Here is a 72,089-nt window from a genome sequence, read left to right as displayed (position 1 = left end):
ATATTGCATGTGAGATATCTTGCCCGACCTTGCGCCAGTTAACACACTGTATACTGCTTGCAGTGTGTTCACCAATTCATATTTCTCGTTTAGCACCCAGCACTGGCTGGAAATCATAGAACAACTGGAAATGCTTTCATAGTGACTATGATCAATTTCATTTTTCATTTTTCTGGGGTTTTTTAAGAAATACCTATGAATTTTGAGTTTAAAAAGTGATTTTCATCAATTTCTTAAGCTTAACAGCAATATCAGAATGTTGCAATCATTATGAGGTATTGATTGCTGATTGTGCTATGATCTAATTTGGTACTAAATTTGACTGTTAAGAACAGTGAAACCTGTAGTACCAGGCTACCACTGATAAATGTTATGGTCAAGGCCTGTGAAATGCTGGAGAAAAAACACTTTTATTAAAGAGAATCCCGAGTACTGTACACATGTAGTAGTTCAAATGGGATTTTACAACACCATAATTTGGTATGTATTTAAAAATATATATGTACATTAGGAAGTACAATAATGTTTCAACTACATTGAAATTTGCAGAAAGAAACATTACATCTACAGACACTGATATTCTAAACAAGCAAATGTACTAGGTTAATTCACCAAATTCGGCAATTGTGAATTTTAAAAACTAATTTTGATGTTTTTTTCCCATTATTTCATCCCAAGTCTAAATGTAATCAGAATGTGAATGAGAATTGTATGTGGCTATACATTTTTCCTCTTGTTCTCTTAAACTAAGTCTTGCAGTCACCATGTTTGACCCCCTGATGAACACCAGTTAAAACAATGTGTTGAAGTGTGATTAAAAAATATCAATCTTGTACTTTTTAAAGACGTACTACATTATGTGGGACATTGGACTACCTGCCTCCGGAGATGGTGGAGGGAAAGATGCACGATCAAAACGTCGACCTGTGGAGTTTGGGCATCTTGTGTTACGAGTTCCTGGTGGGGAAGCCCCCATTTGAGTCCGAGGGACACTCGGAGACTTACCGGCGCATCACCAAAGTGGACTTGTCTTTTCCGAGTCATGTGTCTGAAGGAGCCCAAGATCTAATATCAAAGGTAATTTATATCTTTAATGTTGTGAAACACTTTGTGTTTCTTTATTTTGAGGTGAAGGTGTTTTTTTATATGCATATCTTTGATGGGTCATATTATAGTCCATCCATACCTTTTTATGTTCCGGTGGTAAAGCACTCATCGGATGGGCGGACGGTATAGGATCGCAGATCTTGTCTTTTAAGCTGTATGGGTGAAAGTTTTCCAGCGTATGTCTGATTTTCCGTGTCTCAAAGGGTAGTTTTTTCCAAATCGTATAAATCCGTTGAGATTTTCAAAGGGGTAGGGGGGTATGACCCAACTCCTCCAATTATCAATAGATAATTTTTCAAAGTTCAACAAAAAGTCAGATTCCACAGCTATGATTCACTCTGAGAAGGTCCCCAATCTAGCAGGTGCACTTTCAGTAGATGCACGTTTTTTTTTTTGTTTCCTTTCAATCGATTCCGGAAAAACTGACTCTATGCAATCAATATTCAACGGAAAACACCGAATCGCAGTTCCGTCAAACGAGATCAAGAAAACAAATAAGATCATGACCTGTATTCATCATTGTCATTCGTTTAAAATGATACTTTTGATTGGCTTGCTCGATTTAGCCACCCAGTGAATTGGCTTGTCTTTAATTGCTTTAGTATACTCGAAAAAAATGTCTGATACAAATCGTTTGACAAGAAAGCAAAAAAGTTTTGAAAATGAAGTTTTTTCCTGCGGGCTATACAAGTGGAGGTGGGAATGGTTGTCTGAGGTTGACAAAGGTCGTGATAGATGGGGAAATTGGCTTAAAAAACCCGATATTGTAGGGATTGCGTTTTGTAAATGTGGAAAAAACTTATCAAATACGGGTCTAGCGGGAAGAAAGAATTCTCAGGAAAGGCATTTTTAACCCTTTGAATTCCTTAAATCTCGGGAGCAATTTTTTCAAGTTTTTTTAAATTTTCAACTTTCTCCCATGAAGGTGCGGTCGTGCTCGTACAGCGCACATAATTTCAATCTGGCGAATGTGAAAAATAATGCATGTTACACTTAACAAACAGCGTACGTAAAATAATGTTGCATATTGCCACTATTTACCTTATGTAGCTGATAGACCTGTTTAATAATATCAGAAAAAAGAAAACAAATGTGACGTGAGCGGTAGCGTCCATGCAAACTTATTATATATGACTGGTACTTATCTTTGCTATATAAATAGGAAAACACTGGTTTAATAGACATCTTCGAAGACGTACCAATCTGATCAAAACTCTTTTGCCTATTTAATTTATTATTAATTAGAAACAGTCCACTTTTGTAAGGTAATAAATCACAGCGTTTGATAAGGCTAACTCATTTATACTGTTCATATAGTTATGAAAAAGAAAGGAATTAAATTAAATAATGGCTTCTGTAGCCTACATTACGATAATCAGCCGAAGTCAATAAAATTTTCTCGGTTAGTCCATAACTGTTAGCCTACAAAGCTTGGGGCTCGCACTGTCGGTAGCCATATCAGTCATTGGCTAATTGAAAAAAAAGGCTAATTAAATGTCTACGTGGCTAAAATTTTAGCTAAGCCATTTTCTATCTTCTGATGTGAACAAAGGGTTACATAATCTATCCAACACCTGAAATATAATAATGATACCAAATATTGTTGATAGTAAGCTACTATAATGCAACAACTATATACATTTATACATAGGTATGAATTGAAAATTGATTTTTATGATTTTACTTAAGTAAAAACTTAAAATGACAATGTGTAACACCCGTAACGTTTCAAATATGTAACACCCGTAACACTGGAAAATCAATTAATAGAGCTGTGATAAAGGTCTCTGTGAGTTACACAAATGTAGGAGTTTTGTTGTTTTTTTAGGAGGAAGGTGAGGCATATTTTATATGTGGAGAATTAAACATCACTGAAAATCCACGTGAATATTTAACTATAATTCTAATTGTTAAAAGTAGCGAACACATTACACTAAAGTTAATTTTATTGTATGCAGCTCCAGAGACTTCATCTAAGTTAATGTTTCACTGCTTTTGGTCTTAAACCATTCCGATGTAAACGGTAGTAGATAATTTTTTCGCAGTCATTTTACCATCTTATACGAAATATGTACGTTAGTCGCTAGAGATTCACAACTCTACGAAGCTACTCACGACGCTCATGACAACTGTTGATCATGCCCCCCAAGTTGCATATAGCCTCGATACTGTCTAATTTAGCAAGGGACGTTACTCTTCGCGCACATGGTCAATTGGGACGAGAAAGAGGTCTACTGTACCTGTCACAAAGCATTGTAAATAAAAATGAAATAAATTACGTTTTATGTTTAATAACTGATATATTTAATTACTAAATAACCAATGCAGCAATTAAGGCAATAGTCACCAAATGATGACATTTATTATTGTTACGTACTTACGAATCCATGATGTTTCACCCCCAGTTTGACCAGTTCGCCCCCAACTGTTTGCTTGTTCGCCCCCAACTCCCAATTATTTGTTACTTTTAAACAATTATTGTATTGTTTCTTTAGAGGCATGTTAACTGTGTGTGTGTGTGTGTGTGTGTTTCTTTTCTTAGAGAGGAGGGATTGCCGTCTTTCCACGATTTGGACGGATCATAAGTCAGTCCAGTTTAATTAATTAATATATATATGTGTGTGTGTGTATATATAAAGAGCACTTTTACACACATAAACCACATCATCAACATTTATTAAACATCCATTCCTGCCAGAGATAGGATCTGTTTTAAGAATAAAGAAATAATTTGAGTAAAAAGAATTACGAGCATCTACAAACTATCTCAAATAAAACGATATAAACTTCCACCTTATTTGATTTTAAAACAATGGTTAGTCAGCTACATAACCTTGATGCTGATTATGCATCTTCGGCTAACGCCTAAGAGGGCTTTGAACCGCAATGCCAATTCGATATGGCCTCTTCTTGTGAGCGTTATTCTCAATGAGGGATTATCTTTATCGGGGCGAACGAGTACCTATGTGGGGGTGAACTGGTACCTTTGTGGGGGCGAAGTGACATCCGATTTGGGGGTGAACTGGCTTGGGGGAAAAACGTCTGGTACCCCATATTTACTACTAGTCTATGATGAGAATCAAATGTTTTGCATTAATATAAGTAAAGTTTGTTTTATTTAACGACGCCACAAGAGCACATTGATTTTTTATCTTATCATCTACTATTGTGTGTCAAACATATGGTCATTCTGACACTGTTTTTTAGAGGAAACCCGCTGTTGCCACATAGGCTACTCTTTTATGACAGGCAGCAAGGGATCTTTTATTTGTGCTTCCCACAGGCAGGATAGCACAAACCATGGCCTCTGTTGAACCAGTTATGGATCACTGGTCGGTGCAAGTGGTTTACACCTACCCATTGAGCCTTGCGGAGCACTCACTCAGGGTTTGGAGTCTGTATCTGGATGAAAAATCCCATGCCTCGACTGGGATCCGAACCCAGTACCTGCCAGTCCGTAGACCGATGACCTAACCACTACGCCACCGAGGCCGGAGCATTAATATATGTCCTCTAGTAAGAAACCCATGAAACTGTCGTCACTATCACTTTGTGTTGAACTGTCAAATTCATGATGATCTGACTCTGACTTATTCATTTGATCAATGTCATCAATGTCTTGTTCGTGGTAATATTCTATATTTTTTGTTTCCAAGTGATCTTTAGCATTTGACACGCAGATTTGTGTCCGAAATATCGCGATTAGACCCTATACTGAATACACGTTTATACATTTTGCAGTCAGTGAGGAGCGTTACCGATGGCAATAATTTTTATCTGGTGGCACAAAAATGCTATTGGTGATGCCCCCAACCGACGTCAGTTTATATGTCACCGACGGCAATTGCTGCTGTTAAGTTCGAGCCCTTGTTCGAAGTCATGACTGTTTCTAGGTCTGATGTCAGGCAAGTCCAATTTCCAAATAGGGGTGCAATGCTTGTTACTCTCTTGGTTATCGTATTGATATTATGTTGTTACAGTTTAGTTATTTGTTATCAAAATAAACAATTAGTGATGCATATCTAATTTAGATTGTTTTTATTTGTACGGGAAAATCTATCCAATTGCCCAATATCAGTGTGGCCAATCTATGTCGTAATGACATCATTTTGTAGACTTTAATTTCGATAGTCGTGTTAATGGTTTAAATAAATAATTTAACAAATCCACAAAATATTTAAACTATGTCAATGTTCAGACGCATAGTGATATATTGATGTAGTTTGCTGATATAGTGGCAATTGCGGCGACATTTCATCTTTCCACTATAGTGAGGTACACGTCGACTGTTAACACAGCTCAGGTGTTAGCGTAGCCTGCGTTCTGCTTATGGAAACCCCATTTATTGTGACGTACATTGGCCACACAAGGATTTCGGATGGCATTTCGTCCTGAGAGAATAAACCGTAATCAACCGAATCGTCCTCTATACCTTTCAAAATATAGACTTGTCTTGCCATAACCACAATTCCACCAGACGATCAGGAGAAGAAAGTGATTTGCACTCATTTTTTACAATAGGTTTATAGTGAGAACGATAGCGGAGATCATGGTAGGATTATGAGTGACGGATTGACTTTGCTAACTGATTTCATGCATCCAGATTACTTAGGACGTGGTGATGATGAAATAATGGAATAAACATGCATCTGGAATGCGTCTTTGAAAATAAACTGGGATGGTTTTATTATCACTTGTGGTGATGAGCAGGCGTCCAAGTCTGCTTTCCATACATTCAGGGATGCATGGACGCATCTTAACGCGATCCCTGAAATGTATTCAAATCCAAAACAGCTGCCTTTTACTACAACGCAAGCTTCGGACATTGTGACCGGCACAATCGACATTGTTATTGTCAAACCATGACAAGTTACAAATTTGTACCGGACAATGACTATGACCGGCCACTTATTTCAAGGCTTGGCATTAAGACCAGTGCTCTTGGACAAAGCAAAAATGTATTATCCTTTTATAATGTAAGCTTTTTGTCCATATTAGTGCTGTTGATTTTTGTAGTTTATTTTTTGCCATTTTTGAGCAGTGCCCGTGTTAGCAATTCCTTTTCTGTATTTTAGTTACTGCGTCACGATCCCAAGAAACGTCTTCCTCTGACACAGGTGCTTGAGCATCCATGGATCCAACAGCACATTTCTGCATCACAGCGTCAACCCACACCGGGCAGCAGCAACAGTGAACGCGGTGATGTTTAACACAGACCAGTTGACCTAGCATTCCACCTCCCCCTCACCGACCAGGAGTGAGAGACTGATGATGACAAGACTTTGTGATAATATAACCCACCATGTCCTTAACAAGTGCTTTCATTCCACAGTTTTAGGCATTACCCGAATCATGCACGTTGCACTTTGTATACTGCACGTTTTACAGGGCTCAAACTTAACGGCAGCACCAACGGCAATTTCCGTAGGTAGAGAGCATCACTGATGGCACTTTTGTGTCGATAAAGCTCCTGAACAATAGCGAAATGTATACAACTGGTATACATTATCTGCCAATATTTATTATTTGCACATTTAAAAGATGTCTACATGTAACAAGATAGCCTTTCAGTCAGGTTTATTTGCTGCAAATTGCCATAGGCAGGCTCAGAATTGCCGTTGGTGGACTGTTTCACCCATGGCAATTCTTTTAAAAATTGCGTTGGGAGACAAATTCTTAAGTTCAAGCCCAGTATTATGTAGTGATGGACCATTAAGATGTACAGTGTTCATTGTTAGTAAGCAACCATTTTAGATGGTGCTGCAGAGCTCTATGGTCACAACCACCATTTACTTTTCATGTTTACTGTTTTTTTTCAAACGGGCTGTTAAAGATGATGAATGCTCTGGTTGTACAGCCTTTTGAATAAGTGAAAAAGCACTGACCAATTATAAAAGAATGTTTGCTGCAATCTACACCCTTGGAAAAAAATTTGGGGGGGGGGGGGGGGGGGGTTGGTGGGGATTTGCAGTCATATTTCTTCTTTGCTATCCTTTCTTCCACCCCTCCATGTATTTTAAAAATAAACGACTAACTGACCTAACCCCTACTAAAATAAGTTCAGGTAGTGGTGGATTGCAGCAAAGATTATTTAAAGAAGGGCTATCATTATACGAGCAGATAATTTCACCAAAATTATCTATGAAACTTAGTGCAGAAACCTTTTCTTCTCCCCCCCCCCCCCCCCCCCCCCCCCCCCCCCCCCCCTTTGAGTGAAATATCGTATCATTACAAGAAATTATTTAGATAAAAAGTTCAATTATTTTTAAAATTTGCCATTAAGTTTTTAACTTTCATTTGGCAAGTGGTAGAGAATGTTGCTAGTTGATTTGGTTTCTACTGGGTGGTGACGTGCTGTGAATTCACATGGCCTTTGGAACACTGTTTAATGGTTTACTGTGAACTGAGCTGTAGTATGGAAAAAACAGAATGCTGAGTTTTTACCGGTTTATGCACTTCATATTAAAGTAACCATACTGGGAATCAAAAATATCTTTTGTGAATAGTAATGTTGCATGTCATTGCTGAACACGGGCTGGAAGTATTCTGTTCATCTCTTTATGCCTTTTTAACACATCAGTTTATTATTTCTTCCTCATCCTACTTACTACTTTAGTCAAACTATCTGTAAAAAAACACCCAATGGCCATGTAAATATTGCCTTTTAGTAAAGGTACCCTATGCTCATGTAAGTATTGTCGTTATGTAAAAGAACCCAGTGGTAGTGTAAATATTGCCTTTATATAAAGGCACCCGATGGTCATGTAAATATTACCTTTATAAGCAGGCAGTCTCCCTATAGCAGGGCCGTACCCTCCGGGGGGGCAGCTGCCCCCCCTGAGAATATTGTCCCTTTTTTTTTCTTTTTTTTTATATCTCCAGTAATAGCATAGAAATGTTTAATCTTTATAGTATGTTAAAAATTATTTATAAAATTTAGTGCCCCCCCCCCCCCCCCCCCCCCCCCCATGGATTTTGGTCAGGGTACGGCCCTGTATAGGTCATATATATACAGGACATCATGCAGAATTGGTAACTGTTTGTAAGTTCTTTAAGGCAGAGATGTGATTTTTGGGGCATCCAAAACTTTACCAAATAGACCACATTGGATCTAAAATGCTTTTTACGTCAAAATTTTGTGTGCAGCAAAAAATATATACATATACTATGAAATAAAATTAAAATCTGAGCTTCTACAAATATTACAAGCCCATCTGAATGTGGCAACGTCAAGTAGAGGGAGACATGAGCCATATTTGTATTGTATATTTATTTATATGGAGTAGTGAGGGAGGGGGGGGGGGGTTAACATTTTTGTTCTCACCCCTGGTCCCTCTTGGGATAACCAAAAATGCACCAGATATACACACTTGTTTAATGTATTTAATATGTAATTTTAGTTGTGGTACTAGTGGTCTGAAACATCTTAAATGGCAGACAGTCCCTTTAGTACATTTTCTCATGTGACTAATCACTAGTTTGGGTGGAACCATCCAAGTTTGACAAATTTATCCATTTGTGTAACAACCATACTGGTTATGATGTTTCAGGTCCTAATAAATGTACTATTTGTTTTGTCTTCATGTAGTATATTTTCAACATCACAATATATTCCCACACAGCATTTTTATTGCACCATTAAACCCGTTTTCTCCCATGAAATGATCTTTTAGAATATATTTTTTAACAGTACACATTAATCACTTTTGTAGCTTTGGTGTTGTACATTAGTATATATCCGAAAATTATGATTATGCCATTCAACTCGCAAAACATTATTTGCTTTGTGCCCAGGGCAGATTTTTGTATCATGGCAGTGTGTGTGTGTGGGAAACACCGCATAAGATGCTATCTTTGTAACTAATAGCTTTGCATGATAATTTGTATTTTTGTATGTTGGTATTTTCTGTAATTTAATGTCTTGTACAGTTTGATTAGTGTGAATAAATTCATGGAATGTTTCACTGGTTTGTTTGTGATTGGTGTGGTGAAATGTAAAACCAAATATTTAGTGCAGGTGTGCACTTTTTAATACTGAACAATAAATCAGTTTAGGTAACAGTTTCGTATGTATTGTATAATTTCCCTCATATATGTCCTCTTAGCTTTTTGTCATTTAACGATTGGCTGTAATAAAAGTATGATGGCAGAGTGATCATAACCGTCCAAATGTCAGTCTAGATCTTGACTGGCTAGTCATATGATAACATTTAAAAATTATTTCATACCCACCAAATATCTATATTAAAACAACAGTACTTGGTTTTAGCTTTACAATTAACTGTAGGCGAGTGAAATTTGACATATCTAAAATGGGGTGTAACAAGAAGTGTGGATCTTTCAGAAAAATTTGATGCATACCGTTTCCTCGCTCTTGTCAAGTAAAACCTTTCTCTCGTTCTTTAGGGGTCGGGACGTAGTCCAGTGGTAAAGCACTCACTTGATGTGCAGACAGTTTGGGATTGATCCCCGTCTGTGGGTCCATTGGGCTATTTCTCGTTCCAGCCAGTGCACCATGACTGGTATATCAAAGGCTGTGGTATGTGCTATCATGTGTGGGGTGGTGCATATAAAAGATACCTTGCTGCATTAGCTCCGATGACGTGTCAGAAGTACCAAATGTCTGACCTCCAATAGCCGATGATTAATTAATAATATGCTCCAGTGGTGTCGTTAAACTTTTCATTCTTATGTATACTCTTCAAAAAAAGAAACGCAAAAGGGTACAAATGGGTTATAACTCCGACTTTGTTTCCTACCTGTTCATGCTTTGTGAATATAAGGTCATTGCATGTCCCAAACACATTCCCACGGTTACATTCGATAAAACGCAGCTACTGTAAAATAAAGTTTCAAAATGTGAATATTCGCAAAAACGCAGCCACGTGCAAACCATGTCACCACTGCACGTGCGTTGTCTGCACGTGCAACATGAACACCGACAGTATAAAAGTGCAGGGTGTTCGCTTGCCTGGCCTCTGTATCTGGCCGACAGTTGACAATCCAGGACATGCCACGTCTCAGTGAACCGCAGAGAAACCATGCCATCGGCCGACTAGACGCAGGCGAATCCAGAACGGCCGTTGCCAGGGCATTCCATGTGTCCCCAAGCACCATCTCCAGACTGTGGGACCGTTACCAGCAAAATGGATCAACACGTGACCTCCCTAGATCCGGTCGACCACGGGTCACTACCCCCGGGCAGGACCGCTACATCCGGGTACGCCACCTTCGGGAACGATTGACTACTGCCACCTCCACAGCCGCAGCAATACCAGGTTTGCGCAGGATATCCGACCAGACCGTACGGAACCGCCTACGTGAGGTAGGAATTCGTGCCAGACGTCCAGTTCGAGGTGTCATCTTAACACCACAACATCGTCGACTCCGACTGCAGTGGTGCCAGATTCATCGACAATGGCCTCAACTGCGATGGAGACAGGTGTGGTTCAGTGACGAGTCCCGATTTCTGCTCCGACGTCATGATGGAAGATGTCGCGTGTATAGACGTCGTGGTGAATATTATGCGGCAAACTGCGTGCAGGAAGTGGACAGATTCGGCGGGGGTAGTGTCATGGTGTGGGCAGCCATCTCACACACTGGCAGAACTGACCTGGTCCACGTGCAGGGCAACCTGAATGCACAGGGCTACATTGACCAGATCCTCCGGCCACACATCGTTCCAGTTATGGCCAACGCCAACGCATTGTTCCAACATGACAACGCCAGGCCTCACACAGCACGTCTCACAACGGCTTTCCTACAGAACAACAACATTAATGTCCTTCCTTGGCCATCGATATCACCGGATTTGAACCCAACTGAGCATCTATGGGACGAGTTGGACCGACGCCTCCGACAGCGACAACCACAGCCCCAGACCCTGCCCGAGCTGGCAGCAGCCTTGCAGGCCGAGTGGGCCACCATCCCCCGGGCCGTCATCCGTACTCTGGTTGCTTCAATGGGCAGGCGGTGCCAGGCAGTTGTCAACACACGCGGAGGCCACACCCGGTATTGACTCCAGATGACCTTGACCTTGGTGGTGTGTCCTATCACTTACTCACAATGGACTAGAGTGAATTGTGAACAATCCTGCAACATTTGGTAATTATCGGACTCACCATTCAATAATTAAATCAATTCTCCAAATGTTACGACAATGTGGTTTTGCGTTTCTTCTTTTGAAGAGTATATATGGGACAGAGCTATCCCATGAAAGAAACCTATGCAAGAAATTTCTATCTTACAAGGGATATCACGTGCTTGCGTTTAACATGACCTTGGTAAAATATGCGAGATGGTGATGTTGGGTCATTAGACAGTTTTAGATTTGATATTTTGTTATTAAAACCATTATAAAAGCCATCTTGTTACTTTTATTTAACACCTGAAACAAACTGCAAATACGTAGTTTATTTATGATAAAATGGTCAAGCCATCTTTCTGTGTTTGTGTAAAATAACGGTTTATTTACAGAATGAATGAGAGAAAAAGACTCCCATCATATGTGGTCATGTGGGATAGAAAAAGTACACCCTTGCTGGTTAAAATTTCGACCATGGAACTCTGCAAGCCTTGTCCCAGGTCGAAATTTCCAACACCTCCGATGTCCTTTTTCTATCACACATGACTACGCGAGTGCTGTAAATAAATGCGAGTTGGAAAAGACGTTTAAATTTATTTTAACCTGGTTCTTGAGGGTATGTAAGAAATAGAATACTACTTTCGTGTCTGTTAGATATCATGTATGTTGCATCTCGTTTAAAAATGTATCCAATTTGCTCTTGCTAGAAAGAAAGAAAGAAATGTTTTATTTAACGACGCATTCATCACAATTTTATTTACGGTTATATAGCGTCAGACATATGGTTAAGGATCACACAGATTTTGAGAGAAAACCTGCTGTCGCCACTTTATTGGCTACTCTTTCTGATTAGCAGCAAGGGATCTTTTATTTGCGCTTCCCACAGGCAGGATAGCACAAACCATGGCCTTTGTTGAACCAGTTATGGATCACTGGTTGGTGCAAATGGTTTACACCTACCCATTGAGCCTTGCGGAGCACTCACTCAGAGTTTGGAGTCTGTATCTGGATTAAAAATCCCATGCCTCGACTGGGATCCGAACCCAGTACCTACCAGCCTGTTGACCGATGGCCTAACCACGACGCCACCGGGGCCGGTTTGCTCTTGCTAGTTAAGATTTGTGTTTTAAACAACTCATTGTAAGATGAATGGTATCCAATGTAGGATTCTCCATTTACATCAAACGATTCATAACTGCAGGGATGTGAGAGGGGCTTGAACAAAAAAGCTTACTGCAGCCGGGTTTCAGCCTTTAAGCGGGCCCTGAAGGAAAATTGTTGTATGCAACACCTGGAACTGCCAAAAATTGCATTCAGTGCTAACAAATCTAAACTGGTTATAACTTATGATATAAGGCACACGTCATAAACTTGAAACCGTGAAAACATGCAAATGAACCTTGTGTGGTCAACAGTATTCAACATGTTTTTTGGGGTTTTTTTTAGATGAAATGAAAAAGCGCATTTACGCGTAGCTCTCACATCCCTGTAACTGTGAAACGTCTTTAAAACTGCAATCTAGCCTCTCAAGAGCACAACGTAGCCCAGTGGTAAAGTCAGGGTGCTCTCTTGATGCACAGTTGATTGATCCCTGTTGGTGGGCCCATTGGGCTATTTCTCATTCCAGCCAGTGTACTACGACTGGTTTATCAAAGGTTCTGATATGTGTTAATCTGTATTTTTTGATGGTGCATATAAAAGAACCCTTGCTACTAATGGAAAAATACATGTAGCAGGTTTCCTCTCTAAAGACTCATATCTTTGACATCAAATATCCGATGATGAATAAATCAATATACTCTAGTGCTGTCATTAAAACTTCTCTTTTAGTAGTATACACCCTTATAGATGGCAGCTAACAAATTGAACTATGTCTTGAGATGGAAGAAAATTAAAGTGGATGAGTAGTTTTATATGGTTAAATATTAAAATAAATATACTCCAAATTGTAGCCGTTTAGTAGTGTGTCCACTTGTGAGGACGCAGATGCGGGTATGTTTTGTGTGTGTCCATTTATGTGGTTGTCAATACCAGGATTTTTTTTAAATAGCAGGCCAAAACAAATATGACCTGCTTGAAATAAGACAGGACGGGGTCAGTAGAGGGTTTGGGACAGAGTGTAAAAAATGAGGACGTAGAGCATTATAAAATTAAAATATAACAATCTCGAGCTTAGCCTCAGCTAAATATACTAAAAGGCAAAAGTTATTGTGATACACAAAAGACAAAGATAATTGATGATAAGTTTTGAAATGATAAATGTCCGAAGGTATGGAAACGAGCAATAGTCCATAAAAAAAGGCGCACCTGCCATATGCAAATGAGCCACATCATTAGTGGGGGTTCAGAGCGAAGTTCACGGTCAATAGCGAGTGTGTCTACCATGAGCATTGATACAGGCCTGGCACCGTCGTCTCAATGAGGCCACTAAACGCTGGAGAAAGGTCCTGAGAATGCATTCCAGATCTGAGGAAGGATAAGCCGGAGTTCCTGCAGTGTTGTTAGAAGATTTGGAAGACGTCGCAAGCGTCCCTCCATTTCATCCCAGACATGTTCGATTTATGACAAATCCTGGGACCTGGCAGGCCAGGGTAGCTCATCAACATTGTTCTGATTGAGATACTGCTGCACAACTCTAGCAATGTGTGGTCTGGCGTTATCGTGTTGTAATGTCATCCCGGGGCGTTCTGTTGCAAAAACGGTACCACAGTTGTTTGCAAAATTTTATCTCGGTACCTCACAGCATTCAAATTGCCTTCAATCACAACCATCTGGTTCCGGCCTGTGGCTGTAATTCCACCCCATATAACGCCACCACCTCCAAGACGATCCTCTTCAAAAACACACGACGCGACGTAACGTTCACCTTGACTTCTGAAGACACGTGTCCTGCCGTCAGATATGTGCAGAAGGAAACGGGATTCATCAGTGAAGGTGACACCACTGGAAACGTCGACGTCGATGTTCTGAGTCAGGATTGGCTTTTTACTGGGCGTCTTGCACAGATGCCGTAGATACGTAGACGTCGTCAGATTGTCCTCGCTGATACAGCTCTGTTACCAGGGATGGTACGGGCTATGAGGGTTGCTGGCTCGAACCTGTTTTGCAGATGCGTGGTTCGGATCCATGTGTCTTGGCGAGGGGTTGTCACGGGTGGCCGGCCGCTACGGGGACGGTCCCTGACCTGGTTGTTTTGATGATATCGTTACCATAAGTGACATATGGTGTTTCTGTGGACGTTGAATTGACGTGCGACGTCACGCTGCGAGGTCTGATTCAAGGATCCCTATGACTCACCATCTGTCATTTTCACTGACGTGTGGCATGACGAAATTGCATCAAACAGTTCACTAATGGTGTTTTTCTGACTTCTGGAATTCTGAAGGCTGCACAGAGTTGCGATTGAATGTCTTGCCTTTTATGGATCACCCGTAAGACTTACGGATTTTTTAGCATTTGACAGTCTTACGGGCGTAGGACAAATTCCTTACGGGTAACACGCATTTTCAGTTGGGTTTTTTTGTTCATTATTATTATTTTTACATGACTCGTTATCATCTAAGTAAGCCATCCTTTGTGATTTTCGTTGTCCTTTCGTGAATCGGGAAACGGCCATTTTGTCGTATTTATTTTGGACGAGAGGTGCCACCTAGCGAATATAGTCTCGATTTTAATTTTCATGTTGCCTTGAATTTAAAATCATCAGTTCCCCGTCCTTTTGCAGCTCGCTTATGGATTTCTTATGGATTTTTGTCCACCGTCTTACAGGTGTTGATCAGTAAAGGTTGGCATCTATGGTGAATACTGGACAGGATTTCTCCCGAATAGTCCATGTTTCTTGCACACAGCATGCAATCCCCGCAACAACTGCTTGGTTCCATTTCTTCGAGCTGTTTCATGCACATTTTCTCTGGTTTACATCCATAAATCCATTGACAAATTTATTACTCCAAACAATCCATGTCACAATAAATTTTGCCTTTTAGTATAGAAGACGAGATCATTGTACATACATTTGTCTCTTGATGAATGACCTGCGATTTTGGGGTAGTTTTTAAAAATTATTATTTAAAAAATTATATTTTCATTTTTGGTCACATTTTCACACAGTATATATATTTTTATACATGATACATACACATATCAAAATTAGTTAATATAAAATAAAACAACAAACCTCTTGCCAACACGTTATTGAACCTCACTCAGTACTAAACACTCAAAATTTCTTATATTTATACATGTATATACGGTAATAAATACTTAGATACTGTTAGTGGTGGATGACGTCAGATATATTTATTCGAACAACTTATGGTATACACTCCATCTTTTAATAAATTCATTATATTTGATTTTATTGGAATACATTTTTTTTTCTAATATATATTAAGAATGTATATGAATTTTTAACATTTTAATATCTAGTGATTTCTTCAGAAATTGTGAACTATATATAAATTGATTTGTCAAAAGAGCAATAATGTCAATTATGATATTGTTTTTTTAGAGGCCAAGAAGAAAACTGGTACGAGAGAAGATCACTATAATGTCTGCAGCTTTTTATAAAAATTTTGGGGTAGTTTTAGCAGGTAATTTTTATTTCACCTGCTAGGTCTAAAAAAATTGACTGCTTTTTGCAGGCCGCTATTTCGAGCTCTGCAGTAAGGTTTTGTACTCACTTGTGTGTTTTTACTATACGGTTCAGCTACATAATCCGTTCAGAAAAATGTATCGGCAGCAGTATGATGGATCACACTTCATACCGGATAAATGGACACAGACCTATGTTGTTTCATTGTGTCCGATTTTAGCTATGTCTGTGTCATGCATGCAGACGCGGATCGGGGGGGGGGGGGGGTGTCGAGGGGGTCTGGACCAACAAGCAGGATTTTGATAACGGGAATATACTTCAAATCCATCTAAAGCTATCTTCAAATATGAAAATTTCCTATCGAGGGGGGGCCCTTCAAAGGCTCAAGACTGGACCCCCCCCCTGCTAAAATTTCTGGATCCGCCCCTGGCATGTAGGTGTGGGAGACGATTTTTTTTTTTTTTAAATCATGGCGTGAAGCAATTCGCACCAAGACAAATACCCATGTATGAAAGCTACACATGTCGTCTTCTCATTGGAATTACATGCACTGAGAGAAAACACAAGCCAAATTAAAAAATATATATACTCCTGTCACGGGGATTCTATAATACCCGTAACTGAATAAAACACGATTATCAAAATATCTCTCCTAACTGTATATCTATTAGATCTCTCTGTAACAGGCAGTTCAAAACCGCTTTGGCTCGTCTCTAGGTATGATCAGAGATACGATCTTATATAAAGTATATATTATTATAGCACGTTTAGTTCACTAGAAAACACAACAAAAACACAATACACTTTGGAATCTGTATTAACCTACGCTGACAAATGTACAGCCGTAGTAGTTAATTAATAACAACAATAATAACAACCCAGAACTGATCACTTAATTAGTTAATTTCTAGGTGTCTAGTTTACACAATATGCGAATCACTTCACCGTGACACAACACCCACACGTGTGATAATTGAGAAACGCTTCTAGGAGAAGTTAATTAATAAAGGAATTACCACTCTATTCCTAACTGGTTAATTTTTAATTAACCCTTACTACTCGTTCAGTAACGTGTGATAATTGAGAAACGCTACCAGGAGAACTTAATTAATAAAGGAATTACAACACTATTCCTAACTGGTTAATTTTTAATTAACCCTTAACTACTCATTCAGTAACCGTGTAACACAGAATTAATACTGGTACCTATCACAATAAAGACAATAACCTACAGTTTACCTAGGTCTTCTAGGATGACTGGCTAAGCTTTATATTACCAAATACTCACATAATGTTAGAACAAAAAGTCTACGATTTACTTCGTCAGATGACCGAAGACACTGTCTAAAGAATATTGGTATAATACAGTATTAAAATATTTAAAAGTCACATCAATCACATCAAGGTTATACAACAGAGCAGAAATAATATATATATTTACCAAAGTCCAAACGGACAACGTTCCCTGGGAGCCGTCCTTTTTGCTTCTCCTTTTTGGTTCTCCCAGATATCTCTAAACCCTAGCTATTTATTATAAAATCAGAAATATCGCCTGGGGGTAAATGGCGGTCCTCCCCCTATCATCTGATATTCCACCTCTCCCAGAGACGCATTTTTCTCTTTGATCGCCAGACTTACTGACACCTTGGTCGCCAAAATCACGGTCGGTGAAACCGCACTCGCGGAGGTATTACGTAACTACTGGCCACATGGCTCCGCACCTGGGCTGGGTGTGTATTAGACGACCATCGCGCAGAAGTATTACGTAACAAGTTGCCCACCTAGCTAAGTGCATTTGGAACTGCACACGGCCTTCTAAAACAATTAATATCGCCACAGGCGAAAACAAATTAAGAGCATGTTCCGTCACACACACCCACCTCAAAAAGGATATTTCCTCTACTCTAGGAATAGGGAAATATACTACATTCAAACAAAAGTGCGTTAACCGACGCATACGGGCATTTATAACACATGTAATAATAAGGTGACTACCAGTAATCACACTGAGTCTCTGAGTCCCTGGTATACAAAATAAAATATATATAAACAAAACAGAAATCAAGCATGTCAACACATTATCATAACGTTCAACTTCGGGACAGGGCATCAGCGATTACATTGGATGTGCCCTTGATATGTTCAGTGGTAATTGGGTATTCTTGCAGAAGAAGACTCCACCTCAAAACTCTCTGGTTGGTGGCTTTCATTCTGTGAATGAAAGTAAGCGGATTATGATCAGTAAAGACCACCACTTGGTGCACTGCCGATTTCACGTAGATCTGAAAATGCTTCAGAGCTTGTACCATGGCCAAAGCTTCCTTCTCTATAGTGGAATAGTTCACCTGGTGTTTGTCAAACTTTTTCGAGAAGAAACTTACAGGATGGTCCAGTCCATTTTCGTTTTCCTGGAACAGCACAGCTCCAGCTCCCACGTCACTGGCATCCACAGCTAGCTTGAACGGCATTCGGTAGTCTGGTGCTGCCATCACGGGAGACGCGGAGCGCATCTGCTTGATACGGTTGAATGACTTCTCGCATTCTTCTGACCACTGGAACTTCGTTTCCTTCTTTTTCAGTGTCGCACGTTTTCCAGGTTTTCTCCGATAGGCATGCTGTCGAATCGGTGTAGCGTTCGGTTCCAAGCGCATATCTTGGCTTAAGGTGTTGGTAACCGTTGGAATGTTCTGACAAATGGAAACATTGTCTTGTTTCGACGTAGTCAACTTTGCTCGCTGGGGGCTCAAGTCTGCTAGAATCTGGCTGTTGGCCAACTTGACCTCTGCAGTCTTGACGTCATCACAGGAAATTGTGTGACTCTCAATTTGGACCGGTAACTCTGGAACTATCGGCAGTCTGTCAAAATAACCTTTTAGCAAATTGATGTGACCATACCTACTTTTCCTAACCCTATCAGGAGTGTTTATCACATACCCTGTCTCAGGGACCGAAATACCTGTTCTGTAATGAACCCCGTTTAATGGGAAGGTACAGCAGCACCTTATCCCCTGGTTTAAATTCCCGACTCCTACTCTTCCTATCAAACTCTGATTTTATTTTGCTCTGAGCATGGCTCAGTTGCTTCCTAGCTAGTTCGGTCGCCGGCAACCTTCTATCTCTAACTCTCTTATTCATTAATACTCTCTTGTCCACAGTTAACAAGGTAGTGAGAGCTGCCAACAAATTTGGATCAGCCCCCTGCTCTAGAATTAACTCTCGTCTAATACAAGGTAAGTCCCCTCTATCAAACACAACTGGTTCATTTACCCTCTGCGGGAGATCAACAGGTTCCACCACATTTAATTCCTCAGTTGACTTATCTACAATTTTACTGATAACCTCATCCACTCCAATTTCATGGCTCACACACGAATCAGACAAATCACAAATATCCTCTAGGTCCCGTGCTAACCTACTGGCCATAGCCCTAGTCTTTACACACGCAGGATAACTAATCTCATCAACCTCACACTCTTTTATGGGTAAAGGGCTGTCTTTAATTAACAATTGGTCACATTTCGGCTGACAACACTGACTAGTCAAATCATTACCCAACAAAACTCCTATGTTTTCAACAGGCAAGTCCTTCACAACACCCATAATGACTGGTCCCGTCACAAACTTCGAACACAAGAAAACCTTATGTAACCTGACAACCATATTTTCTCCAGTAACCGAGGTTAAAGCCAAACTGCGTCCTGTATCTGAATTCTCAATACCAGCTAAAAACTCTTGCGTGATCAAACTCTGACTACACCCGGCATCTCTATAGATTGATATAGCCTTAGGACTCAATTTTTGTTTCACATCACAAACCATACCAGTGGACACATACGGGTTTACTTTCTCTGCCATGGGACTAACCATTAACTCTCTCGCTAACGGGGCTGACCTCACTAAACCGACCACTTGCGCATTATCGCGTTTCCTTTTAAAACAGTCCCCGACAAGATGGTTATCCGTTTTACAGTAACTGCAATGTGGACGAAACGTTCGTGCATTGGCTGATAACGCAGGTTTATCCTTACTTTGCCCACCAGGTGCATTCCTTGCCTGACTAGCTGACCAACTAGATGACTCTCCCCGATAGTTACTTTCCCGGGAAAAACCTGGCTGAAATTTCTTCTTATCACCCTGTTGTAAAGAGCTACCCTGTACTGCCTGAGCTTTGTGTATTAACACGTAATCATCTGCCACTATGCCTGCCTCCTCTATCTTTCTGACTTCAAGACCCTCTAAGTGAATACGTAAGCTAACTGGTAATCCATTTTTAATGTCCTGTAAGATCAACAACTCCCATAACTCGGTATATGACTCTACCTGATGAGAAACAACCCATTTATCAAACATCCCTGCCTTCTTAGCCACAAACTCACTATAAGACTGACCCTGCGTTTTTCTCAACTCGCTATACCGTAAACGATAATCCTCAGGTCGTAATTCATAAGCCCTCAACACTGCCGCCTTAACTAGGTCGTACTGACTTGCTCGCTCATCACTCATTGAATTATAAGCTACACTAGCCTTCCCCTTAAACTTAGACACGGCTAACAATGTCCACTTAGACTGCGGCCAATTTAGCTGCTTAGCGGCCCGTTCAAAAAGTTGGAAGAACATATCTACCTCCTGGTCATCAAATACAGGCACTGATCTATAAGCCTCCGACATGTTAAAACCATTTCCTGCCTCACGTCTAACTTCTTCAGTATTCAACTTTAACTCATGTTCCACTTTTAATTTTGCTAACTGGAATTCTCTAGCCCTATCTCTCTCTTCTCTCTCTCTCTCTCTCTCTCTCTCTCTCTCTCTCTCTCTCTCTCTCTCTCTCTACCTCTCTCTTCTCTATCTCTATCTTCTTTCTCTCTCTCTCTCTATCCCTCTCTCTATCTCTCTCTTCTCTCTCTCTATCTAATGCACGTTCCTCTCTTTCGTACTCAAGCTTTTTAAAAGCTAATTGTTGTTCCACACTTAACTCATTTATCTCTATCTCTGGAATAATCTCACTGTCTTCCATAACAGGCCTATCACCAAAAACTTCCTGGATAATAATTGTCTTTATATCACCTAAGGTTTTAGCTGATGTTAAATCAATTTCCCGCTCACTTGCGATTTCAACTAATTCGGCCTTACGTGCTCGCTTAATCTCCACTACACTGAGCGTAGGCCTATCCAGCAAATTCTTATCCATGTTTAGATATGACGCACTTATTATTAATTAATTTTCTAGTGAACAACGTTGCTACTTCTAGTTAATTTGTAAAATTAATTTATAAAGCCCCCATTTACAAACAATACTTTTTTAAATTTTCTACTCCTGTCACGGGGATTCTATAATACCCGTAACTGAATAAAACATGATTATCAAAATATCTCTCCTAACTGTATATCTATTAGATCTCTCTGTAACAGGCAGTTCAAAACCGCTTTGGCTCGTCTCTAGGTATGATCAGAGATACGATCTTATATAAAGTATATATTATTATAGCACGTTTAGTTCACTAGAAAACACAACAAAAACACAATACACTTTGGAATCTGTATTAACCTACGCTGACAAATGTACAGCCGTAGTAGTTAATTAATAACAACAATAATAACAACCCAGAACTGATCACTTAATTAGTTAATCTCTAGGTGTCTAGTTTACACAATATGCGATTCACTTCACCGTGACACAACACCCACACGTGTGATAATTGAGAAACGCTTCTAGAAGATGTTAATTAATAAAGGAATTACCACTCTATTCCTAACTGGTTAATTTTTAATTAACCCTTACTACTCATTCAGTAACGTGTGATAATTGAGAAACGCTACCAGGAGAACTTAATTAATAAAGGAATTACAACACTATTCCTAACTGGTTAATTTTTAATTAACCCTTAACTACTCATTCAGTAACCTTGTAACACAGAATTAATACTGGTACCTATCACAATAAAGACAATAACCTACAGTTTACCTAGGTCTTCTAGGATGACTGGCTAAGCTTTATATTACCAAATACTCATATAATGTTAGAACAAAAAGTCTACGATTTACTTCGTCAGATGACCGAAGACACTGTCTAAAGAATATTGGTATAATACAGTATTAAAATATTTAAAAGTCACATCAATCACATCAAGGTTATACAACAGAGCAGAAATAATATATATATTTACCAAAGTGCAAACGGACAACGTTCCCTGGGAGCCGTCCTTTTTGCTTCTCCTTTTTGGTTCTCCCAGATATCTCTAAACCCTAGCTATTTATTATAAAATCAGAAATATCGCCTGGGGGTAAATGGCGGTCCTCCCCCTATCATCTGATATTCCACCTCTCCAAGAGACGCATTTTTCTCTTTGATCGCCAGACTTACTGACGCCTTGGTCGCCAAAATCACGGTCGTCGAAACCGCACTCGCGGAGGTATTACGTAACTACTGGCCACATGGCTCCGCACCTGGGCTGGGTGTGTATTAGACGACCATCGCGCAGAAGTATTACGTAACAAGTTGCCCACCTAGCTAAGTGTATTTGGAACTGCACACGGCCTTCTAAAACAATTAATATCGCCACAGGCGAAAACAAATTAAGAGCATGTTCCGTCACAATACTTTTTGCAGAATTCCACGATTTCTTCAATAAACATCCTTCCTGTTTATATACAGATCCAAGCAAGCATTTTCAGAGTACTGCTAAAGCAATACACGCCCCCATCCTGACCCAACAATTTTTCTTATCTCCTAAATTCAAGGGCAAAACATCTGTGAAAAGTGGGTAAATCACCATGAAAGTTAAACTTTATCAGTAACAGTACATGATAAAGCTATATATACAAAACTTCACCTCAATATTTTCAGGTATTGCAAAACAAAAGTCCTAGAATTTCTTTTTTATCTCCTAAGTTCAAGGGCCATCACTCTTGTCAAAAATGGTTAAATTGCCACGAAAGTTAAACTTCATCCGCAACAATACATGACCTTCTAAAAAAGAAGTCCGGAAAACATATGTTGGACATACAGACGGACGGAGATGAAACCTAGAGTCCCCTCCGGCTGGACGGGTAGGGGATCAATAATATTTTGTATCCAACAGGGCAAGTTTGGTTTGTCTTTTCATTGTTTTAATACATTTTAAAACTTTTTTTGGCAGAATTCTGTACTTTCTTTGAAAAGTACCTTGCCTGTTTATATACCCTTGCAGTTTGGGTTTTGGCGCGAATAAGCATCAATCTCGCGTAGTGTAAAAATAACGATGTTTTTTTTGTTATTATTGACAGATATAACCTAATGTATATATATATAATTAAAATATAAACATTAAATTCAATATGTAGTGAGATTTTTGGTTTTAGTTTACTTGTGTATTGATATGGGGGTTCCTTTCGAAGGCACTCCACACACCTGACAGATGTCTTGGAGATCTGGGAATTGTGCGTTCATTGGGGGATTGTGTTGACGGCCAAACACATTTCTTCTTCAGTCAACGTCTTGGCGGACGCCTTGGGTCGTCGTTCACCTGTCCAAACAGAGTGGATGTTACACAAGGAGGTTGTGGGCAGGATTCTGCTGTTGTGGGGGAGTCCACAGGTGGATATCTTCGCCACCAGGCTGAACCACCAGTTAGGCCTACCGGTGTTTGTACTCTGGCTCTGGAGTACGATGCATTGAGCATGGACTGGACGGGGTTGGATCTGTATGCCTTCCCATCCCCAGTCTTACTCATCAAGGTTCTGGCCAAGGTTGGAATGCAACCGTGTCGAATTACGCTCGTGGCGCCGTGTTGGGCAGCCCAACCCTAGTTTCCACAGCTTCTGTCACTGTTAGTGCAGAAGCCGGTGGGTTTGCCAACTCTTCCATATCTGCTCAGCCAGCGGCTGTAGCAGCCAGTGTGGAACCCAAAGCCGGAGGTCTTCTGGCTTCATGCTAGGAGGTTGTCGAGTTTTCCCTGCGAGGCAGAGGCTTTTCGGACCGAATTGCTGAACTCATCTCCTCTTCGAAGCGCCGGTCAAATGAGTGAGTTTACCAATGCCACTGAAGCGCTTGGGTTCTTTGGGCAGGTGAACGGGATTTCGATCCCTTATAACCTACTGTCAATGACTTAGCTGAATACTTTCTGGCTTGGTCCAGGAAAGGAAACTTAAAGTTCAGACAGTTAAAAGTCATCGATTTTCCAACTTCACTACTCTCAGGCAGTGTGGTTGGAAGGACTTGCCAAAATGGGACGTCTTTCTGGTTCTTCATGCACTCAAGGGTCCGCCTTATGAGCCATTGTGGTTTGCCTCTCTTCGACTTTTGACTTAGAAGACGCTTTTCCTGGTCTCTCTTGTGGTTTGTCACCGTATTAGTGAGATTCATGCTTTCTTGCATGATTTGGTCGATTATAACACTGATGGGTCAGTTACGTTGCGGACTGATCCCATCTTTGTGGCTAAGAACCAGGCACCAGGAGAGGAGTTTCCTCCGAAAATCATTCAAAGTTTGTCTGTACGTTGCCTTCTGATAATTCCGACTGACTCCATTTCCGGTCAGGGCGTTAAAGTATTATCTGCATCATACTAAACTTCTTCGTGGTGGGAAGAAGAGGCTGCTTATTTCTTACACTAAACAGCCGGGAGATATTACTAAGAATGCTTTGTCTCGATGGATTGCTGCAACCATCAAGCTGGCGTATGAGACGACAGGAGATCATGTTCTGCGGAACTTCTCGGTTCGGCCTCATGAGATTCGAGCGATCTCAGCTTCTTTGAATTTTCACGATTCCCTTGACATTATGAAGGTGATGAATGCAGGAGTGTGGAAGGGTCGACATACATTCGACCGCTTCTATTTTCGTGACATGGCAGTTGGTCCCGATGGTACTAGACGTATCCAGTCGGTAATTGCTGGTCACCAGGTTGCTTCCTTACGGTAGGCAGCTCGTACAGACCGTGTCGGGAGATAGTTGAGGGGTTGTTACTATCTGGGGCAGTCTAGTGCCTTTCCTTTCACTTGTGAGATGGTTTTGCCTTACGCGGGGGTGGAAGATGTTTTGCCAATTCGCGTATTGATAATTTAATAGTCACTTAGACTTTTATACCCAGTAGCGGATCCAGAGGGGGTCCAGGGGTTCGGACCCCCCCCCCCCCTTTTTGTAAGTTCGAGCATGATGTGTTCAGCTGTAAGAGGCGCTTTGTGTAAAAGGAGAGATGAGTCATCACATTTTGACACCCCACCCCCCTTTCAGAAATCCTGCATCCGTGTCTGATACCTCGTATGTCTTGGTTGTCGTACACCTTGTCATTACTTCAGACGATTCACGTTAGTCGAATGGGTAAGCCCTCGTGTTTTCTTACCTCCTCCCATTAATATTGAATTCACGTGCTCTAACGGTGTGTGGTGACCCACGACTAGGCTATCACCGGACTGAGACAATGTGGCGACCCACAGAAAAACCTACCGATGACAGATCTGCGGGCACATGGCCATATAGAGTTTAGGCGGGAAGATGGAGCCCGATGGCTGGATGGAAGAGATCACGTGACCTAGGATTCAGTCGACGCCTGCTCTCAAATAGTAATCGGAGTTTTTCTTTCATTGTTTATTAATTAGTGTTGATTATTGATTTTTCACTGGTATTCTTGTAGTATTTCAGACTGAAAATGCTGTACTAATTTTTTCATTTAGGGGAGGATTCAAAATTTAATTCTTGAATTTAAAGTAAGGTTCCGGTGCACAGACATAAATATACTTATTTCATAGTCCGAAATACTTTGTGTTCTTTCTTGTGTTTTTCTGGGAACGGGGTTCTTATAATACTCAGTTCCCGGTATGTCATTCCATGATGGGGAGATGGGGGCAATCACCCCCCAGAGTTACAGGTCAGCCCGCAAGAGGTGCAACATATTTCAATGCTAACCTCTCCTGGTTCTGGGTACGTAGACAGGAATTCTAGGTATCACCGTTCGGTAAGCACGGGGTCCTTTTCCGTAGAAGGGGGGACACCATTGAGGGGTGGTCTTAGCACTCATCCGGGGGAGGGGACAAATGCTAATAGCGGCAGTTTGGTTTTCATCCTAGAGGAGAGGGGGTAACCCAACCAGGGTGATCTTGATTCCTACCCAGAGGGTGGTTACCTGAACAGGGGTGGTACTTTTCCATGACCGGGGGGGGGGGGTAACCCGGCCAGGGGTCGTCTTGATTCTTACCCAGAGGGTAGTTACCCGAAGAGGGGTGGTACTATTTCATGCACGGAGGGGGATAATCCGAACAGGGGCGATTTTGGTCCGCCATCGGAGGGTGGTTACCCAGACAGGGGTGGTCTGATTTCATACCCAAGGGGGGTACCCAGACCAGGGGTAGTCCCATGTCTTATCAGGAGGGATTTAACCCCAAAAGGGGTGGTTCTACCATTCACCCACAGGGAAGGTCTATGCTTCAGGGTCGTCTCCCATATCGCCAAGGAGGGGGTGATGTAAACAGGGGAAGATTTAATTTTCATCCGGAAGGGAGGTTCCCAGTTTGTGCCCCGGAGGAAAGGTTCTTTCACTTCAACAAAAAAAGTGGAATATGACGGCAAAAGTGGTTCCAAATTTCAATACATATCCGAGTGTGCGAACTGGCCTCCGCTGCGGTGCAAAGAGGAACTTTGTTTTTCCTTACAGGGCAAGGCCAGTGAATATTATGCCATTATTTTGGCCCCTCAGAACCTCATGTATACAGAGATTATGCACAAGTTAGCAAAACGATTTGGGTCGTATGATATGTCGAGTTCGGCTCAAATGGAGTTTTTCACGGCTAAACAAAAACCAGGGGAGGATATACGAGATTGGGCAGACAGGGTGGTAGTTTTGGCTAATAGGGCGTTTCAGGGACTACCCGATGATTTTATGTCTTCCCAAGTAATGACAAGATTTTGCCAGGGATGGGAATGGGAACTATTTTAACGTGCCCACATCCATACGGTTCGGGCACGTCCACCATGGATTCGGATTCTGGCATAGCCAGTCCACGACTCCATGGCGGGGGGGGGGGGGGGGGGGGGGGAGTGCCAGGGATGTGAAGAGGAAGCAGCGGCACATCATTTATACAATGCAAATCCCAGGACTCTTGACGATGCTATGGATACGTTGTTACGGTGACAGTGCACCAATGTGGCACTGAATGCTCGCTCTACCGTTAGAGTACCGTGTAGTATACCGTTAGAGGTCTGTGTGTCCCGCGTCGACGGATGAGGAAACAGTGATAGGAGTACAAATAATAGGGAGATTAATCCGCTGGGAGACAGTTTAAGGGATCGACTGGATTTTTTGTCTAGTCGAGTGGATGAACTGTCAATTAGTGGACAGCGGATCGCTCAAAAGTAAAGTTTGTTTTATTTAACGATGCCACTAGAGCACATTGATTTTTTTTCTTATCATCGGCTATTGGACGTCAAACATATGGTCATTCTGACACTGTTTTTTTAAGAGGAAACCCGCTGTCGCCACATAGGCTCTTTTACGACAGGTAGCAAGGGATCTTTTATTTGTACTTCTCACAGGCAGGATAGCACAAACCATGGCCTTTGTTGACCAATTATGGATCACTGGTCGGTGCAAGTGGTTTATACCTACCCATTGAGCCTTGCGGAGTCGGTGTCTGGATTACAAATCCCATGCCTCGACTGGGTTCCGAACCCAGTACGTATCAGCCTTTAGACCGATGGAGAAGGTACATCTTGACTTCCTGGGGCCATTACCCAAGACTGAAAATGGTAATGAATGGTGGTAGACCAGTTCACAAAGTGGGTGGAGTGTATACCGTTGCCACCTCAGACAGCTGAGGTGACAGCAAGGGCAGCTATCAATGAGTTAGTTATCCTTTCGAGATCAGGGGAGTAATTTTGAGTCGGAGCTATTTCAAGAGGTGTGTAAATTGCTCCATATTCACAAGTTGCAAACCACGGTTTACTGCCCGTCCGCCAACGGATAGGTTGAACGGTACAATCGTACACTCATGGATGCTGTTCGATGTTACATTGACAGGTCTCAAACCCGGTGGGATGAAAACCTGGGTCAGTTGGTAGGAGCTTTACGCTCCGTGGTAAACCGCCACACAGGTTACACTCCCAATCATCTTATGTTGAGTAGCGAGATCTATCAACCCGCAGATCTCATGTTCAGGCCTCCTGTTGGGGATCGTCCGGCACATGTTGATGAGTATGTGGCCAAGCTCGAAGAATCCATCAGGGGTGCACATGATATGGCTAGGGATAAGTTGGGTGAGTCCCAGAAAAGAATGAAAAGGGACTATGACCTGAGAACAGCAGAACACAAGTATTTTCCTTATCTGTACAGAGTACAACTCCGAAAAGAAGTATCTGTGATCAATCATGACCGATTAAAACTGTGCAATGATCGGAGAGTCCCACCATGGTTGGATCGGGCAAAAGGTGAGTTGTCGGATCAGACAAATTAAACATTTGTACAAAGGAGACAAACCAGGGCTAAGGTAGGGGGCAAAACGAAAAGTCAAAAGACATTGTTTTTGTCTGAGGCCCTATACAGGAGAGTATGATTCAGTGTGATCGGTGTAAAAATCGGTATCATGGTGTATGTATGGAGGTAACACCAGAGGAAGGTGAAACAATTTACCTGTACATCTGTCCGGTGTGTGGAGCAGATGCCTACAGTGAGTATAGTCGAATGGGGTGGTGAGTAAGGTGTTTATTCAATGTTGTGTTTTTTTAGTATTAGTTAAGCTCTTTCTTTACAGTTGTCTTTTTCTATAGTTCAACTTTCCTTGGTTTTGGTATCGTCAAACTGTTAATCACGCTTTTTGATTGTTGTGGTTAATTTGTTTGTATTAAGTGGTGTTGTTATTTTTGTTGTTTGTTGGTTACGGTTGCTTTTCTCTGCTAGTAGTACAATTTACCAAAATAGTTTGGAATGGTTTGTAAACTAACAGGCAAAAGAAACTTATCACTTTTAAATTAAGTTTATCTGAATTAAAGATACTGCAATAAGTTTGAAAGTAATGAGAAAACATTCGCCAAAACACACCCTGTGTTTCCGAAAAGTCACTGACTGTTTCCGGATTTAGTGAATTTCGTGCAGTCATGAAAAATGTGAAAAACAGCATAATTTGAATTTGTTAAAAATGCTCTTGCATGATTGTTGCATAAATACCGGTGTGGGACAAAGCAAGGAATCAGTATCAAAAAGAACATCAGAGAGATGCCGAGACTTACCCAAGCAGAACGCAACAGAGCTATCAGTATGGCCGATATGGGGGCCTCTCAACGGCAGATTGCAAGAACCTTCAACTGCAGTCAAGCCGCCATCAGCAACTTGTTGAGCCGTTATCAGCAGACAGGCCAGGCACAAGACCGTGTAAGATCGGGAAGACCAAGGGTCACAACGCCAGCTGAAGACCGCTACATCCGGACAATCCACCTGCGGAACCGATTCGTGATGGTGATGTCAGTGGCGGCGATGGCACTGGGACACCCCGTCAGTAGACGAACAGTCTTACGATGACTCCGCAGGGCTGGTATCAGAGCTTTCCACCCCTTCCGTGGAATGGCCTTGACCGATCTACACCGTCAACGCAGATTACAATGGGCACGAACTGTACGTCGGTCGCAGATGGCGTGATTGGGAAAGGGTGCTGTTCACGGATGAAAGACGTCGGAAGGAGGGGAATCTCCACCGGGGAGTTCAGTGCGGACCCCGTCGGGTCCGTCCCGGTTTCCACTGGGATTGTCCACTCCAACTCTATCCCAGTTTCCATCGGGATTGTCCAGTCCCTCCCTATCCCGGTTTCCACCAGGATTGTCCAATCCCGCGCCATCCTGCCAAGACCCGTCTCTTCAACACCCACTCTGTCGAAAGACTCTAGGCCTGCAACTGGCTCGACCACCCTCAGGGAGGAAAAAGAGGGGCTTGTCTGGGGAGGACACTGGAAGGGGGGGGGGGAATCCAGGTACTCACGGTGGACAATTCCTGGATGCGGAGCATTTACCCGTAGGCTACGGGCACATGCTCTGGCGGTCCACATCCTGGAGGTTTTTGGGATGGTGGACCTCAACACCCCCACCCCCCACCCCCACCCCACCACCACCACCACCACACCTCACACCCCCACCCCCACCCCACCACCACCACCACCACACCTCACACCCCCACACCCGTCAACTCGCCAACAAACTGGGACCCATCATTCCTAGTATGGTGGGCCCGTCTGAGGTGGACATTCCCGCCCTGAAGCAGATGGCTTGGTTTGTGAACGAGCCATCTGAGAATTTGTCCCTGCATCCATTCCTGACCGTAGCGGCGCTCATACACTGGTGGGCGCTGCTACATGCGGTCATTCTGCTATCTCTGAGTGACCACGTGTGGTTTGTCAACTGAACAGCCACGGGGGTGGAGGTTTCCCGGCGAAATTGTATCCCGGCAGGGGCCGAGAACTCAGGAACCGACGCCCCGGGGAATCTGGTTACCACAGGGAGCAGGGAGTCTAGGCCAAAGGAGGATGTGACCCCGATGGTTTCATGTGAAGCAAAGCCCGGTGAAAACTGGGCGTCTACACCCGAGCCATCAGTCTATGTATGTGTGTGAGTGGGGGGGGGGGGGGAGAGTTAGAGGGCTTGGACGCCCATTTCCATCCAGGACCGTGTGCCCGGGCTATGAAACTGGGTACGCGTCTTAGCCTGGAACAAGTGGTGCAACACCACTGTCCCTACAGGACGCTTAGCCCCGCCATCGAGGTGGTGTTGGTGGTGGGGGGTGTCCGTGTATTGCGAACCTGGCTATTTTCCACCCATGGTGGAGTGCTATCCTGCATGGAAGGTAGCAGTCGGGGTTCACCCCCGTTTTGCTACGATTGAGCAGGACGCGGATCGTGGGTGGGTGGAGCGGATGGCCACCAAGAATGGGGTGGCCGTCTATGTAGGACTAGATTACGGCCTTCCATTGAGGACTTGGAGGGCCCAGGAATCATTGCTTTGGACAATATTAAATTCCAGCAGGCCGTCAACCCCGGTGGTGGCTGGTTTTGTAGGGGGGAGCTGGAGCCGTGGTTCCTCCTCCTCCAGGAGTTGTGCCCCCCGTCATAACGGCTACATTTCCATTCCTTTGATGGGGGCGACAAGCGGTACAGGACCCCCGCAGATTATTTCCGAACTCATATTTTGGTATCTCCGGGAATATTTTTGCAATGGACTAGGAACAGCGCCGGACGGTGGCGCTGATTCACGTCGATCGTCAGGGAGGCAGGGCCCTAGCGGCCTACGTTGCCTCGGCGAGGTGGCAGCCGAGGTGGCGAGGGTCCGCCAAACGTCCCTTGAGGCGGTGCTGAACAGCACCGTTTCTAACACCCGGACTTTGTACGGGATAGCAGAATTATAGGAAGTGCTTGATATCGAACATTGTGTTTAACTTGATGCCAGGCCTGTATGGAAAGGGTTAAGTTTACGATATATTTTACATGGTTAATCTTAATGTTTTATTTCATGTCTAACAATATTATTCAGTTAAATGTTTTTCAGGTGAATGGTTGGTGTTCAGCATCCACTTGGGGAATAGTTAATTGGGTATGGGAGCCCAATGGGCAAGTAATAATAGAAGATGTCCCAGAAGTGTGTGTGTGTTGGGGGGGAGGGGGGGGGGTATTTGGGGTAACTGGAAAAACCCCTAATTTTATAGGGGTTTCTTCTCAGGTAAGTATGTAAAGATGAGAAGAGAAACAGGTCAGAAATTAAATTTTTCCTGTCTAGATGCGGACCCTTTCCATTCTTTTTGTGAGGGGGAGGGAAGGTATCAGCCATGTAAAAATCCTGTTTGGTCTTGTGTTCCTTGGGGAGAGGGTCCCAAAATATTTTGTGGGGGAATAATAGTTAATTTTTAATTGACTATTGCTATGTTGAGGGATAGTTAATTGGTTTATAATTTTTGTTTTATTAAGTATTCAATTAGGAGGCCATCATATAGGGCAGTATATGATGGACTAGGTTTTTTGGAGATTGGTGTATAATAGTGTATAATAGTTGCCTTAATTAATGTTTTCATAAAAGGCAGAGTTTTATTTCACTGTTGAACTTTTTAAGTGATTTAACTGTTTAACGTTTTAAGTGTTTAACTTTTAAGTTATTTAAGGAATAGTTTTAGTGCACATTTCATAACGTTCCTGAATGTGACTTTAACTGTGCCTGGTTGCACATTTCATAATGTTCTTGAATGTGACTTTAACTGTGCCTGATTGCACATTTCATAACGTTCCTGAATGTGACTTTAACTGTGCCTGAGTGCACATTTCATGTTTCATAAAAAATATCCTACATACATGTATCTGAAAATTGACTCAAATTAATTAGTTTCCATTGTGACCCCTGATTAGGCATCTACTTCGTCTGTAATGGCATGTGTATTGCAGCAACCATCACCACTTGTAGAGTTCTGTACATTGCAGGTTGTATTCCTTACAGGTTAATCTACCTGAACACTTACTGATACCACAGTTGCATCTGATCAGTTCTATCACAGTCTCTGGTGCAGCTTGCACCTTCAACCTTCATGCTCTTTGGGTATGCTGTTATTAGATATTTGGCAGTGTTTCCACATTTTGGTTTGGTGATGATGTCTTGAACGTCTATCCTCTCAGAATAGCTGCATCAATTATACAAATGACCCTTAAGCTTAGTACCATGGAGTACTGACCTCTTTGTATGATTCATCAGTAATTCCAAGCTGGCTAAGAGCTTCAGGTATAGCCAGTGGAGCTTTCCCGAATACATTCAATAACATTTGTGTGTCCTGTTGTGTCGCATCCAGTTACTACATGCAATCCTGGTAATGTTGATTTTCTTTCTGAATCCAGTTCATCATCAATTAGTTGCATGTTGATCTGGTTGTGAATTACTTCTGTACCGATAATTAGTGGGATCAGTGTGTGTGATCTTCTCAGGATAAGAACTGTTCCTATTCCTATTGAAAACAATGTAGTGGGAGCCTGGACGTAGCCCATTGGTAAAGCATTCGCCTGATGCGCTTCCAATCTGAGGTCGGTAGACCCATTGGGCTATATGTTCATTGCTGGTATACCAAAGGCTGTGGTAGGTGCTATCCTGTCTGTAGGATCGTGCATATAAAATATTCCTTACTTTGTTACTTTGACATCCAATAGCCGATGATTAATAAATTAATGTGATCTAGTGGTGTTGTTAAATATTTTATTTACGGTTATATGGCGTCAGACATATGGTTAAGGACCATACAGATATTGAGAGGAAACCCGCTGTCGCCACTTCATGGGCTACACTTTTCAATTAGCAACAAGTGATCTTTTATATGCACCATCCCACAGACAGGGTAGTACATACCACGGCCATTAATATACCAGTCGTGGTGTACTGGCTGGAACGATAAATAGGCCAATGGGCCCATCGGCGGGGATCGATTCCAGACCGACTACGCATCGAGCGAGCTCCCTACCACTGGGCTACGTCCCGCCCCTAAACTTAAAAAAAGAAACCCACTTACTACTAATAAAACAATGTAGAGGATTTCCTCTGGACTGTCAAAATTAACAAATGTTTGACATCCAAAAGCCGATGATTAATAAATCAATGTGTTCTAACCATCGCCTATTGGATGTCAAACATTTGTTAATTTGGTAATTTTGACAGCCTTAGAGAGGAAACCCGCTACATTGTTCCATTAGTAGCCAGGGATCTGTTATATGCACCATCCCACAGAATAGCACATACCACGGCCTTTGATATACCAGTCGTGGTGCACTGGCTGGAACGAGAAATAGCGAAATGGGCCCACTGACGGGGATCGATCCCAAACCGACCGCGCATAAAGTGAGCCTTTTACCATTGGGCTACGTCCCGCCCCAAACCCTCAATTATTTATTTATTTATTAAATAAAAAAAAAATTTCGCTAGACTGGTTAACGCACTTCAAGTTAAACTAAATGGCCACGTTGGGGACGCGAACATTAGCGTCGTTCGCTATCGCTGAACGCGGGGCTGATACAAGATGTCAGCTGTCATCAATGCAAACAATGGTCAATGATAATGGAACATGGACGTGGGCAACAGCAGCAACCGGCTGTTGTACAAAACAATATCTAAGTAATTATGGACAAGAAGAAAGGTAATAAGTGTTTTCAAATATATATGTATAGTCAAACGTCGTTATTTCGATATTAAATAGACCGGCCAACAGTTCGAGATAACCATGGTTCGCGTTTAGTACGATAGGTTTTGGTGAAAGTTATGCCTTTCCCGAGCTTATGGGATAACAGAGGTCGAGATAACGACGTTTGGCTCTGTATAATATTTGCGAATTCCATACTATTAGGCCTATTGTTATTACGTTTGTAATATTATTATACGTAATGCAATCATTCATTTAGACTAGGTAAAGAAAACAGACGCTGGAAGGAACAATTCGTTATCACCATCATCCTTAACCCGCCTCGCAGACAAGACATCACTTTGTCTCTAGAAATATTTAATGTTCAATCGTATCCAGAAGGAAATAAGTTATTCTTAGGGGAGGGATGTAGCTGAGTGGTAGAGGATTCCGCGGGGCTGCAACGGGTCATAGGATCCATCCAGTCTGAGGATTTTAACCAATGCCCCACTGTAGTTGCTCCCCCCCCCCCCCCTCTCTCCCTTTCTCTCTCTTTCTATATATATCTTCCTCTCGCTCTCCTATATTTCTTATCTCCTGACATGGATAGTAAATATGCAGTAAGGTTATTCATATCTATTTGTTTAAAACAAAAAAAAATTACATATAAAAATAAAATCAATTAGATAATAGATTAAGCCATCATATGCATATTGAATTGTCATGTCTACATTAGAAGGTGTTTACTTAGCTGAAATATACATTAACCAACATATATCTAATGTAATATACCATATTAAAGGTACCCTCGGTAGTTAGGTACCATACTGTAAAATCCACCCTTTTGAAATGTTAAGGATCTCCTTTTCTGACATAGTAAATATGCAGTAAAGTTTTTCATATCTATTTATTAAAACAATTTTTTATTATTTTTTAATGTTTTTAAATTTTACATATGAAAGAAAATCTACCCTGATCAGTTAGATAATGGATTAAGCCATTATATTCATATTAAATTGTCATGTCTACATTAAAAGGTGTTTACTTAGCTGAAATATACATTAGCCAACATATATGTAATGTAATATACAATGTTAATGCAAAAGTACCCTCGGTGGATGATATCCATGTACTCTCAGTAGTTAGGTACCGTACTTTAAAACCCATCCTTTTGAAATGTTACGTGTCTGTTTTTCTGAAAACTACCACTGACTTCGGTAGTAAACATATAGTAAGATTATTCACATTACTTAAAAAATAATAATATAATTTTAATGAAAATGTAAATGCACATCTGTAATCAAATGGAAATCTACCCCGATCAGTTAGATAGTTGATTAATAATTCATATTCATATTTAATTTTAATTTTAATTTTTAGTGTCTACATAAATTGGAGGGGCCGGGCCTTGTGGTAAAGCGTGGTCGGTCTAGGATCGATCCATTTTGATTGGACCATTGGGCTATTTCTTATTACAGCCAATGCACCATAACTGGTACATGTATATCAAAAGCCGTGGTATGGTGCATATAAAAGATTGCCTGCTACTAATGAAAAAATATAGAGGGTTTCCTCTCTAAGACTATATGTCAGAATTACCAAATGTTTGGCATCCAATAAATCAATGTGCTCTAGTGGTGTCGTTAAAAAACAAAACAAAAAAAACAAGTGTTTACTGATACATATGTATTTTCACACACGCACACACATTTATTTCAACTTATTTCCGTGCTTATATCCAATTAAGGTTCAAGCACACTGTCCTGGGCACACACCTCAGCTATCTGGGCTGTCTGTCCAGGACAGTGGGTTAGTTGTTAGTTGATTAGTGGTTAGGGAGAGAGAAGAGGGTGTAGTGGCCTTACACCTATGCATTGAGCCCTTAATAACTTGCTCTGGGTTGGAGCCGTTACGGGGCTGCGAACCCTGTACCTACCAGCCTGTAGTCCGATGGTTTTACCACTGCGCCACCGAGACCGGTTACACACAGACACACACACACACGTACGTACGTACGTATGTATGTATGTATGCATGCATACATGCATGCATGTATGTATGTATGTATGTATGTATATGTATATTAAAGGTAAATGATTCCTCAGTGGTACTTTATTCAAATCTATTTATATATATGGCCTATATCCTACATGTATTGATATCGGAACAAAAGGTTTCTGGATAGAAAAATAGTTCAGGTAATAAATAGAATTAAAAAAACTCCGTACCAGTTATTATCAAATTTATGTCCCTCGTGAAATTATGTTCATTTATCACTTGCTAAAGCTCGTGACAAGTGAAAATTATTTCTCTGGAAATTAATTTGATAACAGATAACTCATTTATTACCCTCTATTTAATCATTCTTCCTACACCGCCTATAGGAGGACTGCCACTCCCAGGACTGACTTGACATAAGAAGTTTTTGGTTAACGACACCACTAGAGCACATTGATTATTAATCATTGGCTATGAATATCAAACATTTGGTAATTTTGACATTTTAGTCAAACACGCTACATTTTTTCATTAGTACCAAGGGATTTTTTATATGCACCATTCCACAGACAGGATAGCACATACCACGGCCTTTGATATACCAGTCGTGGTGCAGTGGCTGGAACAAGAAAAAGCCCAATGGACACACCGACGGGGATCGATCCCAAAACGACCGCACATCAAGCTACGTCCCGCCCCTAGGCTTGACAGAATTAAGCTTGTTAGCAACAGCACCATTTCAATCATCTTGCTAAGTTGAACAGATATATTGGTTAAGATCAAAGTAAGGCAAAATAACATTAATAGGGTAATCCATCTCAAATACTCATAGTTAGGGTCGCCCACGCACTTCAGTCTCAGATTGTACCAAATATTCCAAACATCCACATGGGCTCTGTATTCAAAGTAATTTTTGAGAAATGGTTATTTTGCTAACGGTCATCGTGTCCGTGCTATATTATTTTGTTACGAGCAGCCATTTGTTTTTAGATACCAAAACCAGTGTTTGTTTCTCTGTCAAGTCCACCTCAGTGCTTGGTCAGTGCTAAAATTATGCATAATTAAAATAATAATTTCCTAAAAAGACTTCTGTATGGATAATGGAATTTGGTACACATAAACTTCATACCATTAGCTATAAACCTTGTTTTCATTAAAAAAAAAAACACCAAAAAATTATGCTTCCGATTTCAGAAGGATGTTGTTCCATGATTAATTATCACATACTTGTAATATTTAAGATTTATTTAGAAAAATGTTAAATGTCTAATGAATATAAATGTTTTTGTAAAATAAATTTGAATTTTAAAGATTTGGTTTTTTGGTTGTCTTTAGGTATTCAGTATGACTAATGAAAACTACCAGTCTGCTGTATATGAGACCTTTATAACATTTATATTTAATTCCTATATAAAATGTTAGATTTCTATCTGCATTATTTGCTCGAGTAATAGAGCTTGAAACAGAATAGAAATGATGGCGGCTATTTTCGAGCTACATTTTACACCTACTATGATTTGCAAACCGACCATTTCTTTAAAAATACTTGGAATACAGAGCCCATAACAGCGTTGGACATTTGTTGATTTGAAATGGATTGTGACCCTATAGTCCGTCCCATCATCCTATAAAAAGAAAATAGTTTTTATTTTGTAAATAATTTCGGTTTGGTTTGACGTATGACCTATGGCGCTTGCCTCGTCGTTCTACGCCCTCCACACTACAGGGCCGTAGCTAGGATTTTTGTTGGGGGGGGGGGGGGACAATTGAGTAGTTAATAGTCTAAAACCCCTTAAACAGTTAAGATAATTTGCTTTAAGTTTCTATACTTTTTCCGGATGTTTTTCTGCCACCCCCACCTCCCGCTAGCTACGGCCCTGTACTAGTTCTGTCTGACCGCCCTCAGTGGCGTCGTGGCAGGCCATCGGTCTACAGGCTGGTAGGTACTGGGTTCGGATCCCAGTCGAGGCATGGGATTTTTAATCCAGATACCGACTCCAAACCCTGAGTGAGTGCTCCGCAAGGCTCAATGAGTAGGTGTAAACCACTTGCACCGACCAGTGATCCATAACTGGTTCAACAAAGGCCATGGTTTGTGCTATCCTGCCTGTGGGAAGCGCAAATAAAAGATCCCTTTCTGCTAGCCCATGTAGTGGCGACAGCGGGTTTCCTCTCAAAATCTGTGTGGTCCTTAACCATATGTCTGACGCCATATAACCGTAAATAAAATGTGTTGAGTGCGTCGTTAAATAAAACATTTCTTGGAGGAGTCGATTTTTTTATCAGACAGAACTAAAATATAGACATTAGATCAAGATGTGCATTACCCTTATAAATGTAAGTACCAGTTATGGACATAAGCAGACAATTTCACTAGTCCACCGGACAAACACATCTAGAAATCTACTTGTCCACCTATAATTCACTTGTCCAAAGAAATGATTTGTTTTATTTAAGTGCAAGGACAATGTTCTTGATTGCTCAAAATGAAACTGCATTGAACATTTTTATTTGTCCACCGGATAACCACCAAGGTACATTTTGCTTGTCCGAGCAGATTTTCACTTATCAGGACAAACGGACAAGTGCTTATTTCGAACGATGAGTACATAAAAAAGTTCATATGGCAAGATGTTTGTGCACTAGCCCACTGAACCAATGAAAACATAACTATAATATACATGAACCATTAGTACATTATTTTATGTCCAGTGTCACGGGGATCCTATAACACCCGTAACTGAATAAAACACGATTATCCAAATATCTCTCCTAACTGTATATCTATTAGATCTCTCTGTATCGGGCAGTGTATACCCGAGTGGCTCGGTTCTAGGTATATCAGAGATAAGATCTTATATAAAGTATATATAATATAGCCCGGTTGTCTGATGGTATGGGGGGGGGGGGGCAAATCAACTGTGATTTCAGGAGTGATCTCATCATTGTCCACGATGCCCTTACAGCCCAGCGTTATGTTGACATTATTCTAAGACCAGTTCTCCAGCCACTTTTGCGCCGTCACCGAAGACCAGGAGGTCCCCTTTTGTTTCAACAAGACAATGCCCGTCCTCATACTGCAAGAATTACCCAGGCATTCCTGCAACAAGCCGGCATCACCGTTATGAACTGGCCCGCCATTTCACCGGATTTGAATCCAATTGAACACGTGGGATGAGTTAGGACGTCGTGTACGTCACCGCCAGCCACCACCACGTAACGTCGTTGAGCTTGCACAGGCATTGCAGGAGGAGTGGAGGAGCATTCCTGTGGCTTATTTGAGCTGTTTGTGCCAATCCTTTCCCCGTCGTCTTCACGCATACTCACGGGCCAATAGTGGACACACCAAATACTAACCTTGATATGGGGGGGGGGGGGTTGAACTTTTCGATTACGAATGCAACTCGATTACTGATGATAACTGGCCATGTTTCCATGTGAATGTATCTCATGAATACCAGTCATTAATGTCATATTACATTATCCATCAATTCATTAATAGTTTGTCGTCATTTGCAATGAAAAGTTGTTTTTGCGTTTTCGTTGTGTGTTAGTATACTTTGCCCACTCTGAGTAGTTTATAAATTTCCTTACTTCCAGATTTACTTTTCAAAAAGGGTTTTATTTTAACTGGTAAAATGGGATGTTTTGGAACACCAACTGTTTGGATGTTTAAAGTAGTTTTCTTGCGTATAAAAACTTGTATAGCCTTTAATAAAGAAGCAAATTCTAGAAAATTTGATTTTATGTTATACTTTAAGCTGAATATGTCATAATCTATAAACTTGTCCTTGGTTATTAAGTAAGTTTTGTATAAATAAAATCCCTTTTTCGATGTAATTTTTCTATACTGCAGACTTTTTATCTATAACAATATTGTTATTATACCAAATGTTTGAACACAGAATGTCTTGTGTATTGAGGAATGTTTGTTTAAGTTGCAGTAAAATCCAATTATTTAGTACATCTTTCCAAAATAAGTTTTTTCTTTGTCTTATCTTTAACTGAATAACGTGATCCCCATAAATTATTAAATGTTTCATTGTTAAACCAGTCAAAGAAAAGAAGAGCGTTGCCCATTTTGAATTTGCTATAAAAAGTCTTCTAATCCAGGTCAGTTTTATTGGTATTGCAAAATTTGTAATATCTACCATTTTGATATCTCCATATTTATAATCTTGCACTAAAACTGCTCTTTTAATTCTAGCTGCTTTGTTTTGCCATATAAAATTGAAAAACATAGTATTTATTTGTTTTAATAACTTCTACTAGTGTGTTCACTTCAGTGATTCTATCCAAAACTGTTATCTTCTGTGTTAACCATTGATTTATCAAATTTTTCATTTCCAAAATTTTAGATTTGCAACCATCTGTTCCATATTCAGCATTAATGTTACCCCTAATAAAGTGAACTGATCAGCACCCCAAGCTAGCTTCCAGTTTTTACTTCCTATCCAAATAATATGTGATTTTGAATAATTTATTTTCAAGCCAGAAACATCTGCATACATATCTAGTATTGTTAAAGTACTGTCCAGGGACTTGGGAGATCCGTCTAAAATACAGGTAGTATCGTCTGCGTATTGACATAAACATATTCTTCCCCATTTATACTTATCCCTTTTATATTCTAAACTTTCTTCTTGTAGCGTTTGTATTAATAACCAACATGTAAGCTGAATGAATTCAGAAGTAATCAAATTAAAGGGCTATAGTGTCACATATATAGGAAACAGGAAACGTTTAGACATAGTACTGTACATGGTGATTGTTAAAATGTTTGGTCGCAGAAAATTTTGAAATCGACTGTTCTTAAAACTAAGCACAACTGAACCAATCTTGAACATCTTGCTGTCATGAGTGTTATGAATTTTATATTTATAATATACTTTTTACTATAGGAATATAAATATTTTATAAATCTTAGCATTTATACAGAAACCTATTTTCAACTCAAATACAATATACATGTATATAGAAAAGGTAGTATCTAGCGAACTAAAGCATTGTCATTAATTTGTAAATAATTGATTTAGGGTTTTTTTAAAAAGGTAACTTAATCTTTAAATAATCAACATTTGACCGGAAACACACAATTTAGTTTTTTGACATTATGTGTGCTTTATTTTAAGCCTTATTCACACGGGTGCACGTGGGTATCTTTGTTGCATGTCTTGTATACCCAGTACAAGTGGACCTCCGGGGTATAACTTGTTTGTTGACGTCGATGTCGTAGAGTGTCATCATCATCATCATCATCATCATCATCATCATCATCATCACCATCTGATAGTGCAGGCCAGGGTCTACATGGTGCACATGCATGTCTTGATCTTAATCCTGGGGGAAGTGAAGGCCTCAGACCTTCACCTACAAGAAATGTCAAGTCAAATGTGTATTAAAAAGCTATTCAAAGCGCTATTTCCTTCTGTCAGTCAAAATAGCTATGCCATAAACTTACCGACAGCATAACACATTTTGAATGACTATTTATGGCCAAAATCCACCAAGACATACAATGGCTCATATTAGTATTATGATCTATTAACGAAGGGATGTTCAAACAAAGAAGATCTATTAAAGTAAACGTTTGTTTTGTTTAACAACACCACTAGGCTACTGTACGTCAAACATTCGGTTATTTGACAGAGGAAACCAAATATATTTTTCCATTAGTAGCAAGGGATATTTTATATGCACCATCCCACAGACAGGATAGTACATACACCGGTCTTTGATATACCAGTCGTGATGCACTGGATGGAACGAAAAATTAGCTCAATGGGATCACCGACGGGGATTGATCCTAGACTGACCACACATCAGGTGAACGCTTTACCACTGGTTTACAACAAACCCCCAAGATGATCTATTAATGAGGACACCCAAGACGGACTTGACAAAAAGCCTAAAGACAAACTCAACAATAACTTCAACATGGACATAGCCCAATGGTATAGCGCTCACCTGATGCACTGTCGGTCTGTGATCGATACCTGTCGGTGAGCCCATTGGGCTATTTCTCGTTCCAGCCAGTGCACCATGACTAATGTATCAAAGTATGTGCTATGTGCCATCCTCTCTGTGAGATGATGCATACAAAAGATTCTTTACTTCTAATTGGAAAATGTAGTTGTTTCCTTTAAGATTATATGTCAGAATTATCAAATGTATGACATTCAGTAGCCACAGATTAATAAATCAATGTGCTCTAATGATGCCTTTAAACAAAACAAACATTAACTTTATATTTCACGGCACAACTCATGGCATACACTATAGACTACCTGGCTAAGGCAACGGGCAATAAACTGAAATCTCGTACATATGAATTGTAAAATAAGCATCAAAATAATATACCAAAAAACAAGAGAAAGTTATTCACGAAGCACTATGTATTTAAAAGACCAAATATGTTTTGTTACGGTTAAAAGAATTAAACTAGAGGAAGTGCACATGTTAGATCATGTTAGATACCCCTACCCCCAACTCCCAACCCCCAAACAAAAATAACAAAATAAATTAAAAACACTAAACAAACCAAACAAACAAATAGACATTCCGAAAGTGCAGTTTTAGAAAAACAATTAAAAGCAATTTACCTACCACAAAACCCAAAACTCCATACGGAAATCCTGCTTAACAGACCATTTAACTGGTTGTCTCTACATTAAATGTGTTTAATTATATCAAGAAAGAAATGAAAAAAGAAAGAAAAGTTTTATTTGATTTGAGTAGGCACTAATATGTGTGTGTGTGTGTGTGTGTGTGTGTGTGTGTGTGTGTGTGTGTGTGTGTGTGATACGTTTGTCTTACATAAACGGGTGGTGTTTAATTAATTTCCGTGTTTGTATGTGTGCATGCGTTTGTGTGTATTACAACAAATATACAATTACTTAAGTGATAAAAAGAAGATTGAATACCAACTCACCAACCATGCGACGCCTTGTTGGTTGAGGTTGTTTTCTTATCTTGTCATTGACAAATTCTACTATCAGAACGATGCACATCGAAACAAGGAAGCACGCTAGATATGTACAGCATTCCACCTCAACATCTGAATTAAATATTACAATCAATATGTTTGTACATCATAGCATATTATATTCAAGCAACTAAAACATAATACAAGTGTAGTTGTCATTTAAATGTTTTCCAAGGAAACACTGTTCGATCGACTGAGACCATGAAACACTTTTGGTGGAATTTGTCATGACAGATGTGTGACCTGTTCAGATATATAGATTGCATTAAAATTTCTTAACATTTGGCTCAATATAAATTATGTTATTAGGGAATGGCCGATAAATCAAATACACGTGTACATGTTCAATGTTATAAGGCCAAACAGATTAATATGTATGATTCCGATTACATAAGCCAGAAAACGTAGTGTAGGTAAGTAGGCTCAAATGTTAAATTTGTCGATAAAATTAATATAGATGTATCTAAGTGATAAAAAGCAAAATAAGTAAACACCACGAAACACAAACAGTCTTTAAATGGTATTTTTTATATTTATGTCCTAGGTTAACATCCAGCAATAAAATAAAGTTTAAACAAATTAACATTGCAATACAAACGTTAAACTGAAAGCAATTTAATTCTCAATTGAATACTGTGCAAAAGTTAAAGAAAACAAATCTGTTGGCGATATCAATTTAGACTCGGTCGGTCAGCAATGTGTTTTTTTTTTTGGGGGGGGGTGATTTTCTTTAAAATGTTTAGGATAGGACGTTTTTTCTTGGGACAGTCGGGTAATCGGAACCACAGCTAGTAATTTGTTTGGCCCAATGACGTCTAATGTACGGAGACAAAAACAATTGGACCCACAATCGACCCACCCACCCACACACACACCCTCCATAGTAACATTAAAACCCGCCTGAACCAGTTACAAGGTAACATCATTAAAATAGGCTAGGTTACGACTATAATATGTTTACTTGACAACAGTCAGTCTAATAAATTTCACACATAAGGAATATGCCAAACAATTATTATGTCAACGAGTCAAAATATCGTGAATTACTTTCGGTGAGAAAACTTAAATTAGGACCGATTTTCTCCTACCTTTGAGAAAATAAAAATAGTTAAATTGTGCGGCTTATTAAACAATAGCGCCAAGCCTAAAATAATTAAGGGGACACAGTAATAAAGGGTCATCTCCAGCTAGACAAAAAGGGGCACTTTTCAACTAAAAAGGACATGAAAAAATAAATGAACAAAAATTCTGTTATCCTCACCCAGATATGTTACAACTTACCTTTCAAATCTACCATCCATTGACATGACGGGAAGAGTTTTCTTGTTTCTCGAGTGGTGTGATAAATGCACTTGTACATCACTCCGATTATTGTAGTAAGAACGAATACCTCGTTCACAAAGCATATGAAGCTCCGATATTTTCCCACTGTAATTAAAAATTGCAGGCGTAATGACTATATTAGTACACATAGGCGTAATGACTATATTAGTACACATAGGCGTAATGACTATATTAGTACACATAGGCGTAATAAGCTGGGAACTCTGAAGATGTTGTATTGCCATCATACGCCTATCCCCAGTTGGACAATGGAAGGCGAATTAATGTATAATTGCCCCCGCCCTCCCCCGTGTTGCTAATACACACATACACTCGCTCGCTCACTCACTCACTCACTCACTCACTCACTCACACAGAGAGAGAGAGAGAGAGAGAGAGTGTCCCTCATGTTCTCAGTTTCTCTCTCTCATTTTCTCTCTCTCGTTCCCTCTCTTTCTCTGTGTCTCTCTCGCTCCCTCTTGTTCTCTCTCTCTCTCTCTTGTTCTCTCTCTCTCTCTCTCTCTCTCTCTCGCACGCACAAACAAGTTTAGCAATTTGGTAAATGTGCTTAAATAGAAGAAAACTCGTGACTTTAACTGAATTTAATTGAGGCATCATTTGTCAGTTTAAGTAACAGGAGACTTTCAGTACAAAATGAAATCTGTGACTGTCACGTCATTAAATGGTGCTTGGGGGTCCATACACGAAAATCGGAAAATTGTCAGTAACGTATCGGAGTACATTGGGCATTGACAGTGGTACAACGTCGCCTCATGCACTGAACGTGACCGATGTGGTGGTGGTAGCGTTATGGTGTGGGCAAACATTCATGACATCGGACAAAACAACCTCATTTTCATCATTCATGGGAATCTGACGAAATCATCACACCAGTTGTCATGGTGCGAGAGAACCACATGCATATTCACAACGTCCACAACTGTAAACAAGCTTTAACTCGTGAATGAATCTCTATCACTATTCCAGAGATCCACCGTCTCATCAGAAGCATGAGCCGACGTTGTGCCGCTGTCAACTTGCAATGTCTGGGGCGAGACGTAGCCCAGTAGTAAAGCGCTTGCTTGATGCGCAGTCGGTTTGGGATCGATCCCTGTCGGTGGGCCCATTGGGCTATTTCTCGCTCCAGCCAGTGCACCATGACTGGTACATCAAAGGCCGTGGTATGTGCTACCCTGTCTATGGGATGGTGCATATAAAAGATCCCTTGCTGCCAATCGAAAAGAGTAGCCCATGAAGTGGCAACAGCGGGTTTCCTCCTTCAATATCTGTGTGGTCCTTAACCACATGTCTGACGCCATATAACTGTATATAAAATGTGTTGAATGTGTCGTTAAATAAAACATTTCCTTCCTTCCTTCTACATGCAATATCCAAGGTGCTTACTGCTCGGACACGTTACTGACATTTTCCAGATTTTGGTGTATGGACCCCCAAGCACCATTTAACGACGCGACAGTCTCACATTTCATTTCGTATTGAAAATCTCCTGTTACTTATGCCGACAAATGATGACTCAATTAAATCCAGTGTTTTGATTTTATTTTGTAAGTCACGAGTTTTCTTTTATTTAAGTCCATTCACCAAATTGCTAAAGTTTTTGGCTTAGTACATTTTCTAACACCTATGGTACGCTACTATTAAATGTGTATGTAACTTTAGTTTTATATACCTAAGAGACTACATTTCATTGTTGTAATATTTCTGTCATAACTAACCATGCTGGAGTTGAAATAACAACATAACTGGATTCAAAGATAGAGAATGCGTGTCGTTAACAAATGGACGAAGGAAGGAAGGAAGGAAGAAATGCATTATTTAACGACGCACTTAACACATTTCAATTAACCCTTATCCTGCCGTTGACGTGTATACACGTCAAGCGTCATCACAATGACGTCACTTTGCATTGTTTTCATTTAAAAATCGTTTTCTAAATTAATTGTTGACATTTTTGTCAAAAACAAAGTAAGAAAATGTCAATAAATAGTCTTAGAATGACATATCCAAATATTTGCTAAATTGCTGTTGTACATCTTATGTTTTTTTAAAAACAAAAATGACCCGTCAAATGGCGCGTGCTATTGTTTGTTATTGTTTCTTGTTTTTTTGGTAGCGGTTTCTTTTATCTCTACAAAGTTGTCATAATATACTATTATAATATGAACTACATTATGACAGTTGCATTAAATTAGAAAAAGTATCACTTTTAATGCCTAAAAAAGGTACAAACACAATCAAATAATTGTAATCCGACGGCATAAACAGTCGTCGAAAAGCGCCATTTCCCCGTTTCTATTTATAAACAACAGGTCATGTGACAGCATATTTCCCGCCATATAATTTGACAGCAGTAGTACATATTGCTTGCATGTGCGGCTAACTGTTTTCATTAATAATTACAACGTGGTTACTTATACTACAGCAGACGATATTCTCACTAACTATGTTTACTTTAACAGTTACGTCGACTATATGATCGAATACGCACATGTGCTCGTAGCCCGAGTACTCTGACTGTAAGAGAGCTAGATGGACATTTGGACATAAACACGCTCTCATTAGTCAGAGACCAGCCTATGTCTTTTTTTGGCAATTCCTGACTACCAAACGGTAGGCAACGAGTCCCGCTCTAATACCACAACAATCCTATGTTTGACGTCAAATACCTTTACATCAATCATTTTCGAGTTAAGTGATACAAAAAAATCCACATATTAATCACTAATACACTTACTACAGAAAGAAACCCGACAGCACCCACATTTAGCTACGCTTCGTGACACTCCGTCGCAACAATTGCAAAGCTCGGCGATCTATTTCGAGACTGGGCGATTCCGCCTTGTGCAGCAGTTACAGGGGTCATCTCATAAGAGGAGGCAGTACGTAGCACATACTTTTGCCGTATCCTGTCGATAACACCCCAAATGTATCCTTCAAATTCAAAATGGAATCAATAATGTGTAATTGTTTTGGTTTAATGACGTAATGAAATCCAAATTCATCCAAAACGGCATTAGCCAACTCTTCCATGTTGTAACTTCGCTTGATATGAGACGGCCCCTGTAACTGCTGCACAAGGCGGAATCGCCCAGTGCGCGATCACGTGGTCTACGTCTCGAAATAGATCGCCGAGCTTTGCAATTGTTGTGACGGAGTGTCACGAAGCGTAGCACACCCTTACCGCGAGGTCCAATTTTTTTTCCATGCAACAGTTATCGACCGTTTTTTAGAACATCGACACGGTCCTTTTTCGTGTTACGCAACACCCCAAAAAAATTCGTGCGGTAACTATATGGACCTATATAAAATGTGAAAATTACAGTAGGATAATGGTTTGCAATAGATTCAGAGTAAGTAATCACGTTTTTTATTTTAAAAATACGGTGATAACTAAAAAAAATTAAATAACAATTAAAAAGAACAACATTCCACGTACTTTAGCAGGGCGGACACTGTTGTGTAGGCAACGACCCGAAACATTGTTTTTGTCTCAAAAATCGTTAAACAAATTATTTAATGCAATTAAAATGTTGTATTCTGGATGTAATAATCACAAATCATAAAATGATCCTATATTGTTGATAAAAATATCAAAGAAAAATCGCAAAAACTTCGAAGTGTAGTTGACCTATATTATCGACCCTTGACCCAGATACAATACTTCGCGGGACCAACTGCCAGTGAATTCTTCTTCTTTCACTCCGTCAATAAACGTATCAGAAGAAGTTGCACAAATATAAATTCATGATTCCGATAATAATGTTTTAAACATTTACTTGTGTGACATCTCAAGTGACCTATTGCGGTAGGGAGCACATTTTCTACGTCCGCTCGGACTACCGTGCGTCACGCGTTTCACGTTTTTGACATTTTGACCTCCCTCTCCAAGGGCCTAAGCGACAGGGCCCAAAATTTAAAAAATAAATATGAAGCGGCATAGGCCTAAGCGTACGTGCTCTCATTTTTGTTGGGCATGCAGGCACATTTCTGCCAGAGTTGAACGAAAATCCCTGAATCTAGATAACAACAATTATTATTCATATTAGCTTTACTGCCAAACAGCAGGGTCTCAGCTAACGGGTAGAGGCAATGGTGTGTGTGTGTGTGTGTGTGTGTTTTATTTTTTATTTAACGACTCCACTAGAGCACACTTATTAATCATCGCTATTGGATGTCAAACATTTGGTAATTTTGACATACTACTAGTCTTAGAGAGAAAACCCCCAACATTTTTCCATTAGCAGCAAGGCATCTTTTATATACACCATCCCAGACAGGATAGTACATACCGCAGCCTTTGATATACCAGTCATGGAGCACTGGCTGGAACGAGAAATAGCCCAGTGAGCCCGCCGATGGGAATCAATCCCAAACCAACTGCGCTTTACCACTGGGCTGCATCCCGCCCCTGGTGTGGGAGGAATGCATTGGGGGGGGGGGGGGGGGTTGTTGTTAAAATAATAGAAAAATAGTTTATTGATACTGATGTTTTAAGTATGTAACCTTCCTGAAATGACTGCAAAATGGTGTCTTGCACCTTCCATGCTCTATGGTTCATTGTTTAAATCCTAGTTACAGCCATGAACAGCTATATAGGGTTGCAAATGAATCACTACATATTTGTACATGGATTACAACTAATATTGTGTCAGAGTAAAATGATGGAAATACATGGTTAAAAGGTTTTAGGCCAGCTCATTTGCCCGAAATGCTATACCTGGATAGTATTCAAATAATATATAAAGGCAAATAGATGACCAGTGTATATAACTTGTGAATGTCCCCTAGGTGGGGATGGAGATCACAATAGTTATATAGAAATTGCATATTCGTGACCCATTTCCTTGTGAATTTGGTCATTCTACCCCTCTCCTAAAGGTGGGGCACAAATAGGGGAAATTAAGCCAATTATCGTGTCCAGGAATACCATACAAATATCAATTTTGCGAATTTCGTTAATGTCGTGTCCCCAGTCCCCTCTCCCCTCAGGTAGGAGACAAATTCATTAAACCATCTATCATATAGACAAATGCATTTAAACTATTATGTTTTCAGAAATACTAGACCATTTCCAACCAAATTTATTTGATAGTTGCTCTCACCCATGGAAAACCCCAAAACCATGAATTTGGTCATTTTAATCCCCCTAGGAAAATGGGTGCTCCGCACTCCATTTGTTTGGTAGTTGTGGTCAGCAATTTACTCAGGTGACCGTTTAGATCTATGTTGTATCATGCATAAGTGTTCAACACTGGATACACATTATGTATACGGTACATGTCGAATTTTAATTAGGGCTCACATGTTGATGTTTGTTTCTTTGAGTTTAATTTTTTTTTTAGATGAATGGACATTTTTATTTTATTTTAACAATTGTGACTATGGCAAGTATCTTGTGTTACAATAAATTACTGAAATGCATAAAATCCTTTTTACTATTTCTATTATTCTAATATCAGTGTCCAGGGTTTCTGCCAGAGGGTATGACGGGTAAAATTATGTACCCTAAAATCTTGGGAATTAATGGATACGTTTTAATAATTTTTAGAATGATTATAGTAAGATAGCTGCTGCTTAAAGTGTGTACATGAAATACAGTGTCCAATTTCAAAAGATTTCAAAGACTTTGAGGGTACTTGAAAACTCCAGATCATAACTGCCGCTACTAGGTGGTTATGGGGTTTGGAATCTTTTGAAATTGGACACTGAATTTCATGTACAAACTTTAAGCAGCAGCTATCTTACTATAATCGTTCTAAAAATTATTAAAACGTATCCATTCATTTCCAAGATTTTAGGGTACATAATTTTACCCTTCATACCCTCTGGCAGAAACCCTGGACACTGATATTAGAATAATAGAAATAGTACAAAGGATTTTATGCATTTCAGTAATTTATTGTGACACAAGATACTTGAAATAGTGACACGGTCACAATTGTAAAAAAAAGAGTAAAATGTCCATTCATCTAAAAAAAAAATTAAACCCAAAGAAACAAACATCAACATGTGAGCCCTAATTAAATATGTACCATATACATAATGTGTATTCAGTGCTGAACACTTATGCATGATACAAAATAGATCTAAACGGTCACCTGAGTAAATTGCTGACCACAGCTACCGAAAACATGGAGTGCGGGGCACCCATTTTCCTAAGGGGATTAAAATGACCAAATTCATGGTTTTGGGTTTTCCATGGGTGAGAGAAACTACCAAATAAATTTGATTGGAAATGGTCTAGTATTTCTGAAGACATAATAGTTTAAATGCATTTGTCTATATGATAGATGGTTTAATGAATTTGTCTCCTACCTGAGGGGAGAGGGGACTGGGGACATGACATTAACGAAATTCGCAAAATTGATATTTTTATGGTATTCCTCGACACGACAATTGGCTTAATTTTCCCCTATTTGTGCCACACCCTTAGGAGAGGGGTAGAATGACCAAATTCACAAGGAAATGGGTCACGGATATGCAATTTCTATACAACTATTGTGAACTCCATCCCCACCTAGGGGACATTCACAAGTTATATACACTGGTCATCTATTTGCCTTTATATAGTATTTGAACACTATCCAGGTATAGCATTTCGGGCAAATGAGCTGGTCTAAAACCTTTTCACCATGTATTTCCATCATTTTACTCTGACACAATATTAGTTGTAATCCATGTAAAAATATGTAGTGATTCATTTGCAACCCTATATAGCTGTTCAGGGCTCAACTAGGATTTAAACAATGAACCAATGAGCATGGAAGGTGCAACACACCATTTTGCGGTCATTTCAGGGATGTTACATACTTAAAACATCAGTATCAATAAACTATTTGTCTATTATTTTAACACCCCCCCCCCCCCCAATGCATTCCTCCCACACATGGGGCGTTTGGGGTTGATCAGCGGGCTCACTGGGCTATTTCTCGTTCCAGCCAGTGCTCCATGACTGGTATATCAAAGGCCGTGGTACGTACTATCCTGTCTTTGGGATGGTGTATATAAAAGATGCCTTGCTACTAATGAAAAAATGTAGGGGGTTTTCTCTCTAAGACTACTAGTATGTCAAAATTACCAAATGTTTGACATCCAATAGCCGAAGATTAATAAATCAGTGTGCTCTAGTGGTGTCGTTAAATAAAAAAATAAAACACACACACATACACACCATTGCCTCTACCCGTTAGCAGAGGCCCTGCTGTTTGGCAGTAAAGCTAATATGAATAATTGTTGTTATCCAGATTTAGGGATTTTCGTTCAATTCTGGCAGAAATCTGCCTGCATCCCCAACAAAAATGAGAACCCGTACGCTTAGGCCTATGCCGCTTCATTTTTATTTTTCATTTTGGGCCATATCGCTTAGGCCCTTGGAGAGGGAGGTCAGAATGTGTTTATGTGTGGCACAAAATGTAGTTGGAACTGATTAAGACATTTTTGAGAAGTCACAAACGTCGGAATCATGAATTTATATTTGTGCAACTTCTTCTGACATGTTTATTGAGGGAGTGAAAGAAGAATTCACTGGCAGCTGGTCCCGCGAAGTATTGTATCTGGGTCAAGCGTCGATAATATAGGTCAATTACACTTTGAAGTTTTTGCGGTTTTTCTTTGATATTTTTATCAACAATATAGGATTGTTTTATGATTTGTGATTATTACATCCTGAATACAACATTTTATTTGCATTTGTTTAACGATTTTTGAGACAAAAACAATGTTTCGGGTCGTTGCCTACACAAGTGTCCGCCCTGCTAAAGTTCGTGGAATTTTTTTCCTTTTAATTGTTATTTTAAAAAATTTAGTTATCACCACATTTTTTAAATAAAAAACGTGATTACTTACTCTGAATTTATTGCAAACCATTATCCTACTGTAATTTTCACATTTTATATAGGTCCATATAGTTACCGCACGATTTTTGGGGGGTGTTGCGTAACACGAAAAAGGACCGTGTCGATGTTCTAAAAAACGGTCGATAACTGTTGCATGGGGAAAAAAATTGGACCTCGCGGTGAGGGCGTGTATACCCCCAACGCATTCACACCAATTGGTACCGTATAGGCCTGATGTACTAATCATAAGCGTACAGGATCCCGTTTTGTTTTGTAGGGGTGGGAGAGGAAGAAGGGCAGGCTAATTTGCGCCCGAATTAAACTAAAATACCACCAACTAAAAAACAACATTTATTAGTTTTAGCGTTACTGCCAACCAGCTATATATAATATAGCGTTTCAAACGAAGCACTACACATTTTTACATGGATTTAATTACAACTAGTATTGTGGGAGAAATGTTGGAAATACTAGTACATGATAAAAAGGTTTCATTTATCAAAATGCAATGGATCCAACACCTCATGATGATTAATTTATCTTTATAACATTTGCAGATGTGTGAGCAGGGAATGGGTCGACCCCCCCCCCCCCCCCCCCCCCCCCCCCTTCCGGTCCCTACTTGAGCAGATAAAAAAACAAAAAAACAAATTCAATACATATTCCGGCTGAGCATGACAGAAATCCCCTATAAAGTTTGCTTTCCAGATACCCCTACCTAAAATCCCAGAACACATGCCTGATTTTTTTTTAAATTGTCATCCACCATACAAACATAATTACAAAACAACGACGAACACCGAGCACATGTACGTATTTGATCATATAGTCGACGTAACTGTTCAAGCAAACATAGCTAGTTAGAATATCCTCTGCTGTAGTATAAGTAACCACGTTGTAATTATTAATGAAAACAGTTAGCAGCACATGCAAGCAATGTGTACTACTGCTGTCAAATTGTATGGCGGGAAATGTGCTGTCACATGACCTGTTGTTTATAAATAGAAATAGGGAAATGGCGCTTTTCGATGACTGTTTATGCCGTCGGATTACAACCATTTGATTGTGTTTGTACCTTTTTTTAGGCATTAAAAGTGATACTTGTTCTATTTTAATGCAACTGTCATAATGTAGTTCATATATAATAGTATATTATGTCAACTTTGTAGAGATAAAAGAAACCGCTACCAAAAAACAAGCAACAATAACAAACAATAGCACGCGCCATTTGACGGGTCATTTTTGTTTTTAAAAAAACACAAGATGTACAACAACAATTTAGCAAATATTTGGATATGTCATTCTAAGACTATTTATTGACATTTTCTTACTTTGTTTTTGACAAAAATGTCAACAATTAATTTCTTGCGGAAACCCTGAGTGCCAACACTTTTTTATGCTACAAATAAATGGAAAACTTACTTTTAACAATTTTGTTTTGACGTTCAGTCGACTCGACTGTTTGTGCACAAGCAATGCTCATCAGACGAGCTCGTCTGGAATTTCCCGAGATTTATTTTACTTTCCCCATAACACTGATATTTATTTTACAGGTCTGGGTTTTCCTCGGCGATTTTTCCTTTCTGGCTACACCCCAGGATATTATTAAAAATGGGAATATGGGGTTTCCTCCTACCCAATTTCGGTTTCAGTAGCCACATGTGAACCGTAAGTGATTATCAATCCACAGCTCCTATAGATTGCACCACTTGTCAGTGTTGGTTCTGTTCCCATTGTAGATTGCGTCACCATTTTCTAATACAACTGATACAAGCAGCGTATCAACACACAGAGTAGCCTGCCCCTCTCCCTCTCCCTCTCCCCCTCTCCCCCTCTCTCCCTCTCTCCCTCTCTCTCTCTCTCTCTCTCTCTCTCTCTCTCTCTCTCTCTGTGTGTGTGTGTGTGTGTGTTCATCAAGATTAACCTCGAATGCAAGTGCAAGCACAAGCCAAGGTTAATCGGTTAGAGGTCATATCGTCCACGATTTTTTTCGCACCTGGTCATTTCGTCTACGGTACCTTTTCGTCCATTGGTCATTTCGTCCACTTTTTTTCTTTTTTTTAATTTATTGCCATTTAAGTTCAAATCTTTAAAAGTAACAGTATTTGCATTATAGTTAACAAATATTTACATCACACGTATACAAATGATAGTGTCGCATGTCCAGTTTATATTCAGGCTTTCTCTAACTGCCTGACGATATATTGCTTGAGAAATACCTGTGTGAACACACACACACACACACACACACATATATATATACACACACACACACATACATAAATACATAAATACATACATACACACACATTTAAAAACTTTTCAACATTTAATACATCTTTATTACATATGTTGAACATTTAATAAAACAACATTTAGGTTTAGAACAAAATGAAGTATGAAATCTGTAACGTAACGTAAACTCTATTAATAGTATTATCGTGTGTCTATCCAGTTAAACCGGCCCCGGTGGCGTCGTGGCTGGCCATCGGTCTACAGGCTGGTAGGTACTGGGTTCGAATCCCAGTCGAGCATGGGATTTTTAATCCAGATACAGACTCCAAACCCTGAGTGAGTGCTCCGCAAGGCTCAATGGGTAGGTGTAAACCACTTGCACCGGCCAGTGATCCATAACTGGTTCAACAAAGGCCATGGTTTGTGCTATCCTACCTGTGGGAAGCGCAAATAAAAGATCCCTTGCTGCCAATGGGAAGAGTAGCCCATGTAGTGGCGACAGCGGGTTTCCTATCAAAATCTGTGTGGTCCTTAACCATATATCTGACGCCATATAACCGTAAAATAAAATGTGTTGAGTGCGTCGTTAAATAAAACATTTCTTTCTTTTCTTTCTATCCAGTTAAGGTTCAGGCACGTCTCTCCCACACCCAATCTCTGGCATGGCCAATGGTCGAGTGCGGGACAGAAAAATTACTTATTAATGGTTCAATTTTGAATTATTTATTTTAAAAAAGGGGGATAAGAAAAAATTTGATGCGTCGTTCAAATAACCTATAGTATTTATATAAAATATAGCTTTAGTTAATTTAGTGTGAAGTTTATTTTTGACTGGCCAATTCCAGAAAACTAAATAAAACAAATACAAAACTTTACAAACCCCTAAAATCATTAAGTTTACTATAGTCCGTCCCATCCTTCTACAATTTAAGTGGGTTTTTTTTTTTTTTTTTTTTTGGTTAATAATTCCAGTTTGGTTTGATGTAAGAAGACAAGTAAAAGTGTTTTGGAAATAAAAAATAAATACTATTTTTGTGTCCAATTTATAAAACAATCGGCTCAGAAATAAATAGCATGTAGTAAATTTCATAGTATGAAAAAAGGCGCTCCCTGTGGAACCGTTGGTAAAACGCGGACCGGACCGGTACGGTGGACAAACTGATTTTTTTCTTTAAAAAAATAAAATAAACAAAGTCCATTGTGCATAGTTCAGAAATATATATTTTATCATGTAGTTGTTTTTAAAAATTGAAAATGTCGAACGGCGCATGCGCGAAAATATTTTTCCAAATGCTAAACGCAGTTAGAAACTACTAACCTTTCCTGTTTAAGAGGTTAACTTTATCACAAGGAAAAGTTAAAATCATAACGAAAATGTATTACCAAGTTGTAGTCAAATATAGGAAAATTACAGTACTTATGTTTTCATTTCCAATATAGGCTATTTAAATTTTATAAAAAAAAAAAAAAAATGAATATCCTGCATTAAAATAGCTTTTTAGTTACAAGGAAATAATTAACTCTTTTGAATAATGACGCAGTTCTTATGATTTATTTCTTGAATAGTGACATAAGTTGTTTGATTTGCTGTATAGTGTATGTACTGAAAACATTAGAATGATATCACGTATTTATAAGGCGTCCTCGTTTTCTGAAAATATTTGGAACATTTAACGTACAGTTTTGCAGCGTTTGCGTCAAAGCAAAAGTAGGATTACAACTTTTTACTCGTTATTGGGAATACAAGTATACAGTAAAATAGATTTTGAGTCTTTAATATAAAAACGAAAATAACTACATAAATTAATGAATGAATAAATCTTTAATCGAAAGTTGCACGCCCTAGTTTCAGCCCGCGAAAATTAATTCTAATTTTGGTTAAAGGACGGTCCATAAATGTCAATGGTTTTCATAATTCTAAAAATGTTAGGATTGGGTTTGACCCGCCTCCCACCCCCTCCCCTAATCCTAACATAAAAACATTGATATAATGTGTACTACAAGATGACTTTTATTAACAGATTGTGAAGCACATCGATATTTATGGACCGTCCCTAAGAAACATTGACCTTCGATGGACCGATGTTTTACCTGAAAAGCAATCCGAACATGGCTTTTACCCCCCCCCCCCCCCCCCCCTTCCGAACATTGTTCGGATTGTGAAGCACATCGATATTTATGGACCGTCCCTAATCTACAAAACTGTAACACACTTAGATCACGTTTTTATGAAATAGAGTGAAAAAGCAGGTTTTATATCGATAAATACCATGGGAATCCCCGTGACCCAATTACTTGAAATAATTTTGAAAGTTAGTATATTCTGATGTCACCGGTAGATGTCGCTCGAAGCAAAGAAATGCCTATGTCACGACAAATTTCCCACAGTGCACACAGACTTGGGGTGCGTTCCTTTCACCTCTCCTGGGCATGTTCCAACTGTTCTGTCCTGGACAGCGAAAGGAATGAGTTTGGAACAGGAAGTTACTTTACCAACATGGGTGCTTCTGTTGAGGAAGTGGCTGCTGCAGCAATCATGATACTTGGCAATGATAGTCCGTCACTGACCATGTTGACTATACTACAGTGTTTGAAATAATAATTTTTTATATATAAACCGCAATTAGCCTACATTTGCTATTCGGCACCGGGTACTAGTGGCTAACCTATTGTTATTAGCAATTAGATACACCGTTTATTATTGTTGGTAGTAGTAGTAGTAGTAGTAGTAGTAGTAGTAGTAGTAGTAGTAGTAGTAGTAGTGATAGTAGTACAGTCTGTAGGAACCAGAGGTGGGGACGCACTTCCCCTCCCCAGGACGAAAATGTAAGGTTTTTTTTTGTCCTACTCTATCTAAATAAAGGTAACAATATAGCTTGTGCCCCCTCCCCCAAGGTTGTATCCAGATATCGTAAGACTTAGCAAAATTATTGGTTTTAAGGGTTTGTAACGTTTTGTATTGAAATACTTGTCTGAACTTTATTATTAATAAAAATGTTCACGAACTGTGAAGAAAAACCTCACAAATGAACGACAAGCATACGACAACAAATCGGATGTTGATTGCGCACGAGAAAACAAACCGAACCAAAATGATAATGGTCACCTGGTATACCAACGTCTGTGACGTTGAAACAGGAAGATCCCCTCTAAAAGTAGATTAGACCTTGTCTGGTCAACGGTTTTTTCTCAGATGCGCATGCGTTTTTAAGAAATACAAAAAATGCAAAACACACAGGTGAATGGAAATGTATATTCTAAATAATAAAATGTAAGTAAAGTGCAATTTTATTTGTGAGAAAATGGGTTTAATAGCGAAAAACAATGGCGTAATGGTTAACAACTAGGGCGTGTCCCTTTAATATTTAAACAAAATTAAAATTCTGTAATAAAAAACAAAAAACAGAAGAAAAAACACATTTAAGGAAATATTAATTACATAATTTTTCTAACAAGTAGTGTAGTGGTAGTCTCAAGAATAATAGTATTTCAGGATACAGTCTTGAATGTCATTGGTTTTACACATTGTCATTGGTGTTACTTGTTTTGTCATTGGTGTTACGCAATAATATTTTAGCTGTCATTTCTCAAGTAACTTTATTTCTGAAATTTAAATTGTTTATTTAGGAAAGCATACCTTCCACCTTTATGACTTTGATGAAATTTATTGTGAAGGACTTCATATTTTTAAATAATTAAAACTGCCACAGTGTATAATTTAACTCACATATAGAATATCCGTGTGGAAATGCACAATTACACCCTTGGATAGTTTTTAATTCTAAAGTTATTCCATATTATGTTATTAGGGACACCCGAATAACACATCCATGTGCTCTTTGTCACTATAAAGCAATTGGATCACACTGTTGAACTACCCCACTTGTCCGGTAACATCAATGACATAATGAACTTGTTCGTAGAGTAACGTGTGCACGTGCAGGCCGATTACAGTTCTGCGTGGCCAGATATAATTTTATGTTCCTTTGTTCATCTAGTTTCCAAAAGTTAACAATAAATATTTATATCTTTTAATTGTTTTATCTTGAATTTGTATTTTCAAAAGTGACGCTTTCTGTAGAATGACCCACATGGCGATCCCCTGTCTGGGCTTACGGCATTAATACAAGTTTATTGTCATCAATAAAAACTGCTTTTGTTTTGGAATAAAGGCAAGTTTCTACGAAATGGTACCTATTAAAGATAGTTGAAGCCATTTTAAGTATTAAAATATGCAATAGGGCCTATCGATCTTCAGGATCGTACGATTAGCAGACAGTTCTGCACTAGTGCAGGACGCACATTAAAATACTTTTCTTAAGAATCACATTTTCTTTCTATGTCCGTTCGGACCAAGTTATACACGTGAAAACCGTATGAAGTGTTGCAATAATATTTTGTAAGCCTTCATTACGAGATTGGGCCTAAAAAAATAAATAATAATTTAAAAAACAAATACTATTGTATGTTTCTGGAATCGTACCAAATAAGTTACTGTAGGTAGGATAGGTTAGGTTTTTGGTGGTGGTTAGATGTAAAAAGAAAAATTCATACCATATTTACCCCTCCTTTGAGACCATCCTTAAAAATAGTTTGTTTTGTCCATTTCCGACCAGTAGTTTCAAATGTGGATAGGTAGGGATTATTATTATTATTATTATTATTATTATATTTCACAGTATATTGCTCATAATTTTAAAAACAACCATCCTAAAACAACATGTTTAAATAAAAATAAATGAATTTGAGTTTTTTCTCCTTTTTTTCCCCAAGTTCTGGGGCTACCAATTTTTACTGAGGGCTACTAGATTTTATAACCTGAAAAAAACTTAAGGTCAAGGCCTGAAATTACTGGTTGCCTAACTTCAGGCACTATTTACAAACAAAACTAAATGATGTGACATAAATCCCTGTGTGTGGCTGATATCCTATTATAGGGTAGGGTTAGGAACTATGTAGCCATTTTCATCACGAAAATCGGTTTAAAGTTACAGTCTCTGGTTACCATATTATAACATCATGTACAAATATGAAATACAAGCTCAAATGCACTTTTAAAAAACTTGTGTGTTCACTATGAAAGGAGATCGTCAAAAGTATACGCTAGATTCGTCACCTGTGCCGCCATTGATCGGCAAAGCACAAACGACAGCCTGTAGTCAGTTTCAGTTAACACGTGCGTTTGCGGATTTGAAATTGTAGGGTTCGTCTCAAAAAATGAAATGAGAAATCTCGTGCTGTACGAAGAACGTTCGGCTGAGGATACGTACTAGTCTTTCGTGATCTTGACAACGTATTATCGACAAGCATACCTTCCTATTTCAGAATTAATATTTTATAAAGTGTCAGTAGAACTTTCAAAGTTTAGTTTGTATCTTAGTAACACATTGATCATTTTTAATGAAATATACTAAAGTAGACAATGAACGTTTTCACTTCTTAATTTTACGTGTGTTAAAATCGACAAATTGAAATAAATATTCTTTTGTCTGGAAAGGGCAAAGTTAGTTTGTTTTGTTTAACGACATCATTGTTTGAGCATATTGATTTAAGAGGAAACGGGTGCATGCGCGGGGGGGGGGGGGGGGGTTGGGGGTCGAACTCTTACCTTCCCCAAGCTAAAAAAAAAAATATATATATATATATTCTGGGGGAGCATGGCCCTATATAAACTTCGCTCAACACTGTCTGTAACCCCCAACCACGCAGAAATCCGTGCACACGCGCCTTAGAAACCCACTACATTTTTTTTTTTTAGCAAGGGATCGTTTATATGTACCATCCCACAGACAGGATATCACATCAGCCTTTCTGCCAGAGGGTAAAATGGGTATGGCGCCATACTCAGATTTTTTTGCATGTTTTATTTTTTAATTTTACCATTTGACAAAATTAATTACTCTTGTCATTACTGTATGATTTTCTTAACCCTAACCCTAAACCTAACCCATTTTCTTTCTGGGGGAGGCCCTCCATACTCCCTACACATTGTAAATATTCAATTTCATAGTGCCATACCCAAAAATGTCTTTCTGGCAGAAACACTGCACATACCATGGCCTTTTATATACCAGTCATGGCGCACTAGCTGGAATGAGCCCGCCGATGGGGATCGATCCCAGACCGACCGCGCATTAAAAAAAAACCCCACCTTTTTAGGTTTAAGTTATGAATAGAAATAACATATAGTCTTGATAAATGTTACGCAAATCGAACACAATACCCTCTTCCTCTACCCCTAGAGCGTTACGTAATTATTAACACCCCCTTACATGTAACGCGTATGCCAACCAGGATTTATCACAATGACAGTAGTATTAGGGCCTGTATGGGGTCATGATTGACCTACTTTCCCGTGATCACGTGACCTTGGTAGGAAACAATGGCCTTTGTGTAGGAAACAATGGCCTTTGTATAGGTGGGTGCAGGTGTCTGACCTCGGTAGGAAACAATGGCTTTTGTATAGGAAACAATGGTCTGTGTAGGAAACAATGAAACAATGGCCTTTGTGTAGGAAACAATGGCCTTTGTATAGGTGGGTGCAGGTGTATGGTCTCGGTAGGAAACAATGACCTTTGTGTAGGAGACAATGGCACAATGACCTTTGTATAGGAGACAATGGCCATGGAGGAAACCATGGCCTTTATGTAGGAGACAATGACATTGGTGCAGGTGTGCGATCATGGTGTATTCAATTCAATGTATTGCATATTACCAAACAAACTGGTGTCAGCAAACAAATAAAAGCAAAGAAACAACAACAATTAATAATAACAATATGTACAGGCCAGGTGTAAGTCTGACGTTGGTTTTGGCTTCATTGTATAACGTCTACTGTGTTGTTGTATTTTTGTATTCACAGTGGACATAGACGTGAATGTTTTTTCACAGTGTTTTATTCTAGACACCCAAAATAATAGCCGTTAAAATATGTCTCGTGGGGAAGGACTGTAGCTGTTTGCTGACTGTTTGGTCTGAAGTGAGGCTTTCATGTCGCCAGACAAAATGCGTGTGTGATGATTTTCATTCATTTGTATTTCTTTAGCACATTGTCGACGTTTTCTTTGTTGTCGTCACTCAGCCATTCATTCATTCGCTTTATAATAGAGGAGTACTTTATCAGACCTCTTCATCAGCCCTCATACAAAGGCATTTTATTACGCCTCTCCGAGTGTTTATGAAAACAGGTGAACTGCAAAAGACATACCGACGCGTGCCCGTCTTAAGTAGCAGAATAAATTTGTTATGGTATGCACACTGACCGTCAAAGTTTGTTTGTGTTTAGCGACATCACTAGAGGACATTGGTTTATGAATCATCGGTTATTGGATGAAAAACATAATTTTGACAGTTTTAGATAGGAAACCCGCTACATTTTTTCCATGAGTAGCAAGGGATCTTTTATATATACAATCTCATACCCCTTATGGGGCCAGTATTTCATAATTAAATACAAACTTTTGTGTGTGTGTGTGTGTGTGTGTGTGTGTGTGTGTGTGTGCGTGTGCTGGTGTTGACTGAATTAGGTCAAACGCGAAGGTGGTAACTAGTGTGTGTGTGTGTGTGTGTGTGTGTGTGTGTGTGTGTGTGTGTGTGTGTGTGTGTGTGAAACACTCCCAGCCCATTGCCATGTAGAAAGAACGCGTGACTGCAACTCAGCTTTCTTAGTTATGTCCTGCGTCCATGAGTGTGTCTCTGGACGTGTCCCTATGGTAGTGACACTGGTAAAGGGTAATATGTTGATAACGATGTTTTTTGGGAGCTCGCACGATGGGATTTGTGCCTGGGAGGAGGGGCACTGGTCATACGTATCACACACATTCAAACATTCCTGTACCATATCTTTATGCGTCATAAGGTATATAATATGTAAAATAGTTTTGGAAAACTCGTCATTTGAGGTAGAACCTTCAGAGGAGCAACATGTCAGACCAGTACAAGTTATATGTACCCAACGTGGATAAGTGGACCCGTTTCTATAAACTGCAGGCAGAAGGTAAACTTCAACCTCATTTTCCAGTGCAACGTGGTGGGAAAAGTCAGATGATGTACAGTGTAGATCGATGTCTAGAACTGTATGACCCTACATGGAAAAAAGAAAAAGAGGATCAGAACAAGCCTCCGACACCCAAAGTCGTCATGGTGTCCCCGACACAACAGGTGGTAGAGCAAGCCAAGGCCGATCTGAAACGGAAACAACAACAACAAAGTGGTACGGGCTGGAAAGCCCCGAAACTGCAGAAGCATTTCTAAATAAACTATAAAAGGAACTATGTGGGTCAGATATCGTCATTTCATTTAGAGTCGTCATGCAGAGCACATATTCAGAATGTGGTTTCATATTCTCGCGGAGAGACGCCATGTTAAGAGATTTTCAACAAAAACATGCTAAAGGTCTACCACCACCACCACCACCACTACCACCACCACCACAGCAGCAGCATCCCCTAAGATTGCTACATCCCTTCACCATGATCGTGTCGGGACCCACGTCGTGTGGAAAGACATTTTTGGTATACAAATTGTTGAGGGATGGTAAAATCCAGCCGCCTCCTCAGCGCATCATCTGGCTCTACAAACGATGGCAACCCCTCTATGATACGATAAAAATGGTTGCTCGAGTGAAATTTGTTCAAGGCATATCCGAGAATTTGGAAAAGGATCATTATTTGGATCCCAGAGTCAGAAATCTCATCGTGTTGGACGACCTGATGTGTACAGCTGGAAAAGACCCAAGGATCACCGACCTGTTCACAGAAGGAAGTCATCACAGAAACTTATCCGTCATAATCATTTATGGGTATATAGTTAAAGGTGTAGTCTTTAAATGTTAAAGCATAATTTAATAAAAACATGATTTGTAATAGCTGTCACTATGCAACTTTGAGATAGCACTTTTAATACCGGTATCATAGATCACACTCAAAATGGTTCTTGACAGTTTTGCTCAAAAGTTAGTTATAAATGTCTACAAATATTTTGTTTTGGAGAGGGATACGGGTAAACCGTCATCAGAAACAGTCATTCACATAATATTATTGTAACAGCAATGAAATTGACACAATACATGTTGACCAAAATGTTTTATAGTCTGTTCCAATAAAGTGCACAAATCACCTGTTTACTAACATTTTTCTTTTAATTTCAAGAGTAAACACAACCTTGTACATCAATGAGAGCGAAAACAAGTAAATGCTAAATTAGGTAGACTATCATTAAATAGATATTTACAAAATATTGACTTGTCTGTTTAATATGTAAGAAATAATGGACGAAAATCATTTTTATTCTATTTCCGACAGTACTTTAGTAATAAACTGCAAACATGTTTGGAGGATTATTTTTGTTAATATATATTTTTGGAGATAATTATTTTTCAAGTGAATCTATTTTGAATGTATTTTTTCCCAGGGTATTCAGATGCTAGTTATAAATGTCCTAATAAAACATATTTACAGGTGTGTTATGGCATTTCCATTCTTCAGTCAAATAGAACAACTGATGGGTACATATTTGTAACGGCACAACACACAAACACAATTTTATCAAAAACTGGGTTTGAACTGTTAGTTTTTGTTATAAGATAATCAATAGGACATGTCGGTTTATAGCTGAAACTTAAGCCAAAGCCTCCTTCGTCTTTCACTTTTTTCTTTAGTTTCTTCACCCTGGTGCGTGATAATGCTAGGAAGCCCCCCAAAAAATCCTTTATTGTCTCTCCCGTAGCGGGCATTACAACTGACAATGTCACAAGTAGTCGGCATTATGTTGGTTCAGGACGAATGAAAACTAACAAAAAGATTCGACAAGTAGGCCAAGCTATTATTAGGTGTTGATGCCTTCCAACATGGCCGACCGCTATGGATCGTGGGTAATCTAAGTATGACGCGTAACCCTCTAATAAATTCTATACAAATAAACTGTGGCTAAGAAAAATATTTAAAACACCAAGTTCATGACTACCATAAATTTATACAAACTATATCCCCTGTAGACACTTGCATATACAAACAAGACAATTTATTGACAATATCCATGATCATGTTTACTTCTTGGCCTTACCGTGGCTTATGGTAAGATTTGATCACACTCCTCAAATATTTTGGGATTCCGTGACATGCATTATGATGCATGCTATCCACACAAAAAAGATTGACCAAGATTCCTTTTAGTCCTCTATGCTTATGGTAAGAAATGCTGTCCTGTCCCTCGACCCCCGATTTCAACGACTGATCAACTTCTATAACCCTCTCATTCAGTCAGTCACAGTGTACACCGATGTAGGCAAATTGCGCGGTTTTTTGTCTAGGCAATACAGAAACGGTGGGGGTGGTGGAAGGAAGGACCACCTGCACTAGAAGGTGCAACGGAGCAGCAGCAGTCCGGCCGGGGCCGGTAGCAGGTGGGGTGGGTGTATGGGTTATCTAGGTTTTTGAATTTGGAAGGAGCGGTCGGAATTTAGCCAAAGAAAATGGGTGCGCGTTTTGAATGAAGGAAATTTGGCGCATTTTTGAACGGTCGATCACGTGACCCCTTTGCCTCACTTCTGCTTATGTATCCTTCCGCCCTATAGCCGACGATGCATCAGATAAAGTCCTAAAAGACTGAGCCCTCAGAAATTTGCCCTAGCTTTCTCTTATAAATGGTTGAAAGTTCCACATACCCTATTATTTATCCAACATTACCATTCGGCGACGGACCGTGTTGGCACTGACGGGTCGTTGCTGTGTTCCAATGGTATGGCGAGCCGTCTTAGTGGTCGTGGTGAAGCGGTCTTGCAGATGTTGGCGCAAAATAAAGCTATCTTGACGTGGTGTGGCGACTCGAGGACGACCACTGCGCGGGCAGTCGTTGGTGGTATTGGTGGTGTTATACAGATGTTGCAGACGGTAGATAGTCCTGACGTTGACGTTATATGCATTTGCAACGATCTGTGCACTCTGTCCGGCTCTTATTTTTCCAATAGCTTGTTCTCGCTGGTTTCTTCATAATCGTGGTATGGCGTTTATATCGAAATGACAAATGACAGGCTAGCAATCGAAGTTTGCAGTTATACCCATACCTACCACGAGGTGCACGAGCATTTTGAGATTTCCCAGAAATGACTGCATCTTCGACCCACTTAGTTTTTGAGTGTACCTTTCGGTAAATGGTCCAAGCTTTACTTGAATCGATATGTCACAATGTGTCACAAAGACATGCAGTGGAATGAGGGGAGATGCGCTTCTTAAATAAACCTAATGAAAGAGTAATTATTTCTTAATTTTTATTAGCATTGGAGAAAATGACGTTTCTTTTGCGGTTCAGTATTTATTGCACTGGTAGAAATAGCTGAGTAAACTTTGTTCCTGTGTATTATGACTAAACCCTTTATTACAAATACTGGAATGGTTATGGTGCACAGATTAAAATACCTGTGCAATATATTTACTACTATTATATACATTGTTGCTGAGTTGTTTGTGTGTTTTTTTTAAGACTACAATAGATATATTGCACTGATTGGAATAATTGTACAAGACGTTAGGATTTAGATATTCACAAATGTAAATCATGTAGTTTTTAAACAAATATTGCAAAGGTTGGAATAACTGTGCGAAATATTTATAATGTATAGTTGATTTTTGTTTGAAATGTTTTCTGCATAAACTGAAAAAGCTAAGCAAGGTATTTATTAATGTGTTTTAAATATCATATAACATATTTTGTAGAAAAACTGGAACAGCTATGCTTCAAAGTTTGGAATTTCTTTACAAAAAAAGATTTATAATATTTTGTTTTTGTATTCAGGTTGGACTTCCCAACTAGATAAACACTGTTTTTGGAATGTCAGGTTTAAAACTAATTTAAGTACTAACACAGCGTAATTTACGAATGAATGTTAAATGAATGAACAACAGAAGTCTCAAGTTGGTGATGTAGTTTCTTGTATGGTATTTTTCAAACATAAAACGTAATTAATAAATTAACAATATGGTGATACAGATAATATACATATCAGAGCTTTTGGGTGAATGACACACAGGTCTCCCGATAGAGTTGACATTGCTTATTTTACAAAACTGTCTCTCGGATCTTCCAGTAGAGTTTGTGCTTTGGTGAGAGAACTTCGAGGCATGTGAACAGTATCTGTTCTCCCCAAGTCTGTCTTTCATGGGTAAATTATCCTTATTTATAAGACGCATACTAAACACGTATCTATGTAATATACAGTTGTCACGGTGTACTCGTTCAGACGCCTGCAATACCCGTGGCAACAATTAAATTGCATTGTATTATATTGCTCGTTATATATTTAATTAGTGCTTGACACTAATTGGTTTGATTGGCATGTCTCTAAGTGGATTCCATGGCAGACGTCAGATTACCAATTATCTAATTCTAATTAATGCACATGTAAAAATAAAGATATAATCCGTATTGTTATAAAGTTGAAGTTTAGCACTGTGACAGTTATCCATCGCCCGAAAGAAATGACACGTCCTCGTGTCTAACGTATACACTTGTTAAGGTAGTTTGTATACAGTGCTTGAAATAGTTGTCCCGCGTCCGAAATGTGGTACCACAAATAAACTGTTTCATCTATTAGAAACGTTTTTCGCTTATATCGTAATCTCGTTGAGTCAGTTGGTTAACATTGACGTCGTCTGAAGCAGTTGTAGTTGACAGGCTGTTTATCTCGAGTTCGAATCCAGGCACTGATGCTGATGGTGCTGTCGTCTGTAGAAACATATACATGGTTTTGGCTATGTGAATGTCAAGCTTATTTTCTAATATCAGTTTAGGTATGTCAAGATTATGTATTTATTGAAAATTAATACGTTTAGTGTTTATATTATTTATTCCGAAAAACATTTAATAATCAAATGAGTTGTTATTTACCTTCGGTGATATTTGTCTCGTCTTGTCATGTACTCTTGTGGATATGTTGTATTACTCAATGTATTTAGTCTTTGAACTAGTTCATCATTTTCCCCTCTAAGATTTTCTAACTCAGTGTTTTGTTGAACAAGCTTATCGTAATAAGTGGTTGATTGTTGATGTAAAGCATCAATGTCTGTTTGCATTTCATGACACACAATTTTGTTATACTCTTCATTATTTGCATTACTGTTACGAGAATCTTTTAAGTCTTCTGTCAAAATATTTATTATACTTTGTAACAACGCTACATCTTTTTTAGACTCTTGGAGTTCTTTTGTAGTTGTACGGGTTTGTTCTAGCTGTGCTTTTAGTGAACTGATTTCCTGAGATTGGTTCTCGATGGTTAGTTGTGCTTCTGTCAAATCGTTGGTTGTTTTGATAAAATGATTTCTGGCTTGATTTATTTCCCTACTGGACTTTTGTTTGGCCATAAGAGCATCTAGTTCTTGTTTTAGTGGGATATTTAAGTTGACAACGCTAGTGAAAGCCTTAAGCCCAGTTCTCACTTGAACGATTTTTCGTACAACTGCGGTGCGACTAAAAGATTGTACAGCCGTGCGATTCCCGTACGAATTACCTAGGCCCCCCCCCCCCCCCCCCCCCCCCCCCACCTCCCCCGCGCAGTCTCACTTGTGCAACTGCCATGCGACTGCCTTTCTGCACCGGGCTCGCATGAGATTTGCACAGGTTGCACGACAGTTGCACGGAAGTCTGATGGATGTCGCACGGGAGTCGCAGGGGGTCCGCTGGGAGTCGCACATCTCGGCTCCCTTAAGACTCACGTACGACTCCCGTGCGACCTATCATACTGCCGTGCGACTGCTGTGCAACCTCTATGCGACCAATGCGAACTGTGCGAATCTAGAGACAGCCGTACGATAATTTTAAATATTTGAAAAATGTCGCACCGGCATGCGACATGTCCGAAATACACACGACACCCCTACAACGTGTGCGAATCATCAACATACTGCCGTGCGACTCCCGCACGCCCTGTACGATTTGGTGGTCGCACGGAATTCGCGTAGAAAATCGTTCAAGTGAGAACGGGGTTTTAGCAATTAAGTTAGAAAACGGTAGTTGCCTAGCACAAAATTTTCGAAATTCGTACTGAGATTTTCTAATATTGTCCCTTTCTCTTTGTTTATCCGATTTGTGTTTAGGTTTAGAAATGTTGTTGACTTTGGTATCATGTTTGAAGTATTTATGACAATTTATGTGGTTTACATCTGAGTGAGCATTTAGATTAGAACATTTTAAACAGAACATTTCTAATGGACATAGATTTGCATGACATTCACAAGTTCTTTTGCCAAATAACCACTTACCGTTATGACAGACCGTGTCGTTCGGAAGTTCCGTTGTGTAGAATTCCGTGTTAAGCTAGTCGTCCGGATTTTGGGTTTTCGTTGACACGAATATTGATGCATTTCTGTTGGTCCAACAGCTCTGTAAGTTCTATTTCTGTCAAATCCTGATTAGAAAAAGTTCATTTTCGCAAGACTGTGCTCGTTCTATTATTCTTGATTCACTTGTACTTGGCTGTACCTGGTTGCAGAGTCACGTAGATTGTGTTGTAGTCGCTTCACTGTAGTCAGGTAGATTTTCATGTACTCGCTTTTCTGTAGAATAAGGTAGATTTTGATGTACTCACTTGGCCGTAGAATAAGGTAGATTTTGCCCCGCATCTCCACCACTTAACACAGCGTAATTTACGAATGAATATTAAATGAATGAACAACAGAAGTCTCAAGTTGGGGATGTAGTTTCTTGTGTTGTACTTTCCAAACATGAAACGTAATTAATAAATTAACAACATGGTGATACAGATAATATACAAGTCAGAGCTCTTGGGTGAATGACACACAGGTCTCCCGATAGAGTTGACATTGCTTATGTTACAAAACTGTCTCTCGGATCTTCCAGTAGAGTTTGTGCTTTGGTGAGAGAACTTCAAGGCATGTGAACAGTATCTTGACGTGGTGTGGTGACTCGAGGACGACCACTGCGCGGGTGGTCGTTGGTGGTATTGGTGGTGTTATACCGATGTTGCAGACGGTAGATAGTCCTGACGTTGACGTTATATGCATTTGCAACGATCTGTGCACTCTGTCCGGCTCTTATTCTTCCAATAGCTTGTTCTCGCTGGTTTCTTGATACAAATACCTATTATAAAAGGCAGCTAAAACAGACAAATATAATTTTTCGTACCAAAAAAAATAAAATTGAAATATTAATGAAAGAAACAGAAAAACCGTTGTATAATTGAATGTTTCCTTTAAAAATGTCCTTATTTCACCAGTGACCACGTTGTACAAATTTATAAAAAAAAAAAAAATATATATATATATATATATATAATAGAAAGAAAAAAATGGGGGGCGATAAAAAAATTTGGTACGAAATTGTAGTGCTTTATAGTAGCATTTTATAGTTTTAAAACCTCAATTGTGTGACAGTGACCGCTTTTATATAGTGTATGCATATCCAATAAATTATTTAAATAGTATAATACCAGGTTTTTTTTATGGACAACTGAAGTAAGACGAACAGTCAGAGCCGAGCTGGGGCGGATCTAGAGGTGTCCGGACCCCCCCCCCCCCCCTCAAATTTGAGAAGTGCCCCTTTTATTTAGGATTTTTAGGTTTTTTACAAATTTATTTATTCTGTCAATGTATAGAACACTGTAGAATACGTCTGCCAGCGTCCCTGTTGTAGCACTATTATATTATGGTCCATGTGAACCGTGTGTAATTTTTCAATAGTGCCTTTTCATAATGTTATGGTGCCCTTTTTGTCTTGGACCCACCCACCCCCCCATCAAAAAAGCTGGAACCGCCCCAGCCGAGAGCCTACCTGTCAATGAGTCGCTTGGCCATTTTATCGTGAGACCATGAATGACGCTTTCGCAAAATTTCCCACTTTTGTCGGACACTGCCGATATCAAATGAGGTAGCCTTCTTGGCACTCGAGGTTGGTCGGCCAATTTAATACTGAATGCTTATTAAAGGGACACGCCCTAGTTGTTAACCATTACGCCGTTGTTTTCGCTGTTAAACCCATTTTTTTCACAAATAAAATTGCACTTTACTTACCGTTTATTATTTAGAATATACATTTCCATTCACCTGAAGTGTTTTTTGGTAATCCTGGTAATCCTGGTGTTTGTAATACCACAAAATGCATTTTTCGTATTTCTTAAAAAGCTGCGCGCCTCTGAGAAAAAAACCGTTGAGCAGACAAGGTCTAATCTATTTTTAGAGGGGATATTTCTATTTCAATGTCACAGACGTTGGTATACCACGTGACCGTTATCATTTTGGTTCGATTTGTTTTGTCGTGCACGGTTCGCGTAACAACATCCGATTTGTTGTCGTTTGCTTGTTGTTCATTTGTGAGGTTTTTCTTCACAGTTCGTGCACATTTTCATTAACAATAAAGTTCATACAAGTAAGTATCTCAATACAAAACGTTACAAACCCTTAAAACCAATAAGTCTTACGATATCTGGAGAGGACAGAACAGTTGGAACATGTCCAGGAGAGGTGAAAGAAACGCATCCCAAGTCTGTGCGCACTCTGTGAAATTTGTCGTGACGTAGGCATTTTTGTGCTTCTACCGGTGACATCAGAATACTAACTTTCAAAATTATTTCAAGCAATTGAGTCATGGGGATTCCCATGGTATTTATCGATATAAAACCTGCTTTTTCACTCCATTTTATAAAAACGTGATCTAAGTGTGCTACAGGTTTGCAGATTAACCAAAATTATAATTTATTTTCGCTGGATGGAACTAGGGCGTGCGGCTTTAAAAAGCCGGTGGATGCCCGTCACGTGACTCAAAAATAATACGTCACTACTCTGCGATCAAAATAGCCGTTATTTTTGGACCGTACTCATAATTCAATTATTTTTACAAAACATAAATAATAAGTGTGATATGGCGGTTATGTAGGTGGTTAAATAAAGTATTTTTAGGGACAAATCAAATGTATATATTTTCAGATAATACTTTGTTGGGTCATTAATTATTGTCCGAACCAAATTGTTAACAACTACGAAAAATTACTCTCCTACCTTTAATTGCCGTTAGATTTCCTCCAAAGTTTGTCCAAACAGAAATCTTGAAAAAACCATTACAATGACACAGATTCCACATACCAGATGATAACTATGTCACCTATATCGGCTTCGCTGAGAGCGCATAGGGCAAAAAGCATGTAATTTTGTGCCAGCTGCTATTTTGACTTTTTATGGAATATTCTTCAAGATGGGTGAAAGGTTAGGACTTAATCTAACAACGTCATAGCATGTTATGATATAAAAGCAAACGTGATAACGTCATATTATTTATTATTATTTGGTAATATTATTATTATATTTTTAATAATACCACTAGAGATCATTGATTTCATATTAATTGTGTCACATACTTTGGAGGCTTTCACCCCTCTTGAAGAGTAATCCATAAACAAGCAACATGGCAGACGGCAGAAAACTGCATTTTTTTTTCCTATGCAATCTCAGCAAAGACGATATCGGCGACATCGTTGCAGTCTCATGTGTGGAATCTGTATATTTGTAGTGGGCTTTTTTTTAGCGATTTTGTGTCTGGACAAACTTTGGAGTAAATCTAACGGCAATTAAAGGTAGGAGTGTAACTTTTTGTAGTTGTTAACAATTTGGTTCGGACAATAGGTCACCATCCGTGACAGAGCGCGTTTAATATAAACACAAAAATAACTACATAAATTAATGAATGAATCAATCTTTAATTTAATATTTAAACAAAATTAAAATTCTGTATCTTAATTTAATATATCTTTTAAACTGTCTGACCGGCCGTATTTTTTTATCAATACAGAAACACAAAATTATTCTAATAGGCCTTTAATAG

General features: G+C 39.5%; 2 protein-coding genes across 6 annotated transcripts in view; one reads left to right on the top strand and one right to left on the bottom strand.

The window, feature by feature from the left end:
- LOC121388262 (aurora kinase A-A-like) overlaps positions 1 to 7,945 on the top strand; it is a 26,256-nt gene extending 18,311 nt beyond the window's left edge. For 2 of the 3 annotated variants that reach the window (XM_041519535.1, XM_041519536.1), the window contains exons 7-8: positions 846 to 1,077; positions 6,183 to 7,945. In XM_041519535.1, coding sequence (XP_041375469.1) covers positions 846 to 1,077; positions 6,183 to 6,317 — 367 coding nt within the window. In that variant the 3' untranslated portion in view covers positions 6,318 to 7,945. The other variant, XM_041519537.1, reaches the window with a different exon arrangement.
- A 31,369-nt stretch (positions 7,946 to 39,314) lies between these two features.
- On the bottom strand, positions 39,315 to 65,254 carry LOC121387991. 3 transcript variants are annotated; one of them, XM_041519182.1, is made up of 4 exons: positions 64,930 to 65,254; positions 44,134 to 44,280; positions 42,799 to 42,924; positions 39,315 to 41,237 (listed from the first exon to the last, which is right to left on the bottom strand). In XM_041519182.1, the coding sequence occupies exons 2-4, from the start codon at positions 44,210 to 44,212 to the stop codon at positions 41,002 to 41,004; spliced, it is 441 nt and encodes a 146-aa protein (XP_041375116.1). In that variant the 5' UTR covers positions 44,213 to 44,280; positions 64,930 to 65,254; the 3' UTR covers positions 39,315 to 41,001. The 3 variants fall into 3 exon arrangements, with proteins under 3 accessions (XP_041375116.1, XP_041375114.1, XP_041375115.1); XM_041519180.1 differs by lacking the exon at positions 64,930 to 65,254 and adding an exon at positions 53,454 to 53,591; XM_041519181.1 differs by lacking the exon at positions 64,930 to 65,254 and adding an exon at positions 47,973 to 48,020.
- Positions 65,255 to 72,089: the final 6,835 nt, after the last annotated feature.

This window comes from Gigantopelta aegis, chromosome 14 (assembly GCF_016097555.1).
Source record: "Gigantopelta aegis isolate Gae_Host chromosome 14, Gae_host_genome, whole genome shotgun sequence".
NCBI lineage: Eukaryota > Metazoa > Mollusca > Gastropoda > Neomphalida > Peltospiridae > Gigantopelta > Gigantopelta aegis.
This window is presented reverse-complemented; position numbering and strand designations above follow the sequence as displayed.

Coding starts and splice junctions, on each gene's coding strand:
- LOC121387991 (XM_041519180.1), bottom strand. CDS start 53,514: ATGAGCATTGCTTGTGCACAAACAGTCGAGTCGACTGAACGTCAAAAC. Junction 42,925..44,133: donor ATGGATGGTAGATTTGAAAG/GTAAGTTGTAAC, acceptor TATTTAATTCAG/ATGTTGAGGTGGAATGCTGT. Junction 41,238..42,798: donor AACAAGGCGTCGCATGGTTG/GTGAGTTGGTAT, acceptor CATTTCTTGTAG/GTGAAGGTCTGAGGCCTTCA.